The sequence below is a fragment of the Ictidomys tridecemlineatus genome, chromosome X (assembly GCF_052094955.1).
Source record: "Ictidomys tridecemlineatus isolate mIctTri1 chromosome X, mIctTri1.hap1, whole genome shotgun sequence".
Lineage (NCBI taxonomy): Eukaryota > Metazoa > Chordata > Mammalia > Rodentia > Sciuridae > Ictidomys > Ictidomys tridecemlineatus.
This window is the reverse complement of record NC_135493.1, coordinates 32,997,081-33,069,169: the sequence shown is the minus strand read 5'-3', so window position 1 is coordinate 33,069,169 and position 72,089 is coordinate 32,997,081. Positions and strand designations below refer to the sequence as shown.

The 72,089-nt window shown below is 33.4% G+C and overlaps 2 protein-coding genes across 2 annotated transcripts; one reads left to right on the top strand and one right to left on the bottom strand.

Moving 5' to 3' along the window:
* Window positions 1-33,275: 33,275 nt before the first annotated feature.
* Window positions 33,276-60,058, top strand: Slc6a14 (solute carrier family 6 member 14). The gene is made up of 14 exons (XM_078033982.1): window positions 33,276-33,323; window positions 34,271-34,436; window positions 37,267-37,398; window positions 39,196-39,357; window positions 40,282-40,417; window positions 44,490-44,622; window positions 46,176-46,316; window positions 50,904-51,132; window positions 52,404-52,529; window positions 53,893-54,011; window positions 54,670-54,769; window positions 55,035-55,144; window positions 58,097-58,264; window positions 59,703-60,058. Exons 1-14 carry the CDS (start codon window positions 33,276-33,278, stop codon window positions 59,847-59,849), a joined length of 1,917 nt encoding a protein of 638 aa, XP_077890108.1. The 3' UTR covers window positions 59,850-60,058.
* A 2,143-nt stretch (window positions 60,059-62,201) lies between these two features.
* Window positions 62,202-63,525, bottom strand: Ct83 (cancer/testis antigen 83). Its single transcript, XM_078033925.1, has 2 exons — window positions 63,463-63,525; window positions 62,202-62,504 (listed from the first exon to the last, which is right to left on the bottom strand). The coding sequence occupies exons 1-2, from the start codon at window positions 63,523-63,525 to the stop codon at window positions 62,202-62,204; spliced, it is 366 nt and encodes a 121-aa protein (XP_077890051.1).
* Between the last annotated feature and the right edge of the window lie 8,564 nt (window positions 63,526-72,089).

The window sequence follows — 72,089 nt, the reverse complement described above, 5'->3', positions numbered from 1 at the left end:
TTCCTGGTTTCTTTGTTTTTCAACTTTGTGACTCTATGAAGGGCACTTATTTCTTTCTAGGCTGAAAGTTTCTCATCTGTTACATGGGGTTGATCATAGAACCTATCTAGAGGTTTCTGAGAATGAAATAAAATAATCCACCCATACTTCATAGTATATAGTAAGTAGTATGTGTTGAATAATCATTAACTTCTATAACTACTAGTAGTAATAGTAGCTATAGATTTTGTGTAAATATAATTATGACAAGGATTATTCAATATGACAAATTTTGCAATTACTGATATTCTTTTGCAATGAATATTGTTAAATAAAAACTGAGTTAGAACAAGTGAAGGAGAGCTTAATGTATTTATATAAATGTATTTTCATTTGTTTTCTTGTCTCAGTTTTATCACTATTAATAATTTGGCCCCAAAGCTTGAAAGTACTTAGGTAGGGTGAACATATTATCATATTCATCCTTGAACTGATGTTTTATGTTTAAAGTATATATAATTCATTATACATGAATAATCAGAAGTCTTCCCTTCTCCTTCCACATGTTCTATTTCTAGATGTATAGTAGGAACATTTTCTTAAACCTGCATTGTGTTTTTTTTTTTCTTTCTGCGAATTTATGCACATCAACAGACCTTTTGGAAAGCACCCAGTAAGAGACTAATTTGAAAGAAACTCTGGGACAGAATACACTTAAACTGAAAAGAGGTGAGAGGTACATTTCCTTGGTTAAAGGAACAATGTGTTATGATGTGAGAAGAAAAAGTATTTTCTCAACAGTACATGTGTTGTAACTCAAGATGTCCTCTGGCCAGGTCCACCTGGGATCCTGACTGAGTTTTAGCCTGAGGGGATAATGACAGCTAAAAGAGTTGTTTCATTCCAATCTCTTAGGTAGATAAGAGTGCTCTGCATCAGCAGTGGTTGTTAATAGTGGCTCCTGCAAAGACAATAGCCTATACTAATGGTTTCAAAAGTGACAGGAGCCAGGGCTCTTGTGGATTTCAACTCCTTCAAAAATGAATGGTGGCTGACTTGAGGCAGATATGGTTAAACACTGGAAATGGAAGCAGTGCCTCTGTCAGGCATTAGCTTCATACTTTCCTTTGGTGAGCATTTGGAAGTGTAGCTGTGACTTCCTGGCATTTGTGGTAATATGATACTTAGTCAAGGAGAGCTGGAGTAGGAAGGATGTTTGTGGGTAGGAGAATGGTGAATGCCATAGGGTAGCTATAGAACTCATGGGAAACACTGTAGATTTCCAGAACTGTTTGGAAACTGTCTGAGGGAGTTGGAGTTGTTATGAGATGAAAAGAGGCAGAACCGTCCTTTGTGACTATTGTGCTATATGATCATACTTAGGATAGAGTAGTTTGAGAAATACAGGGTTCATGAATAATGATAATGGTGATGATAAAATAGGAGGGACTATGATTTTCCAATTATATCAACAAAATATAAAAAACTTCTGGCATGACAATGTTCATCATTAATTTATCTCCCAGGCTCCAAATGAAGCTGGTAAGTATACTAGATGTGACTATAAGAAATATGGCTTTTCATTTTCATTTCATACATAATAATATTTTAAAATAGACAAAATGTGTAATGATCAGATCAGGGTAATTGGCATATCTGTTACCATAGACGTTTATTAAGAAATGATTTTTTAAAAGACAAAGCATCAGGAACTAGACAGTCTCATGGGAATGTTTAATTATGTGTATAACATCTATGATAATTGTCCTTGGAAGCCGATTATAAGCTACAAAAGAATTTCAGTCTCATTTTAAGAACACGGCTCAGTTCAGGACTTACATGTTGTCAATGTTCCTTATTTACATACCTTTCTACACCTTGGGCTTCAGTAAGAAATAATAACAAGTGATAATTTTTGCTGTTGCTAAAACACAGTTTCACCCTTAAAAAGTAAATAAACTTTTAAAACCTATATCATTATAAAGAACTCAAAAAACTTAACACCAAAACCCCCAAATAACCCAATAAATAAGTTGGCTAAGGAACTGAACAGATACTTCACAGAAGAAGAAATAAAATAAATCAACAAGTATATGAAAAATTTTTAACATCTCTAGCAGTTAGAGAAATGCAAATAACACTATACTGAGATTTCATCTCACTCCAGTCAGAATGGCAATTATCAAGAATGTAAGCAACAATAAATGTTAGCGAGGATGTGGGGAAAAAAAGGTACACACTCATACATTGCTGGTGGGACTGCAAATTGGTGCAACAACTATGTAAAGCAGTATAGGGATTCCTCAGAAAACTTGAAATGGAACCACAATTTGACAATTGGCATATGTCCAAAGATCATATATATATAGTGACTCAGCCACATCAATGTTTTAAATGCCCCTAAATTCACAATAGCTAAGCTATGGAATCAACCTAGATACCCATCAACAGATGAATGGTTGAAGAAATTGTGGTGTATACATACAATGGAATATTACTTGGACATAAAGAAGAAAGACTTTATGAGATTTGTCAGTAAATGGAAGGATCTGGAGACTATCATGCTAAGTCAAAGAGCCAATGTTCAAAAATCCAAAGGTTGAATGTTCTCTCTGATATGTGGATGCTAACATACAATGGGGGGAGGGCATAAGGAAGAATAGAAGTACTTTGGATTAGACAAAGTACTCCTTTTCACTTGTCGAATCAATTCAATTTGCATGTTTCCTTGAATTCTCATCATGATCTATAATCTATTCAATCTTCCTATTTATCCAGTGCTTCATATTTATTGGTTTTATTTACCTCTCTCCTCCATAGACCCCCCCCCCATGGCAAATCATTTCAGCCACACTTTGCTAATTCCTATTAATTTTTTACATGCTTGAGCTATTCCACACTTCTTTGTTAAGTTCCTACCCTGGGTAGCCACCGCTGTACTCTGTTCTCATTTTAGAATTCCAAGACTGTCAAAGTCCGAGCTAATATGATTTAATGAAAATTTATACTATTCTTAATGGGGTCTTCAGTACCACTTGGCTATATTTTAACTAATATTTTATTGGTACCCTTAGAGTCAATTTCCAATTTTTCATTGAAAAAAATTTCCACATAAGCTCCAATAGGTTCTCTCAAATTAAATGATCATGATTTTATGATTTGAGTGAAGCAATGTGTTGTAAACTCCTTCATTATTTCTCCTCCCTATTTCATCTACTTATTTATATTTCTTCTATTCTGAGTGTTTGAGATCTTCAAATATTCTCTCTTCTTTCCCACCCAGCCAATAAAAGAAAACCCAATGAGTACCTTTCAAAGGTAGTACCACTTCCTTTACCTGCATTCACTCTTACTTCTTTTACTTCCTCTGGGATCTTGCTTCTCCCTCTCTTACATGTTTGATCTCTTCATCTCTATTGGTGCCTCCTTCTTCTATGCTAAAACAACAAGTGAAGTAGAATGAAATGTCTGATATGGCTTTACTAGTCCCTGAAGCTACCACCCATGTTCTTATTTTAAACACCTTACAACAGCAACCATAACAACAATAATTCCTGATAATGCTAAGCACATTATAAACATCCTTTCAGCCTCATACCCACCTCTTATTAAATGCAATATTATTGCCCAATTTTACAGATGAAGAAACTGAGATTTATTTTTAATGTTTTTCTTCTTCCTTTTAGTCCATTCACTCTTCAACTTCTTCTAATCTTAATTCTACCCCAAACATTCATATGAAGCAGATTTGTTAATAACTTAATAATTTCAAATTTAACAGTCTTTTCTTTGGTATTAGTGATTTTTGTTCTAATTAGCAGTCTTTGTTATTAATTGATTTCAATACTGTATTTTACTCTGTTAATAAACTCTCTTAGCTTTAACATCATTATACTTTACTGGTTCTTGTGCTTTATTTGATGTTACCTACTGAGACCTTTGAAGTGGGCATTCCTGTGGTTTTTGTCTTTGGTTATTTCTTCTTTTCTGTCACTGATCTGAATAATTCTAACATCTGTTTCTACCTCAGATCTCTCTCTTGTGCTTCTTGTGCTCTAGCTCAATATATTCCATTATCTAGTCAGCATTCCTACTCATAAATACCACAGACACCACAAACATAAGCAAGTAAGACAACAGAAACTCTCCTATTCAACTTTCTCTCCTTTATCTGAAAAAATCTTTCCTCTTTTGACCTCCATATTTTGATTCATAATCATTCTTAATTTTCCTCTCCTTATTTCTGTGTCTCCCTCATATAGCCAAAATACTTCTGGCACTTAAAATGTTAGTATCTTCCATTAGAATGTAAGTCTTAGGAGGGCAGGGGCATATTTTTTCACAACTTTATTTCCTAGAGCCTAACAGATTAATGCTTAATAAATGCATGTCAATTATCTGAATGAATGAGTTCATTCATCCATCGACTTGGATGAATAAATCACTGGCTGGAAAGTGCATCTGCACCTCTTCAATTTCTAAGCCTACCACATTAAATTTGGCTCATATTGTCTCTGGCTTGGATCATTGGGCCAATCTTCTAATTTGCTTTTCCACCTCTGGGTCTACTTGCCAGAGGACACAGGTGTGAGATGAGTCTTCCTGATGCACAGCTCTGCTTATTTTCACTCTCTTGTTTAAAAACCTCAGTGTATCTGCATCCTCATCCAAATAAACTAAAATGCCTTAGGAGGTGTTCCAGGACATTCACTTTGTCTATTTTTCTTTGTCTATTCTCTTAGCCTCTGGTTCCCAAATGTGAGTTCATATAAAAACCATCTGGAGACATACAAAGTACTGATGCTTGGGGTTCACCACAAACCAATTAAATTGGAATCTCTGGGTTGGCACCAGCATCTGTTTTTGTGAAAGCACCTCAGGTGATTGTAATATACAGTTAGGCTTGAGAACTCTAAACCAACTGCACCATTTTTTTTCCCTAAATTTGGCCTATACTTCTTTTATTCTTTGCCCTTGCTTATACTTTTTCTTTGACAGATACTCTCTGTGGTCATATGGAACATTTTTGAAGTTCTAAGTAACACAGTAAAATGAAGAAATTTGAAATGTTTGTTTTGACACATTTTGAAAATTATATGCATTCATGTAACCACTACTCAAATAAAAACATTCTTATCAATCCAGAAAGTTTATTACCTTTTCCAATTAGTTTTACTCCCTCCCATAAATCACTTTTAGGATCTAACAATATAGATAGATTTGACTGTTCTTGAATAACATAAAAATTGCAACCATAAAGTATATGTTATATTTTGTCTGATTTCTTTCTCTTAAAAAATGCCTATGAGATTTATCTGTTATTGTATGTATAGTAGTTGGTTATTTTATTACTGAGTATCCCTTTGAATGAACAAACTACAATTTTTATTTGTTCCTTGATTAATTGACATTGGGGTTTTGATACATTTACCATTTGAAGCTCTACAGATGCTTTAAGGCCAAAGTCAAACTTTGTTAAGTTTTTTCTCATTCCTCGATTATTAATATTCACTCCCTTTTCTGAACCCTATCACATTTTTCCCTGTCTAAAAAAGTGTAGAATATGAGTCAAATAAAACTGTACTAATATATATGTGATATATATATATATATGTATATATACTCACTATGTTTGTCTTCTATTGTTACAGTAACATACTGCCACTAATTTTGTAGCTTAACACATTACAAATTTATATGGAGTTCAGAAGTCTGACACGAACCTCACTGGGCTAAAATCAAGGTTTTCAGCAGAGATGCATTCCTTTTTATCAGCTGAAGGAACATTTTTTTCCCCCTTGCCTTTTCTACTTTATAGAGACTACTGTAATTTTTGGTTTGTGGTCCCTTTTCTCCATCTGCAAACTCAGCAATAGAAGGGTTAGTACTTTTCACATTATATCACTCTGACCTTTTTCTTATATCTCCATGCCTTACTTTTTATAAAATTAATTTTTCCATGTATGTATTTATGGAATACAATGTGATTTTTTGATATTTAATATATCCATTACTTCACATACCTCTTTCTGTGGTGAGAACAGTTAACATCTATTATCTTAACAATATTCAAGTATCTAATACTTGCAAAGCAGGGTAACCATAGATAATGATAATATACTATTGTATTTTTAAAAAGCCAGAAGAAAGAATTTTGAATGTTTTCACCATAAAGAAATGATAAATGTAGCTCAAGATAGATAGCTTTACCTTGATTTGATTTGAATATTACATAATGTATACATGTGCTGAAATGTCACATGGCACCTCATAAATATGTATAATTTTTATGTATCAGTAAAAACTTAAAAAATGGAAGCTTGTCACAATCAATGAACAGAACTGGTACTCTCACTTTTTAAATAGCTCTCTATTTATATAAAGCAAATATTTTATATTTATTTTTTTAACAACTGAATTATACTTGAGTTAAAGGTATGCAAACAGTGATAGCTAGTGAATTCCAAAGGAGTCTTAAGAGGCCAACTCTGTGGAACACAGTGTGCCTGCTTTTATCTCCTAAGGAATGCAACACAAATCTCAATAATTTAAGGTATTTTATGGGACAGATGTATAGTGGTTTGTGTAACCATGATTCTGGTAAGAAATGGGGGATATGATCAACTTGAATTTTGGATTAAATTTATTGAAGGAACTACGTACACAGGCATGGGCAGGGTTAAGAAAACCCAAAAGTGATGGTGATGGTGAGTGATGGCAATCCCTCACACTTAGTTCTGGGAGAACTGGATCTATGGAAAGTGATGAGAAGCACCAAATAGGAGCTGAGGTTACAGAGAAACCAGGCCACTGCTGGCACAACCCTATATATCAGAGAAAGGGGTTTATTAGACTTGGGAAGGTGATGCAGAAGGAGGAAAAGCAACATATTTTAAAACTGGTTCATTTTTGGAAAAGGATTTTTTTTATATATTTCATGCTTGTCACCAAGGGCCAGATCATCCAAGCCAAGTCAGATTATTATGTCCCACTACTGAAATACAAAGCTCTCATATTCTTATGGATGATTTTATTTCCCCTTCAGTAAAAAAAAAATAGTAAAGAATAGTGAAAACAGTACTAAATTGGGTCAGGGAAGTCAGTCATCTATGACTAGTTGAGTAGCCTTAAAACAAGTAATATTCTTTGGCTGTGGCTAGGTTTCTTCATGCTTAAAATAAAATGATTGAGCTTGTGTTTTTATTTTTACTCATTTTTTTGCATTTTATTGATTCTTTTTAGTTATACATAACAATAGGATTCATTTTGACATAATCATAAAATTATAGAATATAATTAGTTCAAATTCAGTCCCCAGTACTTCCCCATCCCTCCCCTGTTCCCTTCCCCTTCTCTCTTCCCTTTACCCATTTTTCTGTATTGTTTTTTTCCCTAAGAATTAGTGTATTGTGGATGTACATGATGGTGAGATTCACTGTGGTATTTGTATAGATAACATAAGAATATGAGGTCATATTTATTTCATTGTCTTTCCCTAACCCATACCTATGTCCTTCCCTTATTTCTCCTTTTTCTATTCCACTGATATTTCTTTTATTCTTTTTTTTAACCCCCTTATTTTGGATTATCTTCCACATATCAGAGAAAACATTCAATCTTTGAGTTTTTGGGACTGACTTATTTCACTTAACCTGATAGTCTCCAGTTCCATCCATTCACTGGGAAATGCTATAATTTCATTCTTCTTTAATGCAAAGTTATATTACATTGTGTATGTATACCATAATTTCTTCATTCATCTGTTGAAGGGCATTTAGGTTGGCTCCATAAATTGGCTATTATAAATTGAGCTGCTATAAACATTGAAGTGGCTGCATCACTGTAGCATACTGATTTTAACTCCTTTGGATATGTACTCAGGTGTGGGATAGCTGGATCATATGGTAGTTCCATTCCTAGTTTTTGAAGAATTGCCACACTACTTTCCAGGTAGTTGCACCAATTTGTAGTCCCACCAACAATGTATGAGTGTATTCTTTCCCCATGTCCATGCCAACATTTATTGTTACTTATATTTTTTTAAAAAACAATACCTTTATTGTATTTATTTTTATTTATTATATTTATTTTATTATATATATATAAATTTTATTTGTACTTGGACACAATATCTTTATTTATTTTTATGTGGTGCTGAGGATCAAACCCAGTGCCTCACATGTGTGAGGTGGGTGCTCTACCACTGAGCTACAGCCCCAGCCCATATTACTTATATTCTTGATAATTGCCATTCTGGTTGGAGTGAAGTGAATTCTCAGTGCAATTTTAATTTTCATTTTTCTAATTGCTAGAGATGTTGAACATTTTTTTTCCATATATTTGTTGGTTATTTGTATTTCTTCTTTTGAGAAATGTCTGTTTAATTTCTTTGCCGATTTATTGATTGGGTTGTGTGGATTTTTTTTGTTGTTGGTGGTGTTTTTTGAGGTCTCTGCATAGCCTGGATATTAATGCCCTATCTGAGGTGCAGGTGGCATAGATTTTTTTCCTTTCTGTTGGCTCTCTTTTCATGGTCTTGAGTATTTTCTTTGCTGTGAGGGAGCTTTTTAATTTAATGCCATTCCATTTATTGATTTTTGGTTTCCACTGCCCCAGGTTGTGAATGGTGGATGTTGATACCCTGTACTTAGCAAGTCTGATGCAAGGTCCTGCGAGTATCCAACAATGCTTTGTCACTTGCCAATGGTGATCACAGCTTAGTCTGTGCACCTTTTAAGGCTGGGTATCAGCCCCTTCCTGCTGTGTAGATTCTGGTAATTTCCTGATAGTTTTCAATAACACTGGATATTCAGGCAGCTTCCTTCTGGTATGCCCATGGTCTGAGGGCTATCCCTGAGCTTCCTATGGTGCTTCCCCCAGTGTCAGTGACAGGGGCCTGGTGAATCCACTTTCTTTTTTGGGACCAAAGCTGCTTTGTTGTTGTTTTGTCTGAATTCAGTCAGTAGCTGCTGTGCAGAGCTTAGCGGGGCTAGGGGCACTTCCTGGCACAGATTGCCACCAGCCTATTCCTTCTCCTTGTTAGAGGTGGAGGTGGGATGGAGAGAGTTTCAGCAATTTTCAGCTAGCTGTGGTCCTTCTAGAAATTCTTTCTGGCCAGATTCTTAAGAGGTCCCATTGCAGGGGACTTGCCTGTGGTTTAATTTGCATCTGTCTTGTTGTGGAAAGATGCCACACTGATTTAAGGGGGTGACTGGTAGGCTGAGGACTCCATAAGATGGCTGTAGGCCCCCCAGCTCAGTTTTCTTTTCACAATTTGGTTTTAAGTTATTGTGCTATTTTAAGAATATTTCTGTTACACTTTAAATTTTGTCTGCCATTCCAACAGTTTTTAAGTAGGTGGGCTTAAGAAATTGTCCATCCCCTACCTTTCTCTCTCTGTTGCCATTACATCCTTGTCATCCACAGGTTTGGGTTCAGGGTCAGGGCACTCTGCTTTTTGCTCTTGTAACCTATCTTCTAGTCTCTCCAGGTCTCAGATTATGTAATATTGAATAGAGTATTTATTTTGTCACCCACCTCGCAATTTTGCTTTCATTCACTGCCTTCTTTCTATGTTGTGAGGAGATCAGGACTCACTGCCTAGCTTGCTTCCACCATCTTCCTACTGCACTGAACTTGTGTTTTTAAAGATCTTTTGGAACTCTAATATTCTTGTAATCTAGAAGTGTACAGCTCTTCTTCAGTTTCTCTGGGAGATCAATTCCAAGGACCCCAATGGATACCAAAATCTGTAGGTATTCAAGTCCTTTATAAAAAGTGGCATAATATTGATATTGATATATAGCCTAGGCACATCCTTCTGGTATTCCTTAAAGATCATCTCTAGGTGACTTATAATACCTAACACAATTTAAATGCAATGAAAGTAGTTATTATGTGTTATTGATGGGAATATTAGAAGAAAAAAGTCTGTACAAATTTAATAAAAATGCATTTTTTCAAATATTTTTGATCCAAGGTTGGATAAATCCACAGATGTGGAATCTGAGGATACAAAGGGCTGGGCATAATTACTAATATCCATTATGTTTGAGCAGTTTTCCCATAATCCAAAGTTATTCTTTACTCTCTTGCAAAGGTTTGAATTTTTTTTTTTAAAAAAAGGAGGGCAGGGCTGGGGATGTGGCTCAAGCGGTTGCGCGCCATGCCTGGCGTGCGTGCGGCCCGGGTTCGATCCTCAGCACCACATACCAACAAAGATGTTGTGTCCGCCGAGAACTAAAAAATAAATATTAAAAAATTCTCTCTCTCTCTCTCTCTCTCTCTCTCTCTCTCTCTCTCTCTCTTTCTCTCCCCTCTCTCACTCTCTCTTTAAAAAAAAATAAAAAAAATAAAAAAGGAGGGCATTTATAACATCTCTTTTCCATCTCCAACATTACTCTAGCATTTTGATATGTGAGTATTTATTTATAAATTCTAAATTATACAAATATACAAATGTTGATGATATACAAAAAGTTATTATCAAATGATCAAATTCATCACTTTTTAAAACTGCTTGTTTCATATGATTATTGATATGGGTTGTTAAACCTGTGACTGACCCTTATTACAGTATCAAATATCATGAGATCTTTCTTGGAAACAGGTTCTACCTGAGCTTTTATAAACTTACTGTTCTTCTATAAACTGAATTTGTATAATAATCGTTATTACAAAGGGCACTGAGAAATAAGTACTGATTTTCAATACTTAAAAGGTTTTTAATAGTTAATAAGGTTTACACTAACACATGTAGCTGCAGACAATAGAGCTAGGACCAGGAGTAGAGGTGCCAATAGGTGGACACACTGGATGTTGCCCTAAAGATTTATGGTTTCCATTAAAGATAAGGTATCTCTGACAAAAGTGCCAGTAAGTTTAAATAATTAACCAACGTACTATATCCCAAGTGCTTTCTGCTAATTTCACTATCACCCTCAGATCAAAAGGCATAAACTGTGAGCATGACTCAATTATTTCATAACAAAATACCTAATCTGATTCTAGTTAGTCACCTCTAAACTAGGAAATCACCCTAACTTTTCAGCCTTGCATGACAAGTTAAAAAATCATACAAACAAATTTACATATGCACTTTGATGATCATGTAAAATAAATGATATCCATAATAATATTGATATGTCCTCCTACCCTGGCAGTTTTTAAGGATGGAAAGCATTGTATTTGTTTTCACATATTAGAGAAATACCTGTTATTAAGTAATCTTGATGTAGGAAAGGAGAATAATTCTGAGTCTCTTCAATAAAAAAACTAACATGTCTTTTATAGACAATATTTCCTTTTTTAAAAAAACGGACTGTATATGAAAAAGATATTAAAAGAATTGTCATTTATAAAATGTCCATTTGGTAAAGATGCAGTAGTAGGATCTGTTCATTCTATCCTCTTAGCAATCCTCTAATATTAATATATTTTTATTTTATTGGTGAAAAATCTCAATGTTACAACAAGAACTATTCTATTTAATATTACATGGCAATAGATTGGATAGTGAACTTAGTATTTATGAATTCATTTGCTTGTTCTTGTTATTATGATAGTTTTCCTAAGACCACGTTCAATTGTTTCACAAAGAATTTTCCCACATTATTTTCTATTTGAGCACTAAGGAGTTGATTTTTTTTTCTTCTCAGATACTATTGTTTTTCAAACAGTTATCAATCCACTATCAGATCCATAATAACAAGCTCTCAATTATACATTAGGGAATTTCTGCTACTGGGGAGATCTACCAAAAGCAACCAGGAAGTCTGGGTGTTTACTTCTTGACAATTGATAGTTCACTAAGCTACTGTGAGTTCAAGTGACATCAAGAAGATAGTGTTGTGGAAATAGGTAAATGTCAAATATATATACACAAAGATATTCAGCATAATGCTGTTTATGATGAAAAAATTTGAAAACAACTTAAATATTCAATGTGTTCAAAGCATGGTACAACATTAAGGGAAAGAATTCATTCATTAAACTTGATAATGTAGATCCATTATTGTTGATAGGGTTAGAACTCTCACATGTTATATTTTAGAAGTTTTCAAAAGAATCTACAATGGAAAATCATAACATATTATCAAATAAAATATAATGCTATATTACAAAGGATATTATATTTTTAAAATGTAGATTTCTTTCAGAAAGGAAAGGGTGGTTTAATTTTTGTAAATCAGTGAATATAATTCACATTGACAGAATCAAGGCCATATTTGTATTTTACCTCACTAGATGAAGAAAAAAAATTGATAAAATCCAATATCCATTCAAAATTAAAATGTTAAAACTTTGAGCAAACTAAGAAGAGAGGAGAAATTGCTTAATCTGGTAAACTCATTGTTTAATCAAAAAGTGTACTAGAAGAGTAGATGAAGAGGATTGAGGAGGAGGAAGGAGAAATGGGAAAAAAGAACAGTGGAATGAATCTGACAAAAATTTTGTATGTACACACATGAATTAGCACAGTGAATCCCAACAACACGTATATTCACAAGACACTATTTAAATAAAAAACTATAAATAAATTGAAGAAAGATCAGTAGAGTATAGTAGAGGGAGGGGAGAAGAAAGAGAGAGGGGAAGGAGGAAGTTCTAGGGACTGAATTAGAGCAAAATATATTCCACACTTTTGTGATTATGTCAAATGTATCCTAATGTTATATATTACTAAAAAGAATAAAAAACAATAACAAAGCTTACTGGAAACAGTAGAATGTTGAGAGACCCCCTCCATACGCATCCACAATTGGATGCCCAATGTTAATTCTTCCCTTGATTGTTGTACTAGAAGTCCTAGCCAGTGCAATAAGGCAGGGGAAAAATGGTGTAAAGATCGGAAAGAAAGAATTCAAACTGTCTTTATTCACAGGTGAGACTCTGTATTTAGAAAATCCAAAATTATTTATAAATAAGCTATTGAAATTAAAACATGAATTTTCAGTGTTGTAGAATACAAAATCAAATCTAAAATTTTATGTATGCTAGAAAAATCACAAAAATGAAAATTTTAAAGAAAACATTTACAATACCAGAAAAATGTCAAATACCTAGGAAAAATGAAATTATATAATGGATCAATACACATAATTAGATAAATAGAGCAATGGGAAAGAATAGAGACTTCAGAAACTGATGGATATATGTTTACTTAATTTATGATAAAAACTGGCACTGAAGTATATCAGGAAAAGATGACCTTTTCAATAATTATGCTGGATTTGTTACTGAATTGGAACAAATTATGTTCCATGTTTGTATAAATTATATTAAAATTAACCTCAATATTATGTATATCTATGATGAACTACTAAAAATAAATTTTAAAAAATATAAAAATAAAAGGAAATCACATTCCTATATTATAGCACATACAAATTAATTCCAGACAGACTGCAGATCTAAATGTAAAAGATAAAACAAACATTTAGAAAAGAATATAGAACATGTTACAGACTTTAGAAAAATAAATTAATTTATTAAAAAATAAATTCTTAAATTCTTAAATGATTAATAAAATGATGCGATAAGACTGAACATTAAGAATTTCTGTTAATCAAAAACATTAAAAGAATGAAAAAAATTATATATCAAAAGGTGTTTATAAAAATACGAACTGGAGTGACCAAAATATCTAAAGAACTCCTATAAATCAACAAAGACAGACATTGTAGTAGACAAATGAATAATATATCTGACCAGATACTTTAAAAGAAAGAATATCCAAATAGCCAATGAACATATGAAAAGTGCCTCAGCATCATCAATCATCAGGAAATTGCCAATTAAAAACACACAGAAATGAATACACACCCATTCAAAAGGCCAAAATGAAAAAGGCAGATAACTACAAGTATTGGTAAGGGTGTAAAACATCTAGGACGCCCATGAACTGCTGGTGGGAGAGTGAATTTATATAACACTGTGGAAAACTGACATGCTATACTGAAGCCAATAGTTTGCAATCCAGCATTTGTAAGACAAATATGAACATAAATGCACCAAAGATACATACAAGAATGCATTTAATAGCATTATTCATAATAGTCAAGAACTAGAAACAGACCAAATACTCATCAAGTTTAGAATGAATAAATATCTTGTTGTATATTCATACAATGGACTTCTGTGCAACTGCTTGGATGAATCCTATAAATATAATGAGACATGAAAGAAGCTAGATATAAAAACAAGTGCATACCCTATAATTCCATTTATACAAAGTTCAGAAAATAAAAGTAGTGGACAATGAAAGAAGTCAGGGTAGTGCTTTACCTTATGTTTGGATAGTTGCTGGGAGGATGTACAGAGCACTCGAGTGCCAGTTGTATTTTATTTCTTGACCTGAGTGAGGAATACATGGAACATTTTTACTTTGTGAAAATTCATTGAGCTATATACTTACAATCTATGTTGTCCCCTGTATGTTGAAAACACACACATACACACACACACACACACACAAACACACACAAACACACACGATAAAGAAAAACACTTGTTAAAAGAATATGTCAAATGTTCCTCTTTGTTTAAAATGCACACCTTCATATAGAAAATTCTTAAATTACTTTTATACCAAAGTCTTATGTTCTGTTGGGTGGGATTATTAATGATTCTGATTTTCTGCTTTATGGTTTTCATTTCTTGAGAGTGGGAGTAATGTGGAAAGAAACATAGTAACATCATGAAGTTTTAATTCAATCTTGGGTAAATAGTTACAGACCTATACTAAACCTAAAACTTGGACAAATTTGATGCAGGCTGGCAAGAAAGCAAATGCCAGAGAACTATCTCAGGTTCTTAGTTGCAATTGTTATATTAGTCAGTAGAAGTTTTTGGGTTTCATGGTCTGTGCAAGAGTCTATTGTCAAAGGTTCAGTATAGGTCTCCTCCTGTTTTCCAGTACAACACGTCTCTTTCTTATAGCACTGAAGTACTTGGTTGCCTTAATACAGATACTGCAAAGAGAAGGTGACTTATGGAAGGTGAGACAGGAACACAATGTTCTCATATTATTTTCAAAGTCTTCATGGGAGCTTAGATGTAGTGCCTTTATAAAAGAGAATTAAAGGGAGGAGCTGAATATAAAGGAGATATTTGAAACCAAACTTTTGACTGCCAAATCTCTATGTACATTGAAACAAATTTCCTTATTTTCCCTTCAGATGCATAACTGCCCACTTTGTGGTTGGATCTTAGATATTTAATTTGTTGTGATTCAATGGGGAAATACCTGAGTTTGGACTTTGATATTTTAATTCAATTGTATTTTTCTCGGTGGTCCTGAAAATGTCAACATTTGGTTTCATAATTGTATGTTTTGTCATAAGTCAGTTCAATCACACATGAACCAAACAGGTCTAACATGATTTTACTGGCAAAAGGCCAGTCAGCTTCTGCTGCACTGTCTCTTACCTTACAAGCTTTGAATAATCCTTGTAGTGGTTCCAGAGTGGCTGGGGCTCTCTAGTTCCGGGAGCATGAGTGCATATGAAGTACAGGTTCTTTGGGCAGCTTCAGTCAGTTCCAACATTGTCTTAGCCTACCTGATAAACATGCATAGATTAAAAATTCAGGAAATTATTTCTCTGGTACAAATAAGAAAGCTGAATTTTAGTTAGGAAGATCATGAGAAAGTTGTTCAGGAAAGTTATTTCTATGGTTGAACTCATAAAATAGACTTAGTAACACCTTTTTTTTTTTTGTATTTCTCAAATCAAAACAGCAAGGTGAAAAAAAAAAAACTAGTCAAACAGCTTTCCAAAGGTTTTTCTTTGTTGTTTACATGATGGGAGGCACCATTTGGGTGTGCTTTTCCTTTTGTCCTAATGGGCACTTTATTTACATTCTTTCTTTGAATCCTCACAACAGTCTGGTAAAACAAGTACTAAGTTTTTGTTCCCATTTTACAGATGAGGAAACACAGACAGAGTGCTTAAGGAACTTGTCCAAAGTCACTCACCTATTAAGTGGCAGAACTGAGATTCACATGAAAACACGTAGTATTGTGAAATATAAATTCTTAACTGTTCCAATATATTTCAGATATGTATGCTATCTCATTGTTCAAACATACCTTTTCTGATTGTTTGAAAAACATTCTGTTAGAGAGATTAATTTTGATTACAATGGCTTACTAACTTGCTTAATCTCATACAAAAGAATGTTGGTTAAAAAAACAGTTAATTATGACATAGAATGGAAACTGGAAGCACACCTCACTCATTAAAAAATGTTGGGGACCCTTTATTTATATTGTTCTCAGGGGAGATTTTGTCCATCACCTCCTACTTTCAGGCAGATTTACGAATGTCTGAAGACATTTTTGATGGTCAAAACTTGATGGTCATGGTGCTACCGGTGTCTTCTGGCAGAAACTAGAGATACTGCTGAACATCCTACAGTGCACAGGAATTCCCTCCACAAAATGGTGTTTGCCAGGAGGTGAAGGTTTTCAGAAAATGAGAAAATATTGGTCAAGAGCACAAACTTTCAGTTTATAAAATGAATAGTATTATAAATAAATAGTATATATAATAATGTAATATAAAATACATTATAATATAATGTAATAATATAATAATAGTATATAATTTAAAATGTACTATAAAATGAGTAGTGCTGAGGATCTAATGTACAACATTATTGACTATAGTCAACAATACTATATTATATATTTTAAATTTGCTGTTCTTGTCAAAAAAGTTAACTAGATGCATGTCTTTTGTGTCACTATGGCAAAATATCATAAACTGAGTAATTTATAATGAATAAAAAAATTATTATCTTGTAGATTTGGGGATTGGGAAATCCAAAATTGAGGGCCAACATCTGGTAAGGGCTTTGTTACCCTATACATGACAGAAGTCATCACATGGACAAGACAGGGCAAGGGGCCAAACTCATCCTTTAATAGACTAATTTTCATAATAGGGACATTAATCCATTCACGATGTAATCACCTTTGAAGGTCCCACCTCTCAGCACTGTTGTACTGGAGATTAAGTTTTCAACATATCAACTTTGGAAGCCACATTCAAACCACAGCATTCTACTTCTGGTCCCCCATATTTCTGTCCTTCTCACATGAAAAATATATTTATTCAATCCCATTAGCCCTCAAAAGCTTAACATGTTCCAGCATCAAGTCCAAAGTCTAAATTTCAGAATCTCATCTGAATCACATATGGGTAACACTCAAGGCACAATGTATCCTGAGGCAAATTCCCCACCAACTGTGAGCCTGAAAATCAAAAGTTATCTGCTCCCAAAATACATGCATAGGATAAATATTCCCATTCCAAAAGGATGAAGTAGGTAAGAAGAAAGGAGTAACAGGCCCCAAGTTAATTCTGAAATCCAACAACAACAACAACGACAAAAACATCTAACCTTCAAGCTGCAGAATAATTTCTCACTTCATGTGGTACCTCCAGGACATGCTGGGGTAGAGGTTGAGTCCCCCAAAGTCTCAGGCACACCCATCCCTGTTGTTTTGCTGGGCTTCGTTCATGCAGTAACTCTCACAGTGTGGAGTTTTGTGCCTGCAGTTCTCTGAGACTAGAGTTGTACACAGGTAGTTCTAAAGATCTGGGGTTTCAGGGGTGGCCCCAATTCCATGGCTCTGTTAAGCAGTGTCCTAATGGGTGGGGACGGAAGCCCTGGAGCAGGCTTCTGCTATATCCTATGAAATTTAAGTGGAGGCAGCCATGGGGTGTCCATATAGTACTAATAGCACAGCTTAGGTAATTAGTACTACATGGACACTGCCAAGGCTTATTGCCTGAATCCTCCAGAATGGTGTGTTCAAGCCATAACTGGGCCTGCTTGAGCCAAGGTTGGGGTGGTAAAGGAGCACTGTGCTGGGATGCCTATAGCAGAGACCTGACTTGGCTCTGGGCACTAAATGCCAGGGTCCCATGGGTGCCTCTCTGGAGTCCTTATCCTCAAAGTCCTAGTTTGCCTTAAAGATCTCTGAAATGTCTTTGGGGTCATTCTCCCATTTTCTTGGTGATTAGCACCTGGCTCCTTTCTAGCCATGCTAATCCCTTCATCACAGAGCTGCTTGGCTGTACCCTCTTGCATGTTTACATCTAGCTGTGAATTTTCCAAATATTTCCATTATGCTTCCCTTAATTATAAATTTTATGTTTTAAATCATTTCTCTCCTCCTGGATATTACTGTAAGTGATTAAAGGTAGCCACACAGCTCCAGTGTTTTGCTCAGAAATTTCTTCTGCTAGATATCCCAGTTCATCATTCTTAACTTTCACCTTCCATAAAGCCCCAGGGCATGGACATAGTTCAAATTCTTTGCCAAATTATAACAAGGATGGCCTTTACTACAGTTTCCAATGAGGTATTCCTTATTTTCATCTGAGACCTTATCAGAATGGCCTTTACTATCCATATTTCTACCAACATTCTAATCATGATGACTTAAGTAATCTCAGAAACTTCAGAATTTCTCTTGAGCTCTTTTCTTCTGAGCCTTTCCCAGAATCACCTTTAACATTCTGTTCACAGAAATATAAAACTTTCTGAAGACTGCTCCTCCTAACTATTCATGCTTTTACCCAGTACAAGATCTAAAGCTTTTTCTACCTCTGTAGCTTTTTATAAAAACAGGTCTACTTCTTGGTTTTTCTTAGTATGTCTTGTGATAATATAACAAAATATCATAGACTGGGCAGTTTACAACAGGAAGAAATTTTTTGGATCATAGATCCAGAGACTGGAAAATTCAAGATTGAGGGACTGGTATTTGGTAAGGACCTTTCTGTGTCATATCATGGTAGAAGGCATCCTGCAGGCAAGAGAGATGGCAGGGGATTTGAACCCATCCTTTTATAAAGAGCCAACTCCTACAATAATGATATTTAGTTCATTCATGAGGGCAGAGCCCTTATGACTGTTTCTTTAAGGTTCCACCTCTCAATACTGTTACATTGGGGATTATATTTCCAACACATGAACTTAGGGGGGAAACATTCAAACCATAACATTATGTAAGGTGATGGATGTGTTAATTAACTTGATTGTAGTGACCATTTCACAACATATATGAGTATCAGATCATCTCGTTGTACACTTAAATATATACATTTTTGTCAATTACACCTCAATAAAGCAAAAAAAAAAAAAAACCCTCAAGTCATCTGGCCCAAATTGTCAATAACACCAAGGTTGAGAAACTTTGACTTGGAGGGATAATTATAAATTGCCTTACAGGTGTGTTGCATGAGCTTATCTAGGACAATACCAGTTTTGTAACTAGGCTGCTATCTTGTAAATTCCAACAGGTTTAGTGCCGTCAAGATGGCTCCTGTGAACAAAAAGAATTGTCTCCAAGATTGTTTCCCAAATGTTTACAGGATTCTTATGCAAATAGTTAATAATTTATCAAAGAAATAAAAACCAAACAATTGAAAAGGGGCTGTAGCTCAGTGGCAGAGTGCTTGCCCAGTAGGCATGAGACACTGGGTTCGAACGTCAGCACCACATAGAAATAAACAAATAAAATAAAGGCATGCTGTCCATCTACAACTTAAAAAAAAAATTAAAAGTAGAAAGAAAAGCAAACCGCTCCTTATAGGAGGATAGAGATGCTCTGAGTGAAACAAGGTAATTCATATATTAGATTAGTTCTGATCTCATATATGAAATCTTGTGCCATGACTTAGAGATAGTCTAATTCTCCTCTCAGATATTTATGTGGAATTCTTAGAAATTGACAAGAGTTACAACAAATATTTTCTAAATGTTGTAAAATAAGCACATGTATTTCTAAAAATAGATGAATAGAAAACATGGAAATTTGAATCACTGGGTGTAAGTCATTCTGCCTTATAAAAGCAGCTTTAATATATTTTGGATAGGTGTTTTGTGTTATTACCCAGCTATATTTAGGCTTCTAATGTACTTGGCAGTCTCTTATGGGTTCATCTTCAGAATATTCCTAGGTTATTAATGGTATGTGGCAGATGCTTTTTGCCTGAATACAGACCCAAACAATATGTTAGGAAGGAAAATGTAAATTATTGATCCTAAGAAATACCACTATTTTCACTTAGCCATTCTGAATTTCATGTAGTGAAATGGAAGGAGCTCTAGCTATGGCATCAGACAGACCTACTGTTCTGCAATTTTTATGACTGAAGTAGAATTACTTAGCCTCTCTAAGCCTGTTTCCTCATCAGGAAAATAGAATACTAAAAATTTCCACCTCAAAACCTTATGAGGATTAAATGGGATTATGCATGTAATTGAGGAGCACACATTTTTCTTACTAATGTTACCACTTAAAAAATATTAGTCTTCTCCTATATAGCATTCACAGCAATAGACTGAAGTTATGAAACCTAATACATCGGACATTAGGGGATTATACTTTACATTTATTTAGTGGTCTGTCTGGGCATCTGAAATCACAGAAGCCATTAGTAAAGGTTTTCACATGGTCATTTACTCTAATTTTTATTAAATTCTGGTGAGACTTAGGATGTAAATGGCATTACAAAGTAATGTTACTAAGACATAACTGGATAACAAAACCACTAATTTTACTTCATGGCCATATCAAAAAGTCATTTTCCATAGAGATCTATAGAAAATCTTTGTGATTGTGGATAGTATATTGCAGTAAATGTGGGATGTAAATAGTAAGATTCTTACACATTTGTTTCAAGGTCAGAATTCCCAAACCTTATGGAAAATATTGTGCCAGATCTGTCACATATCAAGAGTTGTCAAGGTACTCTGATCTGATATGTGTCTGTGGATAGTGTGAAATGACATAATTTTGGATAATTTAGCAATATATCTTAAACCTCAAAATAATAATCACTTTGGTTTCTAATCATACTTTTAGGAATGTATTCTGAGGAAATAAACCAAATCAATTTATAGAACAAATGCTCATCCAAGCATTATTTATTCATAACAAAAATTTGAAAGAATCACCAAGAGTTAGTCAAATCATTATGTTATACCCATGTGATACCATGCCATTTTGAAAGACATTGGCATAGGAAAATGCTCAAAATATATTACCAGGTGCAAAAAAATCATACCTAAAACTTTTTTACAACATAAATCCAATTTGGGTTTTTAAAATACATACATATAAAGTACATGTCTAAACCAAAGTGATTGGATATGGATGGAAGGATCATGGGGGATTTTGTTTTTAACTCAATTTTTTTTTAAAGAGAGAGTGAGAGAGAGGAGAGAGAGAGAGAATTTTTAATATTGATTTTTTAGTTTTCGGCGGACACAACATCTTTGTTGGAATGTGGTTCTGAGGATCGAACCCGGGTCGCACGCATGCCAGGCGAGCGAGCTACCGCTTGAGCCACATCCCCAGCCCCTCAAATTTTTATATTATGAAAATTTTAAACAAAACATCACTTTTATTGATAGTTGGAAAATAAATACTATATGCTTCATAGTTCTGAAGTACTTAAAGAAGGTGAAGTATTTCCTTAGCCCTAAGGGGTGACCTGCTGGTCAGTCAGGAAAAAGGAAGGCCAAATATGTGAGCTGTCTAGGCTTGGAGAAAAATATAGAGCAACAGCCTCTTTAAAGACCTAATTTAAAAGTAAGCTGTGTCTAGCTAATTTAAATAATAAGCCTGTGTACCTGCAATTTAAGTAATCTGTGTATAGTTTATGCCCTGAAATTGCTATGCTCTTTAGCAGTTTTACGCTCCAACTGGCTGACAGCATACGTGAGCAATTGACATAGGGCAGAGGAAGGAAGCAAGGAAGAAATAAAGGGGAAAGGCTATGAGCCATAGGGCACAGAGTTCATAAAAGAACCACCCTCCCCTCTGTTATCCAGACATTACTTTGGATGACATCAACAGAAAGTTAGCCAGCAAAGAAGTGCTCTTGAGGTTAGTAGCCCTATTTCCTAATACTCTCCATCATCATAAGTTGAGAGTAAATACAGTAAATACACAAACTTTCTAAATTCCACTTCCTTCATTTGTGGTCTCAAATTTTGGAACAATTTTACATGCAGGAAATGGAATAATCGACATTCAGACTAGGATTATAGGAGATTCACAGGTTTAGAGCTGTATACACTGTTCTCATTCCTCCTTGGGACATTGGAAAACAGTCACATGATTTGAACATTTTTTTTTGCCTTTTCCTTTTGTTTTCTCTTGCTATTTGCATGTATAACCTTACTAGGGCAAGAACGTCAAATAAGGGAAGAATTTACAGGACTATTCCAGGAATGGGTTTAAGGTATCTAGGCATAGTTCATAAATACCTGCTGGTATGTTCCTCCCTTGCATTGACTTTATTCTCACCTCTATTTCTCTTTCCCCTCCTGCTTTTTTCCTTTTCCTCTGCATAAAGGATGAAAAGGTAAGATCAAATGTAGATAAAAAAGTAAACTCATGAAATATAGTTTGTCCTCTGATTCAAAAATACATATAAATTATTAATAATTATACCACTTGGAGAAAACTCCCTTTTACTATTTTGGCATAATTTCTTCCAGCCTTTCTCCAATATAGTTGGGTATGTGTTTGCATTTTTTCATGTCATTAAATATTTTGCAACAGATATTTTCTCAGTTGAACAATATAAAGTTTACTTAAACATTCACAAAATGTTCAGACATTCAATGCATTACTAGTTTGTTTTAAAAATTCTGAATACCACTGCAATGAATAGCCTTCTAGTTAAATTTTTGCCCACATTTTTATTTACTTAGGGTAGGTTCTTGGAATTAAGAAGTACCAGGTCAAAGGGAATGAACACTCTTCAGATTTTTGATGTATGTTGCCAAATTGCCTTCCAGAAATGTATATCAATTTATAGTCTCATGAACTATGCAATGAATGTAAATATGGATTTTCAAACCACAAGAATTAAAATAAATAAGATGGTAAAGTTTAATTCTGATGACAGCCAAAGAAACAAAAATGAGTGCTGCTTTCATTATTTTTCATCCTTATTTCATGTTCTGGAACTGCAGTTTGCCCTACTTATTTTGAGATATCCTCAGAAAGAATAAGGGTGTAGAATTAAGACTGGATACAGAATAAAATTAGAAAAAAATGCTAAATGTACTGCTATGATTTGAATGCCACCTCCCAAACTCATGTCAAAATTTGCCACTATAATAGTATTGAGAGTTGGGACCTTTAAGAGGTAATTATGTCATAAGGGTTCTGCCCTCATGAATAAATTAATGACATTATCATTGGGAGTGGATTCCTGATTAAAAGGATTAGTTCTGCCTGATTTCCTGCGTGTCCTGTGGGTGCTTGTTTACCCTTCCACCATATTATTATGCAGCTGAAATGAGGGCCAGATGCCAATGCCATGCTCTTGGACTGCCCAGCCTTTAGAACTATGAGATAAATAAACTTCTGTTGTTTCTAATTACTCATTCTGTGATATCTCATTTCAGTGTCAGAAAATGAACCAAGAAAGGCACCTTAGAAAATTCTCAAGTGATTGTGTTCTTGCTAGAATCTGTGAAGGTTTCCTGTTAGCTCTAGGGCAAATATTCAGATTCAATTGTCTGTATTGTAAGTCTCAACAAACAAAAAATATTTATTGAGCTGCTTTGCTCTTGGCTCCTTCAAGGAAATGCCGATGCAGCAGTGAACAGAAAAGTCCCTCCTTGAAGCTTTTAGCCTAGTAATCCCACCACAATGAGCCAACAGTGTCTTCTACTCTTACCCTCACCAGAAAAGTCTTTGGCTATAATCCACTTGAATTCTTCTATTATATACTTATTTTTTCCTGATTATAGTTAACTTGTCTTTCAGCCCTAATATTCAATCAAGGCTTATCATAAGGCTCCTATGAAGCTCTCCCCATCTATTCCAATCATATGAATACTTAAATCTGTACCTACAATTTAATCTACCTACAATTTATCTGTTGATTATGTATTTTCTTGTTTAACACTCTAATACCCTTCTAAGGAAGACTGTGAGCTCCTTATGGACACCTTCACTGTATATTGGAGAGTATCTGGAGAGTAGAGTCTCTTTCTGCACTTAGTGGAGTGTATATACCAAGGAGCCCTTTCTTTACCAGAACCTTGCTTTAATACAATAGGATGAAATTCTGAACAAGGTTTCTCTCTCTTGAACCTCCTCTGCCTAAGAAGATTTTCTTACAGAGGTCCCAAAGATCTTATGCTAGTCTAGTTGCAAGTAGTAAGCAGAATGCATGAATGCAGTGTTATATGGAGACCCCATGAAAGAGTATGGGTCTAGAATCGGGGAACTAGAGTTTATTCCTGGTTCTGCCACTCACATATGGAACCTTTGAAAACACAATACCTTGGACAGTCTTATACTCCTTATGGTTTAAGTTCTTCTTTTGTAAAATGGGGACAGTGACACCATTGCTACCTATTCCATAATATTATTAGGAAGATCATATGAGACATCATTTGGGAAGAGTTATATGTGTGAAGTGTTAGAGTTTTCTCCTTGTTATGGTTTGGATGTGAGGTGTCCCCCAAGAGCTCACATGTAACATAATGCAGGAGGGTTCAGAGGGGAAATGATTAGGTTGTAAGAGTCTTAACCCAATCAGTGAATTAATCCATGATGGGATTAATTGAAGTGGTAGGGTGTGGCTGGAGGAGGTGGGAACTGGGGCATGGCTGTAGGATATATATTTTGTATCTGGAAAGTGGAGTCTCTTTCTGATTTCTGATCACTGTGATGTAAGCTGCTTCCTTCTGCCACACTGGCCTGCCATGATGCTCAGTCTCATCTCAAGCCCTGAGGAATGGAGCTGTTCTTCTATGGACTAAGACCTCTGAGACCATGAGTCCTCGAATAAACTTTTCCTCCGTACAGTTGTCTGGTCAGATCCTTTTAGTCACAGCAGCTAAAAAAGCTGACTTAAACGCCCCTTTCTTCTTAAATGCAAAGATGGGGAACTGCTCCAAAACTAATAAAAGTGAAGTGAACTATAACTCTTTGCCTGAAAATGCAGGCCTCGAAAACAGGAGATATTGGCATGTTGTTTTTACTTTTTGAGAAAGATTGGAAGAAGTTGCAACTTGATGTCAGAGAACAATACAAAGGAAGCCCACCTATTCACACAGTTCCAAAAGACTTCCCATGCACCAATGTTGTGGATAGCTATCATGCAGAGGGCATTGATGGCCAGCCATTCACAGCCAGCAAATCAGGAACAGCTGAGTGGAGATGATGTCCAAACTCTTTCCAACTCCAATCCTGCAGAGAATAAAGGTGAAGAGAGGAATGAAGGGGCAAATTTTATTCCTTCACCACTCCAGATTCCTTAAGGTGAAGTCTGACAGTACTGGGGGTGAGGGAGAGAATTTTCATAGTCAATTGGCACTGAAGTTTTAAAATGTGTTATACTAGGCTGGACTTTTTGTCTTGGATTTGGGTTATACTTTTTATTGATGCATATTTATATATATTTATGGGTGTTTTATGATAAATCAATATATGTATACAATGTAAAGATCAAATCAGGCTAATTAATGTCCAATTATTCTAACATTAATAGTTTCTATGTATTGGGAACTTTCATACTCTTCTAATTATTTTGAAATATACCATACATTGTTGTAGATAACAGTTACTGTACTGTAATATAAAAAGTTGTCAATATCAGAGAACAGAGTGGAATAGTGGTTACTAGAAATTGGGAAGGGCAAGAGGGAGAGGAGGGACAAAAAAAGGTTAGGTTGGACTTTTTAATAACTAAAAGTAACAAGAAAACTAGGGGATATGCCTGAGATGCTTTTAGGGGTTAAGAAATTGAGATTAAATGCACTGTGGTTAAGGCAGTAATCAGAAAATAAAAGTTATATGTTTGTACTTATCACTGTTCAATAAACTGGATATCAATATAAGTGTTTTTCTATTCCCTAAAGGGTATCCTAGTCAGAATTGGTAATAGGATTCATTTATTACCTCTACCAGGACAAATTGCTATTTTCTGCTAGCTTTCTTTCCATCAAGAAGTTATATAACAGCAATGTATTTTTTCTTAACTATTTAGAATAATAGGATTAATACACACTGTGCCTACTTCATTCAGCATATGTCATTGGAATGACCAACTCAAGTTGGTAAAAGGATTTAATGGAAAGGTGTTATGTAAGAAGCTGTGTTTTAATTTTTCTGCATTTTAAAATAATATTTCCCAGTTAGTCTTAATCACATAGCTTTCTTCATTTCTAGACATATAAGATCTAAACAAATGAGTCAAGCTGTAACCCACACTGGGGTATTAGCTGCTGTTGTGTAATTACAGGACAGGTGTATTACCACTCCTAAACCTGAAAACAACCGTATCTGAATAACACAGGGTGATGGGCAGCCTGAAATTCTGTTCACCATAACTGATTGCTGCACCCTGATGATGTTAATAACTTTAAAAATATTGATTGAAGAGCTGGACTTCCCTTTATTGGTAAGTTTATCCTCTCATGGATATTGGCAGACATTTGGGTGCTGGTTTAAGAAACTAAGTTTTGATTATAGGGAGGACAGTCTATGAAACAGATTGAATTGGTTTATATGAAGAATTACCCCTCCTCCTGAGAGGGGTCCTGATATTGCAGCAGTGAATTATCTGGCAGGTGATAAGGTATTTAGTATCTGTTCAGGCCAGTGATGAATAGTAATTACCCTTTGTGTGTTTTTATCTTTATTTAATTTTTTTAATGTGGTGCTGAGGATTGAACCCAGAGCCTCACGTGTGCTAGGTAAGCACTCTACCACTGAGCCACAACCCCAGACCCCTTTGGTTTGTGATTTAAGGAGATACTGAGAGAGAGGGGAGGGGAAGAATAAGAGGAGCCTGCCAAAAAGGGAAAACAGTTTGGAAGAGGGACTGGGTGAGGCAAGAACTGGGGAAAAGAAAAGAGAAATAAAAAATAGAAGTAAACAAGAAGACAGAGGAATGCCCAGTGAAAGGAAAGAAGTAATAGAATAATCAAGAAACACTGAGGTGGGAAGGGGACACCTCATAGTATGATTTCTGGGCAAAGCCCTCTAGTTGTGCTAATAAAATTGGTTCAAATAGCAGCCCTTACATTTTCTAGCCCTATGACTTTAGACAAATTATTTCACTTCTCTGTGCCTGTTTGTTGATCTGTAAAAATGGAGGTAATAGTAGTACTTGTTTGGTAGAGTTGTTATGAAAAATGAAATCACATATAAAGTGCATAGCATATGATAGCTACTCAAAAAAGGATACTTTGTTATTATTGTTACAGTCATTATTATCGTTAGTGACAATATTGTTTGACGTAATAAAGCACAAACAAATCAGCTATAACATTCAGCAATAAAAGAAAGTTCACCAATGAAGCATGCCTCAGATACTCCTCCAAATGTTAATTTTAGCAAAAGAAGCTTGAATATCATTCTGCGTTGGCAAAGGAGAAAATAATTGCATTATATTATTCACATATTAGGCATTCAACTTCACATCACTTTCACATTAAAGGACTTCAGTGAAGCAAAATAAATAAATAAAACTATATTGTATACAGATAATTGTTTTTTTGGTAACACTTCTTTAAACTATGAAGTGATAGAAAAATATATAGCACAGTATTAATATAAGTATTCTTTGATTGATTTTATCTCCTTGTAGGACTCTAGTTAGGTTCCATAATCAAATTATTTTTTTTACATTTTTTTTAATTTAAGAAGTTAACAAGGGCAATTATTTTGTGGATCACACAAAGTAAATGATTTCCTTAGATGGGGAAGCAAAAGATTAGGCACAGGCTCTCTAAAGGGCCTGATATTGAAAAACTATGGTGCAGAGTTCTGGTAAAGTTTATTATGTGTTTGCAAACCAGCAACAAGCATACCTTAGAGCAATACATTTAAAAGGAGATATACCTGTGTATCAAGGTGAATACTAAGTGTTTACCTCCTTTAATGCATCATTACAATAGTAGCAGGTAACTAGGTCAGGTTAGAATGTTTATTCATCATTACTAACAACTTACAGAATACCTCTAATGGTTATTCAGTTTCAGTGTGACAGAAAGAGCTTTACTGAAGAAAGATTCTCCCTCTCTGGGCAGAGAAAATTTTCAATTTATTTACTTCAAAAGAGCAAAAAATCCACATTAGTTCCATTGCCCAGTTGACTCAGGTATATCATATTAAGGATTAATTTGGTTAAAGAGATTTAGTAAAAAAAGATACTTTATAGTGAAGCATCTAAGTTTTCCTGGGGCTGCAAACCCTACATGTTTATTACCATCTTAGAGAATAATGTTTCTATCTTTGCATCTAGGCCACAGTACTAAAATCTAGCCTCACCTTAAGCACCCAGCACTGATTGTCTTCATAAGGGTCAGCTGAATCTATAGTAGGACTATGAAAATATCCCCAAGCTGGAAACATCTCAAATATCCATCAGTAAATGAATATGTAAATAGTATTAATGTATATTGATACATTGTAATACTATATGAAATGATAACAGGTATGTATAAAATATGGTAGAATCTCCAAAACAGAAAATTGAGTCAGATGCAGTCAGATACAACATTTCATTCATTGAAAGTTCAAAAATTGGCAAAAAAATAATTTATGGTCTGAAGATTCAAGATAGTGGTTAATGTTGGGGAGGTAATGAGGGTTGTGATAATGTTGTTTCTTAAACTTACTGCTAGTTGTACAGGAATGTTAAGTTTGTGAAAACTCATCAAACTTAACACCTACATGATTTGTGCACTTTTGGTATGCGTATCACTTTCTTTTCTTTTCTTGGTATCAGGGATTAAACCCAGGGGCACTTAACCACTGAGTCACATTTCCAGCCTCCACCCCCCTTTTTTTGAGACAAGGTCTTGCTAAGTTGTGGAGGCTGGCTTTGAACTTGTGATTTTCCTGCCTCAGCCTTCTAAGCTGCTGGGATTACAGATGTGTACCACTATGCCTGGCACGTTGCACTTTCATATAAAATTTACACTTAAAAAAAACTCTATAGTATTCTATAGCCAGTGTAAAAAAATCACAAAATTTAACAGATTCACTTTCTCAGCTTGCAAAGCACCAATATGAAATTATGTATCAGGAACAACCGTTTTCTTCAAGGTTCTCTTGCACACTGTACTTTGTATTCTATAAGAAAGTATCATATGAGTTCTCTGTTAATTCACTAATTAATATAAAGACTCATTTCCAACTTGGCTGATAGCAAAAATATCTATGTGATTATGTGTGTGTGTGTGTGTGTGTGTGTGTGTGTGTGTGTGTGTGGTGCTTGGGATTGAACCCAGGACCTTGCACATGTTAGGCAAGTGCTCTACTACTGAGTTACACACCCTGTTCTGTGTTTGCCTTTCTTAAATAAATCTTGCTTCCTAGAAATAAAGTAAACCTTTCTAGAAATAATTAACTAATGTTTGGACTGAGTAGAATACAATAGTTTAAAAAAATAGTTAATGTCTGATACTAAACCCTTAAAGCATAACTCATGTATACACACTTACTATGATAGGAATTTTATAAATATATTATTTATTTTTACTGTTGACTAGTGTATTCATTCAAATTTTCAGCTGGTGAGATTTTAAAAGAGTTCTTCTAGAATTAAAAGCATCTTACTACAGTGCATACCCCATGTTTATAGCAGCACAATTCACAATTGCCAAACTATGGAACCAGCCTATATGTCCATCAATGGATGATTGGATAAAGAAAATATGGTATTTTTACAAAATGGAGTTTTATACAGCCATAAGGAAAAATGAAACAATGTCATTTGCAGAGAAATGGGTAGAACTAGAGACCATTGTGTTAAGGGAAATAAACACAGAAGGTTAAGGGTCATATGTTTTCTCTCATATGTGGAAACTGGAGAGAAAAAAGAAAATGAAAAGTGAGGGTGGATCTCCTAAAAATCAAAGTGAGATCAGTAGAGAAAGAGATCAAGGAGTGGGAGGCAGTGAGGGAGGAGTGAAATGCTGGTGAGTGATATTGGCCAAATTATACTGCTATATTGTGTGCATGTATGAATATGTAAGAAATCCTATGAATATGTAAAACTATAATGCACCAATAAAAATGAGGAAATAAAAACTAAAAAATACTAAAAAATTAGAAAAGAGTTCTTCTGGGATGAGGCTAGAAAACCATGTAGTTGCTAAATAAATCACTGGGTTTCACAAGAGTGCTCAAATGCCTTTTCATTTGCACAAATTGTCCATATCCAAATAAACTAGAAGAAAGCTTTAGGTAATGAATCTTCTTTAATTTTGGTCATTAAAAATAAGATTGAAAGGACTTCCTTGGGTTTCTCAAGAAAATTAAAAATGGGCCAGGCATGATGGTGCATGCCTGTAGTCCCAGTGACCCAGAAGGCTGAGGCAGGAGAATTGCAGTTCAAGGCCAACCTGGGAAATTTAGCAAGACCCTGCCTCAAAAAATAAATAAGTAAAAAGGACTGGGGATATAGCTCAGTAGTAAAATGTCTGTGGGTTCAATCCCCAGTACTGCAAAAAAAAAAAAATAATTAAAAATAAAACTACCATATCATACAGCAATCCAACAACTACTGGGTATATACCCCAAAGAAATGGAATCAGTATGTTGAAGACACATCTATCTCCCATGCTTATAGCAGCATTATTCACAATAGCCAAGAAATGGAAACAATCTAAGTGTATATCCATCAGCAGATGAATGGTTAACAAAGATGTGGTACATATACACAATGGAATACTATTCAGCCATACAAAGAACGAAATCTTTTCATGTGCAACAATATGGATAACTTGAGAACATTATGTTAAATGAAATAAACCAGTCACAGAAAGACAAGTGTCACATGATATAACTCTTATGTGAAATCAAAATTTGATCTCATATAAGTTGAGAGTAAAATGGTGGTTCCTAGAGAGGATGGAGACAGTGGGAGCTGGATGGTGAAAAGTTGGTCAGTGGATATTAATTTACACTTAGGAGCAAGAAGCTCTGGGTGCACTGTTGAGTAGTATGATAACTGTAAATAATAATTCCATATTTTATGTATAAAAATCTAGAAAAAATAATTTGAAAGTTTTCACCATAAAGAAATGATTAACGTTTGAGGAGATAAAAAAATGTTTATACTGTCCTAAACACTACATAATGTACATAAATGAATGAAAACATTATGTTACTCATTAACCTATACATTTTATGTTTTAGTATGTTTTAAAATCTATTTCTAAAACTTTAAAAATGTCTCCCTGTCCTCAAAGAACTCACAGCTTAGAGGACTATAAGCAAATGACCTTACACAATGGAAAAAGATCAAAGGGTAGCATAGGAATAGAGAACGGAGGCATTCAAACCTAGTCTTTGGTAATACAGGAAGAACTGTTGTGGAATAACCTGGAAAAGGAGACACCTAAGCAGAGTCTTAAAGGATGAGTAGTAGTTACCCAAATAAAGAAGAGGTGGGAATTTCCAGAAGAAGCAATCGCATGAGCAAAGGCACAGAGGTGAGAAACAAAACAGTATGTACGGGATAGGACATACAAACTTAAGAGTATGAGATAAAGAATGACAAGAGATGATAGTAAAAAGGCAGAAGTCAAGTTATTGAAAGGCCATGCCTGGCAATGGGAATACCACCCCCTACACAAACAAACAAAATACATTCTTTAAAACATCTTTTATTTTAGTTTTTGCTTCAAGTGCTCTAATCTCAAAGGTGATTGAAACTTCTGTACTGTGTAACATACAGGCAAAATTGCTTTTTGTTCTCTCTAAATATAACTTACCTCTGAATTTTGATCCCCATAATCTTTCTATCCTTAGGGTTTCTAGTGTCTTTCTACTCTCTCAGTTACCAACAGTTGGTGGTGGCCCATGATGGGTCTCTTTCATTTCTTCAGGACTTTGATAGTTTGGTAAATGCTGTTAGATTTACTTTTCAGCTCATCCTTTTATGAAGAGTTCTGTGGGCCCTTCACTTTACCCTCTCTACCATAATAATTTCATTTTAACATTTAGGCACATGTCAGTACTAGGTAGTACTAAAAGGCACATGCTCATACTCTTTCTTTTTCTCATGCTCGTGTGCGTACACTCACACACACCCCAGTCTGTTAAATTCAAGATCAAGCTACCTGAAACGTATTGATACTTTTTCTTTCAAACTTCCCTCATGGACTTTCCTTTACTTCACTGGACTCCTGAAGGCATATTTCTATTGCAAATGGAACTTTCTTGTCAGCCAGTAGGAACAAAGGACCTTAACATAGGATATAGAATCTGGCTGTTTGCTGGTTCCTTTGTGTGCAGGAGTTTGTGCTATGTTTCACAGAACTACTCATTGGATGAATTATGTTTAAATTATTTGAGTTTTTGATGAAAACAGTATTTTAATAATAATTATTTCCTCCCCACTCAAACTGGGATGTTTCCTTACAGTTTACCTTTCTAGGCCTCACCCTTCTTGCAGAGTCTAGTTCTTTTGTTAGGTTAGAATTTCCCATAAACCTGCTCAATAATTTGTTTGTGTTTGGCTTCATTGAAATACTACACAAAGCAATCCTTGTAAAAGGCAAAACTGTCCTGAAGGTGGAGAAAGAAGCTTGAGACATAGACTCAAAGTCACTCTTTTCAGGCAGAGCCAGCTGGGTAATCTTATCTTAGCTGGCTGTGATTCAAGGTGCCCAATTCAGGGGCTTTCCCTCTGGGAGCACTGTCTGCCCCAGGGGATGAAAAGCTTTCTAATGAGGGGCAAATATTTGGGAAATCTGAGGGCCCAGGGCGGTATGGTCTGTTTAGGGGAATCTTGAGGAACAGAATTGGCCCCACAGACTGTGTCTCTCCCACCTTCCAGAATCAGGGTAGATCAGCACTTGGCCCCAGGACAGAGACCAGACTGAGAGGCGAGGTTAGGAGGAAGCAAGGAATCCAGGAAAGGAGGCAAGATTGCTAAGGCACCTGCACAGCTCTGAGTCAAAGGCTGTCAGTCATCCTAGCTCAGGCAGCTCTGCTTGCTAGCTCACAGCCCAGCCCTTTCCTGGGGCCGGGGCAGGGAATTGCTACATGCAGGATTACCTGGGGAAAAACCTGAGCCTCACTTAGGTCCCTTCCGGTAATTGACACGACTGGAAGCCTGGGAGGGGGGAAGGGAGAGCTTCCCTCCATAAATGGTCCCACCCCTGGGCAAGGTGGCTCACTCTGGCAGGTAAGAACGGGGGAGTGTGCACCTGCTACCAGTCAAGCTCAGCCCGACTGTGAGAAGAGGCAAGGCGGAGCAAGCCGAGGGACTGAATGAACCATGGACAAATTGAAGTTCCCCAGCTTCTTCAAGTGCAGGGTGAAGGAGGTAGGGGTCTGAGAGCTGCTGGAGGTGTGGAGGGCCTGGGAAGGGAAAACTTAAGAGGGAGGGTTAGTTAGGCTTAGGTTTTGCCTTCTGTGGCTGCTCCTTGTGTTCTTCATTTCTGTTCAATTATCTTCAGGTGTGCCTGAGATAGCCCCGTAGAGTAGAGGAACAAGAGAATAGTTCTTATTTAGGCAGCTAGGAGACTTAGAACTACCTCAGCCTGGGAAGTGTCTATGAAATCCTGTTCTCTGTCCGTCTCTAAACTGTGGCCATATGCTGGAGGGTAATGTGAAAGTGCACTGTCCTTATCTGAAACCTTGATACCCCAGAGCACTTAATAGGTTGAGAGAGAACCCCTCTCCTCCTACTTACAAGTGCAGAGAGAGTTGCTCCACCTGGTGGGACAGGAAAATTGTCTCTGCATATTATTCTGTGGCTTTTTGATTTTATGCTCCAAGACAGGGAAGAGAGGTTAAACTGCCCTCAACTCCAAATTTCCAAAATGGTCAGCACATAAGAAAGGGAGTATGTGATTTTTTTTTTCCTGTAGAAACTACATTTGATCCTCCTTCTCAAAGATCTGCTACAATCTGAAGAACATTAACTTTTCCTAATTCATTCTTAAGACTTTTGTACTTGAAACCTGTTTTTTCCTCTTCTGTTTGCCTTTTATGCTGGCATGACATTTAACCTTTTCACTAAACTTTGGATGATTTAAGCTGAAGGAGTAGTAGAAATATCTACCTACAGACTTTTTTCTCGAGGGAGAAAATGTTGAGTAAATGCAGCTACCAGCAGAAATCTCTCCTATTTTGGAAAGATTTTCCCTTGGATAGGATGTACACAGGGTTTGTTCTTTCTTTTCCTCCATTTCTGTAACTCTATAGATTTTTGAAATTTTGCTTCTGTGGAATTTGTAATGGTAGAAAGATATTTTTTTCCTTCCTCAGAAGGTGACGGCTTCATCTGAGAATTTCCATGTTGGTGAAAATGATGAGAATCAGGACCGTGGGAACTGGTCCAAAAAATCGGATTATCTTCTATCTATGGTTGGATATGCAGTGGGACTGGGAAATGTGTGGAGATTCCCATACCTAACCTACAACAATGGTGGAGGTATTTTTTCTTCTCTTTTTCCTCCAGTTACAATTGGGGTGCCTCTGAGGACACTTTAAGAGCTAATAAAGGTATACAATAGTTTCAGTTAGTGGAAGGATGAAAAACAAACATACTACCTATATTATTAGACTGTGAGTTTACTGGCTCAAATTAGGAATCTTGTTTCAAAATATTCTCAAATATAAACTTGATAAGTTTTCTCTCATTTCTGAACTTCTGATTTAAGTTCCCATATAATCTTCAACTAGGACTTTAAAAAATGTGTACATCTTCCTGTGAAAAATCTGTTCAAATTCAAGTTGTTAATTTATTTATAGCTAAATCAAAGAAAAAAAGGGACATATAGTTCTATTATGAGACTCAAATGAATTGTTTGCCTAACTAAAACAAGGCATTACATTTTGTTATTTTAACTGTGGAGAGAGATGATAAATGTAATTAAAGGTTTAGTATTTTTAAATTGCAATCTTTGGTTATACATATTCCAAATTGGATTGACTATGTAGGAGATCCTTCTAAGATGCAACAGAGTTTAGTTCAAGGCTATATGTTTTATTCTTGCAACATCATTAAAGTAGGATCAATTAGAAGAAAAAATAACTGAGGTGACATGCAAAGGGAAATAAAATGAATTGCACAATTCTTTAGTAATGTTGAAATATCTTTTCACTTACACCATATTTATTTACTTATAATTGCAGGTTCTATTAGAAGTGTAAAGAGGACATGCCATCACATTTCATAACTGGGTACCAGTGAATGTGTGCCACTATAATTATTTTTCCTTTGTACAATAAGATTTTTTGTAATATTTCAATGTTCCGTTTCTTGCCAATTTGATGAATTAAAATGTTCACATTCTCCTTCAGATACTTAAGAAAGCAGATCTTTACTAAACACTTTAAGTGTAGGTAGCATAAAATCCTCTATGTAGGACTTAGGTCATTCAGTAGTGGGTTTGATGTAAGAGTTGGCAAATGAGTCAGAAATCCCAGTCCTTTTGGTGTCTTATGTCCTAACATCCAGTGTGGTGAAGAGAAGCATTAGGCTTCTTTTGAGCTTCTTGACCTCACCGATTTGAATAAGAACTTCCCTTTGATTTGACAGCACACATACACTGAACAATTGCCATTAATTTCTAGGAATTGCATAAACTAGTTGTAATTGAGAATTTTAAAATATTGCCAAAACAAAATAGTATTATTTAGCATATGCGTTTATCTTTTTTTTTTTTTTACCATTTCCTTTAAAAGTTGATATGCCCTATTGACTCTCAGTTTTTAAGATATCATTTGGGTCATCAATGATCTAGACTCTCTCAATTCCTTCTTTTTTTTCACTCAAGGGTGGAAATGTAACACGAAATTCGAATTTGTTAAATGTTAATTGATCAGGTTTAAGAAATATGGTCAGGTTTGGAAAACTATTGTAAATCTGGAATGTTTTAATCTGCAGATTCTTTTTAACAGTTTATGAAAGAGAAAGTGTCATGTTATCTTAAGATCTAGACCAGCAGTATTAATAGTATGTGGCTACTATGTTAACAACTTATCAATCATAGTCATCATTGGTCATGAAATACAATAATAGGTGAAAAGTCATATATAAAACTAAGGAAAATAATCACTTTTTAAAAATATCTGTCCACACAAGGCTAGTAAAACTTTATTATTGTAGGTAATATGTAATATTTTCTTCATATTTATCTTTGGTAGGACTTAAAATTCTGTTAGTCATATTAGTGATGGTATACCCATTGCAACATCTATTCAGACATTCTTCCCTATGTCTTCCAGGGTTAGCATTAAAGTAAAGCCACTTAAATATGAGTCTGTACTTGATTGTCTCATTTTACATAGACTCCATTTTAAGGGCTGAAAAACATATAATTCACAGTTATGATGTTACAGTATCATAATATGAAAAATACTTGAGGAAAAACTATAGACATGAGTAAATGAAATGTATCTAATCCTATTTTTATTCACATTGCTTTTATTAAACTTTGCCAAGACATTCAGAATATTTGACTAATAGGTTTAATATTCTGTTTCTGCTTCAATTTAAAATCTGGTAAAGGTTTTAGTGAACAATATTATGCCCCAAAGCAGACAGAACGAAAACAAACTATTAAAAAGTTTTAAAAGGGGTTGGGGTGGGGGAGAAGGGCTGGATAATTTAATATGGAAGAATTAATTTCTCTGAAATTGAAAGTTAACTATTCAGTTTAGATTATTCTCTCGAAACCAATAAATTTCTTATTGAGTAAAGAGCCTCATGGCTATTTTGAGAATAATGAACTTAATCATAATAACTTCCACTCTGAACCACACTTAGCATTTGTACCCTGTATTAAAAATTGGCGATTTATATGCCTGACATGTTGTCAACTGTTTTTATATAGGCCCAGTATTTGAACCCTTACCCAAAATTGTTGAGTTGGTATTGCTCTCCACTTTTATGAGGTGCACAGGTTTCGTAGGTTAGATAAACTGCCCCAGGTCACATAACTAAGAAGTGATAGAGGCAGCATTTTAACCTAAGTCCCTCTGGCTCCATACCTGTGTTCATTCAACTCCTCTAGTTTACATTTATAGACTATTATTTTTAATAATTGTAACCACTTCATTAGGTAATACTAGCATGACCATTTCATAGATGAGAAATCCAAGGTTTAGAGAATCATAGAAAGTAGTAAATTTGAGACCCACACCTGGAACACATTGATTCTACTGTACCAGGACACTTAAAATGTTATGCTGGTTGTCAAAGTGCCATGAAGATTTTGAAATGTAATAGCATTTTTGTTCTTTTTTGCCTTTTCTAGGTGCCTTCTTGATACCTTATGCAATTATGCTGGCATTGGCTGGTTTACCTTTGTTCTTCCTAGAGTGTTCATTGGGACAATTTGCTAGTTTAGGTCCAGTTTCAGTTTGGAGGATTTTGCCATTGTTTCAAGGTAGGTTTGAAAACATTTTCAGCATCATGCTTATTAGTCAATGTGTATATATAGCCTCATTCACTATGTGGGAGAAAAAGTGTTAAAATTTGGACATGTTTGATCTCAGAAGAATGTGAGAACAGAATGGTGGTTACTAGAGGTTGGGAAATAGATGAAAAAATGTATGGGTAGAGTTAGGAGAAATAAGTTCAAGACATCTATAATCTACAACTCTGTAATTTTAGAAGTCATAGTATGGTGACTATAATTGATGCCAATAGTATACTCTCAAAGATAGACTAGAGATTAAGTGTTCTCACCAATTAAATGGCAACTATGTATGTAATGTATTTGTTAATTAGCTAGATTTGATCATTCCACATTGTACATATACTTCAAACATCATGAAAAGTACATACAATTTTATCTGTCAATTGAAAAAATAAAAAGTACAAAAAATAAAATCCGGCCAAAGGAGCTCAAGAAGCACACATTGCTATTTTTCTGTATAGTGTGCAACAGTGGAATTTAAGAATAAAATGAATGAAATGTTTTTTTGTTTGTGTTTAGTGTGGCTGCAGATATGGGGAGGGTTATAAGGGACAGTAGAGATGGTTGTAAAGATGCCACTATTTTCTATTTTCACCTTTTGAATTCTTTTGGCACATCTTGTTGTACACTTACTTAACAGCTCTGGCTTTTAAAATACTTCATTTGCAGTCTTTGTCTCACTGTCTTTGCACATCTTTTACAAAGCCTCTTTCAGAAAACTTGTAGGGCAGGTCACTATTTTTTTCTTGGATGCTCCTAATAGAATAGGATACTAGTAAAGCTGAAAATGCCTTTATTGTTATTAAATATCAAACTGCCTTTCTCTCTGAAGATTAAATATCATCTTAGTATTTGCTAGCTGCTGAAACATATTTGCAAAAAGCTCAAAGGGACATAAAAAATAAATTCATGGTTAGGTGAATAGAATATTGTGCTGGAAGACTAGAAAAGCTACTTCAAACGCTAGTCTTAAGCATTGGAGTTACATTCAGTATGCTAAACTGCATTTAGAAACTACTGAGTTAAAGAAATTTTGCAGGTTTAAGTTCAAATTTCACTGAATTATACAATTTATTTTACATGTACTTGTAGAAATACTGTACTATGTCCCTTCAGAACATTAATTCAAAGGCTTCATTTTCTGCCTGTCAAAATGTTGGTTTATAGATGAAGATGTAAATATTGGTCAATGTGTCAATAGAATATGGGCTTTGAATGTTTTTTAAGGTTTTAAGCCAGGATTTTTTTTAAAATAGTTTTTTTGGTTGTTGATAGAACTTTATTTTATTTATTTATATGTGCTACTGAGAATCGAACCCAGTGCCTCACACATGCCAGGCAAGTGTGCTAGCGCTAAGCCACAGCCCCAGCTCATGGACTTTGAATGTTTTTAATGCCCACACTGTCCACTCTGATAAGAATTCATAGACTTAATGAGGAAGAGTAATAGACATAGGCTTTATGTAAATTTGAAGGCTTAATACAGGTCTTCTTCCCTTGACCTTAATGCCTTTTCTAATCAACTGAAAAACTGTCTCATAAAACCAATCATTGAAATAGCTTTAAATTTTGGAATAAAACTACTCAGTATTACATTCTCCATCCCTGACCTCTTCTAACCCACCCCCTGCAAAAGAAGAAAAAGAGTTATTTGAAAAAGTTTTTTAATTTAAAATAGATTTTGTGGAAATTAAGATGCAGCTTCTTTTTATGAGTTAGTACAATAAATTTCACTTAAGTTTGTTTAATTTTTATCTTTTCCAGGTGTGGGAATTACAATGGTCCTGATATCTATTTTTGTGACGATCTATTACAATGTCATAATTGGTTATAGTCTTTACTACATGTTTGCTTCTTTTCAAAGTGAACTACCATGGAAAAATTGTTCTTCTTGGTCAGACAGTAACTGTAGCAGAACACCTATAGGTAAATTTCACTGATTTAATTTTTAAAATATTATCATGTCCACATCATTCTTTTATATCTTCTAAATAAGCTTGAAGGATTAAATCCTTCTGGGTAGGAGAGAAGTAAGAAATCTAGAAATTAATGAAGAGAAAAAAATGCTATCCATAATAGTAGGAGTATGTTTTTCAGGGAATAATAGGTGTGATTAATAGTTGGGATAAGTAGCATCAATTTAGGTCCAATTTTAAGTAGGCTATAAGTCATTGGTTAAAACAGAATATAGCATGTATGATCTGAAAACTAGTTAACATGTTAATATTTGAGGGCAGGAAGGAAGGCTAAACCAGGCCTCTGAGTACTTCTTGCAGGCTTAAGTCCTGGGCAGAAGAGAAGCAAGGAAATGGAAAACTGATAGAGAAAGTGCTATCCATAATGTGTGTTTCAGGAAACAGTGGGTTTTGTCCATGTGGATATGATGGTAATCTTTGGGATAAGTAGCATCAATGTTGTAGGCTATTACCATTGTGATTATCTATATACACCAGAGCTTAAAGTTATAAAGATTTGTTGCTTTTGAGAAATTTGAATGCATCAATTTATCTACATAGTTTAGATAGATAAGTCCACCTATTAAAAGTTTTTAGAGCACTAAATCTCAATGAAAACAATTATAGCTACTCTATAACTGTTAATTGTACAAATACTATCATGGTTTAAAGAGGCAAATAGTACTATATTCACTCTAAGCTTACGAATAGAGAAGATTTAAGATGCTGCATGTATATGATTCCTTCTACTTGTAGAATGTTTTAGTCTGCCTTCACCAAGTTAACAATTTAGTCAGTAACTTAAATATTTATCAGTAACTTTTTTTCCAGGAAAGTACTCTTCAAAAGCTCAATTCACATCTGTGTCTATATTTCTTTTTTTAATAATTTTTAGTAACTCACTGTAATGTGAGTATACATGGTACAGAGATGCAAGTGAATATGAGCTGGGTACACGCCAACAATTTTACCTGCATCAATGGCAGTGAAGTTTATCAGCCAGGGCAGCTTCCCAGTGAACAATACTGGAAGTAAGTATATTAGAGGATTTACTTCTTAAACAGATGTTATTAAAATGTTTATAAACAAAAATGGACTGTTGATCAGTCCCTTCTTTACCTCATATAAATATACAAAAGGGGAACCAGCATATTTCATTTGATTCAAATGTTTACATGTTTACCTATCCTAGGTGAATAGTAGTTATTTGCAAAATTAGCTCAGAGTTAACCATGTTTCTCATATAAATGAGTTATTCAGTGGGCATGACACTAATGATCTATTTTTTATTTACTAGAAAAAATAGTAGATTTTTTAATTATAAGTTTGCAAGTTCTAATAATGTACATTTGAATGATAGGTAATATTGGGAGCAAAATTGCTTTTTTAAAGCTGCAATTCCTAATTATTTGGCTTTTACAGTTGCAACTGTATTGTAAAATTAGATATTTGGAGTTATATTTAATTTATTAACTTTAAATCAATTCTCCTTATACTGATCCATTACCCTTACCTTACATCCTTGACTACTGTTGAATGAGTTCTTCCTCATCTACATGAAAATGCCCTATATGATTTTTTGTATTTTAATTTTTTAAACTGATTCAGAAAAAACATAAATTGTGCCTGTTAATGAGCTACCATGTGATATTTCAATACATTTATACACTGTATAATGTTTAAATCAAGTAAAACACAACTAACTCTTCAGTTATCATTTTTTTATTAGAGCATTATAGTTATACATAGTAGTTGGGTTTATCCTGAAAAATATTATATATGCACTGAATTCTATTTCAGGTCAGGATCCTCCCCTTTTCTCTTCCAACCCTCCCCCCCCCCATCCCACTCCATTCTCCTTCCTCTACTGGTCTTCCTTTCACTCATCTTTTTTTAAAATTTTTGATTGCTTGTTTATACTTATACATAAAGAGAAATTACCTGTGGTATATTTATATATGCACATGACATGATATTTTAAGAATTCATTACACATTTCTTCCCCTTTCCCATCCCTCCTCTGTCCCTCTACATCTCCTTCTTGAATTACTGACCTTCCTTATATCTTTGTAATATCCAATCTTCTCATACTTCTCTCCTTTATTTTACTCTGGCTTGCACATGTGAGAAAACATTTGACTTTTGATTTTCTATGTTGGCTTATTTTATTTAGCATGATGTTCTCCATTTCCATCCATTTATAAGCAAATGCCTTAATTTCATTCTTCTTTATGGCTGAGTAAAACTCCATTGTGCATGTATACACCAAAATTTCTTAATCCATTCATCTATTGATGGATACCTGAGTTGTTTCTATAATTTAGCTATTGTGAGCAATGTTGTTATAAACACTGATATGGCTGTATTGAGACAATATACTGATTTTAGATCTTTTGGGAAAATACCAAAGAGTACTACACCTGGGTCACATGGTAATTGCATTCTTAGTGTTTTAAAAAATCTCCATACTGCTTTTCTGAGTGGTTATACTAGTTTGCAGTCCCACCAACAATGTATCACTATACCTTCCCCCCATAAGCATTTATTATTATTTGTGTACTTATTATTTTTTAAAATTTAAAATTTTAATTTGTTAATTATGACAACAGAATGCATTACAATTCATATTACATATATAGAGCACAATTTTTCATATCTTTGGTTGTACACAAAGTAGAGTCACATCCTTCATGTCTTCATACATGTACTTAGGGTATTGATGACCATCGCATTCCATCTATCTTTCCTACTCCTATGCCCCCTCCCTTCCCTTTTCCCCTTTGCCCTATTTGATGTTCATTTAATCCTCCTCTTCTCCTCCCCGCCACCCCCTGCAGCATATTATGAATCAGCATCCTTAAATCAGAGAAATCATTCAGCATTTGTTTTTTGGGGAATTGGCTAATTTCACTTAGCATTATATTCTCCAGCTCCCTCCATTTACTTGGAAATACCATGATTTTATTATCTTTTAATGTTGAGTAATATTTTTTATCCATTCATCTACTGAAGGGCATCAAGACTGGTTCTACAGTTTAGCTACTGTGGATTGTGCTGTTATTTGTGTTCTTAATTGCCATTCTGACGAGAATATGGTGAAGTCTTAGTGTTGTTTTGATTTGCATTTCCCTGATTGCTAGAGATGTTGAACATTGTTTCATTTATTTGTTGGTCATCTGTGTTTCTTCTTTTTAGAATTTTTTTAGTTCATTTGCCAATTTATTGATTTTTTCCGTGTTAAAATTGTTGAATTCTTTATATATTCTCAATATTAATCCTCAGAGAAGCAGCTGGCAAAGATTTTATCCCATTCTGTAGTCTTCTATTCATATTCTTGTTTCCTTTGCTGTGCAAAAGCTTTTAATTTGATGGCATGTCACTTACTGATTCTTGATTTTATTTCTTGGATTGTAGTGTTGGCCCTATGTTTTCTTCTAGAAGTTGCAATGTTTCTGGTCTAATTCCAAAGTACTTGGTCTATTTTGATTTGACTTTTGTGCAGGATGAGAGAAGTTTAGTTTCATTTTTCTTCCTATAGCTATCCAGTTTGTCCTTTCTCCAAAATTTATTCATGGCACCTTTGTCAAGTATCAGATGAATGTTAAGTATGTGGGTTTGCTATGTGCCTTCTATTCTGTTCCATTGGTCTTTACATCTATTTTGATGCCAATACCATGTTGGGTTTTTTTTTTTATTACTATAGCTCTATTGTATAATTTGAGATCAGGTATTATGATGCCTACTGCATCACTTTTCTTGGTCACTATTGCTTTAGCTGTTCTGGGTTTCCTATTCTTCCAAATAAATTTTAGAACTTTTCTTTTCTAGTTTGTGAAGAATGTCATTGGGACTTTAATAGGAGTTGCATTAAATTTATGTAGCACTTTGGGTAGTATGGACATTTTGACAATATTAATTCTGCCAATTTAAGAGCATGGGAGATCTTTCCATCTTCTAATGCCTTATTCAGTTTCTTCCTTCAGAATTCCATAATTTTCATCATACACTTTTACCTCCTTGGTTAGATGAACTCTCAAGTGTTTTATCAGTTTTCATTTCTTTATGATAATGATAAAAACATTCAAAGTCTTTCCTTCTAGCTTTTTGATATATAATACATTATTGTTAGCTATAGTTATTTTACTCTGCTATAACACACCAGAACTTCTTTCTCCTAACTATAACTTAGTAACCATTGATCATTTTAGTAACCATTGATCATCTCCTAACTATAACTTAGTAACCAGTGATCATCTTCCCCTACCCTACTCCCCCCAGTCTCTGGTAGCTCTATGAGATAAACTTTTTTAGATACCATATATGAGTAAAATCATGCAATACCTGTCTTTCTGTGCCTGATTCATTTCACTTAACATAATGACCTCCAATTCTTCCATGTTGTTATGACAGAATTTCATCCTTTTTAATGGTATAATACTATTCCATTATGTATATATACCACATTTTCTTTATCTATTCATCAGTTCATGGACATTTAGGTTATTTCTATTTCTTGACTATTGTGAATAATACTTTAATAAATATAATAGTGCAGGTTTATGCTGATTCAATGTCCTTTGCATATATATACACTAGCAGGATTTCCAAACTAGATGATATTTTTATTGTTTATTTTATTTTTTGAGGAACTATAGACTGTTTTTTAAAATATGAATTTCTAAAATTTTGATGTTGAATGCTCTCAATCAGCCAGCTAAGAATTAAAATTCTAGATCCATACATGTTGCTGTGGAAAATCATAGAATTTTGCCAAATGTTTTTGAAAAACATGAATAAAGCAGCCATTTGAGTTTAATAATATCTACAAGTATGGAATAAGGAAATATTTGATACAATTTTAGCTATTTTCTTCATCATTTTAATTTGAAAAATATTGAGTCAAATGAAGGCATATAAGGTTAATTTCTTTACATAAAGAAATTTGAATTATACAATAGAATCTGTCAATGAAAGGCTCACAGGACATGTATGTATTAATAAACTACAATACACATGAAGCTTCCTTTAGATGAACTATTTTAAAAATTCAATATTTTAAAAGACAAATGATTCTGTGTTCATAAAAGGGCTTATGTGTTTCAGTAAAGTGGCACTTCAACGGTCCAGTGGAATGGATGAAACTGGAGAAATTGTGTGGTATTTAGCACTTTGCCTTCTTCTGGCTTGGATCATAGTTGGAGCAGCATTATTTAAAGGAATCAAGTCTTCTGGCAAGGTAATTTGGGAAACACATTAATTAGTGATGGTAGCTGCTTTCCAATTTCATTGAAGTTCAAACTCAAGCAATTATCAGATGCATATTTTCTACAATGGAGACATATGAGCATGTAAAAGTTTTCTAAGTAGGGATTTTAGTTTTAAATAAATACATAGGATCATTGCTATTGTTAAAATGAACAAAAAGTAATACTAAAATTGTGCTGCTACAGAATTGTGAAGCTTGAGAGTATTTTTTTCTGTTTTCTGACCTACCATATAAATAAGCATCTTGAGTGGAATTATATAGTGTCGTAATTTTTGGTTTGACAAGTCTAGATCCATGTGGAGTAATAGTACCAAGACGTCCTTGTTGGAAAGAAATAGAAAAAATACCATGAAATTATTCTTCTAAATGAAAGTTTTCCAATATTGACTCAGAATCTTCTCTCTCAGTGAAAGGCCTCTTCTGAAAAACATTGTTACATTTTCCCTCTTAATTGTTTTATTTTTTAAAAGACTTTCGGAGAGCACAATGGCAATTTAAAAGAACACTGTGAAATTTTCTCTGTGAACAAGTTACATGGTACCCAGAAAAGGGAATGTTTCTTTAATTATTAGATTGAAATTTTCTTAAAGGTAGAGGACAGGATAACTGTGGACACTATCTTTGTATTCCTAGTACATTATCCAGCAAATTCAACTAATGTTAAGTCATAATGAGACATGCAATTACATCACAAAAAATACTGTGAACATCACAAAAACAGTGGAAACTTTCTGACATGTTCTAATTGCACATTTTTTAAGCCCTTGCTTCCTTTTTGATGTTAATATTGGAAGAGTCCATTACAGGCCATTTATCCTGGCAATTAATTTTTATTGGTCTCTGGATGACTTATTTAAATAATCTCTTTGGGCATATTATCAAACATGGGACAACTATGGATCAAAGAAATCATCCACATTAATGAAAAGCCAGCCTTAAAGGCAAAATCTGTTCATCTGGAACCATATGTTATTTAGGACAGAAGCAGTGTATTTGTATGCTATCAAACTCTCTGAATGGTAGCTTTAAGTAACAAGTGTTCACTATTCACTTTAATAAATTATTTAAGAGATTTGGATATCTATAAGATATTGTCCTTCTTATTAGGAGCTGAATATGTACTAATTATTGTAGATTTTTTAAAATCATTTCCCTTCTCACCTCAATAATTTTCTTGAAAGGAAACATTCAGTCCTCTTAGACATTTATAAATATATATTTAGGAAAACATCCCAAATAGATCACAAGTTATCACTGCTAATGTACTGTTAATTTACAACAATGAGCCTAGGAAATACTGCTTCAACATCAAAGTGTTTTTTTGAAATGGATGATTTGAAAGTGAGAATAGAAATAGGAAATTATGCCAACTTTGGTACTGGTATTATCAGTACCTTTATTAATAACTTTATAAAATCTCCAGTACTTTATTTTACTAATCTCATCCATCTAATAATTTTACCTATATACAGTTAAATACTGTGCTTTAAAAATAACATTGGCTTTTGTTATCTTTTTGGTAGGTGGTATATTTTACAGCTCTTTTTCCCTATGTGGTCTTACTCATTCTGTTAATACGAGGTGCAACTCTAGAGGGTGCATCAAAAGGAATTTCATACTATATTGGAGCACAATCAAATTTTACAAAACTCAGTGAAGCAGAGGTAAGACTTAATTTGAATTTAATGTTATCTGAGGAGGTAAATCTTAAAATCATATACCAAAACTCTTTGGTTGCACGAGTGTCATTGTGCTTTGTGAAAGAATATTCAGTTAAATATATTTGAGTTTCTGTCCACTAGAGTTTCTGATTAACTTATGTAACATGATCTTAATTATCTTATTGAATTTAAGAACATAATTTTTAACAATAAAATTTAAACAATTGTTTTATTCATGTTAATGATTTTGCTTGACCAACAGGGTTTGGTGTTTATTAATGTGAAAATATTTTATGCATAAATACCTGCAAATGATGATTAGTACTATGTGATTTATTGGATAAATTCATAGTAGCTTTAAAGATCACTGTTGAAAGTTTAATGGTCTAGTATGCATTTTTAATTTTTCTTTTTAGTTGTATTCATAAGTTAATATTCCAAAAGCAAGATCAAATTTTGCCTAATGGATTAAAAATTAAAACATATGGATTAATGTGTTTCAATTTGACATGGATTAAGCATTCTCTAAAATTTATTCCAAAAATGTAAACATGTGCCAAGAATATGAACTAGGTAATACCCTTTAAACTTAGTCTATCTCCAGATAATGGCTGTGTGTCGTGGGTACATAAAAATCTTTCACAATTTTAACTACAGAGAATGTTGACAATAATACATCTATTCAGTTGATACAGCCTAAGAAGGCTTTCACTCTTTTAGTAGTTGCATCACATACTTGTCACATATTAAGCTTCTGGTCAGCTAAAAATTCACAATCTTATGTTAAAGTCAAGAAACAATATATTAATATCTGCCACATGAGTACTGACCAAAATGGATATTACTTTTAGATTACTATGGTATTCTTTGTGGAAATCATGCTAATTTCCAGCCATTTTAAAAATGGAATCAGATTATATTTAATTAATTGTTGTAGGATATTTCTGGTAAGTAATGTCAAGTCATTAGATTTTAGTCATTGAAACCTATCATTTACCTTTTTGAAATATGAAATGCCAATCTCTGGTCTTTGGTTCTTTTATTGTGCCCAATAATTTTCACTCAATGATGAACCACAATAGCTCTAAATTATGTTGGAATTATGACATTTTATTATTTTTAGTCTTGGAGGTTAATGTATTCTGATGTGTCCACAGGCCATCTTAATGCATTTCTTCATTTATCTTGGGCCTCACTCTTTTTAACCTTGTTTGTTAATCTCTTCCCAACTCAAAGACCATTTTCGGCGGTGAATAAGAAACAAATAAAACGGTAGTTGGGATTCATCACCTTCTCTCTGTTAGGTTATTAAACAAGATAAAACAAGTTAATGCATTTTAGAAATGGTAAACTCATATAACTAAGAAATAATATCCAATTATTTCAACTATTGATGTTATGTTATTATAGCTGCAATATTTTCCCTAAGAAATAGACCCCCCATTTTCTTAAACTTCATTACTTTGAGCAAAGCCTCTTTGATATTCTTTAAGTGGCTTTAAAAAGCTTCAGACATCTTGTCTTTGTACTTCCTTGAAACTTTCCTGAAAAACATACATGACTATTTTATATTGTTCTGTGCTTCAATGTCTTTATTTAAAAAATAAGACCTCTACATAAAGCTCCTTGTGAAAGATAAAATTTATTTCTCTACTCCATCTACTCCCCAATACAACACAACCCCACTCTTCTTTTGGGTTTCCTCACAATGAGAATTGTTTTTCTTAGATATTTTTTTATTCCTCACAATTCATATTCTAAACATGAGATAATAAGTATATACTTTAAACTTTTCTTGGGATATATGAATTCTACTGAAATTTTCAGGAAAATAGAGAACTTTACAAATTAATAATTAGAAGGGTCTTTAGAGAATATTTTACTAACTCCCTCATTTTATGGTGATGAATTTAAGACCCAGAAAGATTCAAATTGAGTCAAGTGTACACAGTTAGAGAAAATTGAATTAAGATTTCATAATCCCTAATAATCTTGTGTATGTGTATGATATTGATTGATAAGGGGGTCATAACTATGTTTGGAATTTCTGTCCATATTTGTTTGTAATTGAAGAAAACATGATGGTATAGAGTAGCATTCTTACATACCCTAGAACTGCTATAGCCACCTCCAGCTCCCATATGCATACATAATATATCAAGTGAAAGAGGCTCAGAGACATGCTATTTATCTCTTAAGATGGAAAACAGCCTAATAAATAAAAGGATATTTTACTTCTAACAGGATTTTGTTATATGTAAGTCAAATAACCTTGATCTATGCATGTACTTCTAGCTATTTTTCTATGTCTTATTATATATCTATCCATCCATCTTGCTTCATGCTGACTTCCTACAATCGAACATCAAACTGTATTCTGAAGGCCTAGTAATGTTTCACTCCCTAACAACTTTCCTTCTGTTGAAATAATATTGAAGGGGAAAATTATTACTTTTAATTTCTAAATAAGAAACTGCACATCAACTTATTTTATTTCTCACAATAACAATAGCAGCTATCATTGAGCATCTTATTAGTTGCTTTGCATGTGTTATCTCATTTCTTTCTCATGTCATTCCTTGGATGATATTATTGTTACTATTATTATCGTTATTATTAAAATCTATCTTACAGATGAAGAAACATACTTAAAGAGGTTAAATAAAGTGAGGTCAAAGGGAGTGAGAAGTATTAGATGTAAACATTTTTCTGACTCCAGAGACAGAACACTTAGTCACCATGTTATACTGATCAATCTGATTTTTAAGGAATGAAAAAGACATTTTTGCCTCAATATATACCAGCTCTATTTTTTGAAATCAGCACAACTATTTTTTTCCTTTTGGGGTAATGCTATATCAAAGCATTTCAATCTTAAAATGGATTAACCTAAATCATTTTCTAAAATTAATTAATGACCTTTAACAAAAACATAGAAAGGGTAAATTGTGAAAAGAGGAATGAAAACGAGGTAGGATTAATGAAGTATGAGGGGTCAGCAAGTACTAGCCATGCTAAGAATGTGTTTTTATTATTACTCTATATGTAGAGTCAATAGAATGTGACTGTAATTGATATGTAGTGTTGATAGAATTCCAATCAAATTCTCAACACAGAAAAAGTGAAGAGGAGTTGACCTATTGGATGTGAAACAATATTATAACATTGTATTTATTAAAATAGAGTGGTACATAGGTATTGACATACACCACTGGAATAGAATATTAATTTCAGAATTAGATTCATAATTAAATGGAACTTGATATATGGCAGAGGTGGCAATGCAGATCAATGGGGAAAGAATGATTATCCAATTGATAACACCGATACACAATTCATATTGAATATATATGATTGATAATATCTATTATACTTGTACTGTTGATATCCCACTTAGGATTACTAGGAATTCCATGTGTTAATATGCACAATAAAAATTAGGGTGAATTGAAATTTTAATAGATAAGCAAATTTTTTTCTTTCAGAATGAGATATAAATAGTATCTTTATAACCTTGGGCAGTATTTTGTTAAATAATAGGCATCATGGCCCACACATACAAGCAAAGATGGATACCTTCAGCTATGTTAAATCAACAACAAAGACTCTGGTTTATCAAAAAACACAATGAGGTGAAAAAAAGCCACAAGTTGAGAGAAAAATTCAATATATATGATAGACAAAGGATTAGAATCAAATTACATAAAGAATTCCTAGAAATCAAATAAGGCATATAACCCAATCAAAAAATAAAGACTGAACAGAAGTTTTATAGGAAAAAAATTCATATGGAAAATAAATAATTAAAACCACACTAGCCCTTGTATGTAACAAGAATAATCAGAATTCTTATTTCACAGCCACTAGATTGGATCAAATTAAAAATTCTGACCAAATGCTGGCAAGGATGTAGAGGAATGTGAACTCTCAAATGAGCTGTGGAAGTACAAAGTGATTCGGTCATTCTGGAAAGCAATTTGCAGAGTTAGTAAAAGAAAGAATACATGTAATTTTTGACATCACACTTCCCAACCTAGATTATAAGGATGCAGGTACAAGAATGTTCATAGCTATATAATAACAAAATATTGAGCAACCTAATGTCCACCAACAGAAAAAAGGATAAATTGTGATATATACACTGGGGCAGTAGAGAAGTGAAAAAATGATTAAAGCCACATGTATTTAATTGAGCCACATGGATTTGCCTATGTTCTTTCATTATTGAATTACAAAATTTTGAAATTTTATATGCCTCAACTTGATATTGGAAAAAGTTAATATTACTGAATGAAAAAGTAAATTGTAAAGTTTACATCCATTAATATGATTTTTTATGAATTTAAAACCAAGAAAAGTTAAACACAAAGAACAGGAAATGATAAACTCCAGTCAGCACTGCAGGAAGGGTGATACAGTTAGGGAGAGACACAAGAAGGCTTTAAGAGACTAGTAACATTTTATTAAGCTAGGTAGTGGGTACTTGATATTCATTTCATTGTTTTATAATATGTATTTATATATATAAAATATTTTATACAAATGAAAAATTAAGAGCACATGTTTAAAAAAATTAATTTTCTCTTGCAGGTTTGGAAAGATGCTGCCACCCAGATATTTTACTCCCTTTCAGTGGCTTGGGGTGGCTTAGTTGCTCTGTCATCTTACAATAAGTTCAATAACAACTGCTTTTCTGATGCCATTGTAGTTTGTTTGACAAACTGCCTCACTAGTGTGTTTGCTGGATTTGCTATTTTTTCTATATTGGGACACATGGCTCATATATCTGGACAGGAAGTCTCTCAAGTTGTAAAATCAGGTATGTAATGCTATGTGTTATAAAATTTGACTAATGTAGCTCACTTACAGTCTAATATGGTTGATAGCAATTTACATTAATGATTTAGGATCTTGTATTTTCTTTATCATTTCATATAATGCAATTTGTTTAAATGATATGATAATTCTTAGATGATTTATGTAAACGAGAAACATTGTTTAAGAAGACACAATCCTTTTCTGGATTTTGTTTAGTATGAACCACTTCCTGCAAAATTATAAGTTTCAGGAATTATAGTAAGCACATTCCATGTATTGTGAGAGAGAAAACATTTCAAATTCCCCTATGCAAACTACACATCAGATCTGAATTTCTAAACACATCAATATCATATAGAAATTCCAGTTATTCTGAATATACAGCTGTGTGAGCTTTAAAGGAATCTGCCTAATGAACTTCTTAACTTTAAAATGTTTAATTATTTGGCTAGAGATTCTTAGAATAATTTTAAGACCACCTTATTAAAATGTTATTATAGTTAGTATAATTTGATGGAAATACTGATAAATTATAACAAAATTTCAGGACTAGAGAAAGCCCCTGGAGATCTTCTTGTATCTAGCTCCTCATAAGGGACTAATACACAGGAATCTACATCTTGAAGATGGTCAAATATTTGGAACATGATAGATCCTAGACTAGAAGCTAATTTTTTAAATTCTAAGTCAGTCCTCTGGAAAGTGAGAGAAACTTAAAATAGTTAAAACTGACAATCACATAATAAAAATGGAACAAAATGAATAGCATCTTTAAATGTAGCAGCAAATAGAAAACAAGATTCAATCTATAGTTTCACATACAGTTTTGCAGGTGTCCATAAACTGATTAAAAAGGCATTGCTCATAATGATTCTGGGTAAACATTTGGAAAAACACTAAAAAGTTCCATTTGTGTATCTTTCTAGATAGTGTAATTCGTTTAGAATTTTAAGCTAAGGTGACATAATCTATGTTTGTACAATACAGACAATTGTTACTCTTCATCAATCTTAAAAGGAAATCAGTTGAACAAAACCATTAAAATAGTTGAATTTCTTATGGGAGAAATAGGCACTAGCTTAATTCATGTCCCATGTTCACAATGTAATGTTGCACAACAACCAAGTTAAACACTTTAAAAAGTGAATGTGAGATAGTCGGTAAAGAACTTTTGTCAAGGATTGCATTGTCAAATCAAGATGAGAATTTTGTAGTGTCCAAATATGTGAATTTTCTTGACAACTAATTTAAAACACTATACATTTTTCATAGGTTTTGATCTAGCATTCATTGCCTATCCAGAAGCTCTAGCCCAACTCCCAGGTGGTCCATTTTGGTCCATATTATTTTTCTTCATGCTTTTAACTTTGGGTCTCGATTCTCAGTTTGCTTCCATTGGTAAGTAATAGTACCTCCAGTGTTAACATTACCCTCATATTTTATTCATCTTTCCTCTACTTGAAAACATCCTTTTCTTATCCTATTCCTCCTTTTAGCTGTTAATTCTTCTAACGGCCACTCTGAATCATTTTTTAACTTAAAATTTAAGTATGGAAAATATAAACTACACATCTATTTGACACTCAAAAGGAACAAACAATATTATGTCATATTTTCTTCAGATAATTTTTAGAAGACAAATGATTACAGGTGAATTTTATGTCCCTTATGTTTTTTTAATATTTATTTTTTAGTTGTAGTTGGACACAATACCTTTATTTTATTTATTTTTATGTGGTGCTGAGGATTGAACCCAGGGCCTTGCATGTGCTAGGCAAGTGCTCTACCACTGAGCCACAACCCCAGCCCCTCCCCTATGTTTCTTACTAATTTACATGTTTTTTCCTAGAGGCAACCATCACCATGGATTGTGTGTTATTTAGTCTATGTTTGCATAAATTGTACATATATCCATAAATAATATACATTTAAATATTTCACATAAATGTCAAGTTAATGTGTATATGTGTGTATGTAATATATATATTACTCTGACAGGTTTTTACATCTATTTGAATCCATGTTGCTACATAGACATATAGATCTATTTAATCAACAATCTGTTGCCATTTTGTTAGGCATTTGAATTCCTTTTTTTCCCCCCTGACACACACTGCTGCAATGACTATCCTTATTCATGTTACACAAAGGAATTTTCACTAAGGTATACAACCAATTATTATGAAATAGTTTTCATCATATCATTTTCTTACATAAAAATTTTCATAGTTTACTCTTTATAGGACAAAATCCAGGTTCCTTTAGTTGACTTTTAAAGTCCTTATAAATTTCAAATACATTTCCTAATACTTTTACTCATCCTTCTCCTCTTAGCCAATTCCCTATTTAATGGATACATTTATTTCTTAAATCTAAGATCTTTTTTATCTCCAATGCCAACTAATTCTAATATGCACCTGATTAAATTCTCATTAGAATTTTCCTTCCCTATAACTCTTTTTCAAACTACTTTAGCCCCCCAATGACTTTACAGTTGTCACCAATAAAAAATCCTTATAAAACAAATAACAAATAGTGATGCTTTTTATTTTCATCAGAATCAACAAGTGGTGAGTTGTAAGATAAAGGACTCTAAGATTAAAAACAAAAACAAACCAACAAAACAAAACAAAAAATCAAAACAAAAAAATAAGTAGAGCTCAAAGTATATTCTCCACAAATATTTGTAAATGTGATTAATAAAAGTTAAATTCTGTGATTAACCTTACTGAGTTGACATATGTCATTTTTCCCACCAAAGAAACAATTACAACAACAATTCAAGATTTATTTCCCAAAGTAATGAAGAAAATGAGGATTCCTATAACTTTGGGTTGCTGCTTGGTTTTGTTTCTCCTTGGTCTCGTCTGTGTGACTCAGGTATACTACAGCTTTTTCTTTTCATAGACAAAGTATTAATTGGGACATATGTCAGAATCTAAATGAAAAAAAAAGATTTAAGATGGTGTTTAGTGAAAAGTCTAAGTTCTACTTGGATTAAGGTTTTTCAAGTTTTAGACCATTTCTTCCCACTGTAACTTTGTTAATATTTTACAGAGGAAGAGGCCCAGTAATGACAGTTTCATACAGATTATAACAAGATTATAGACTTTAAACATACACTGTAAGTTTCTTGGTAGCTACTATAGAGCCTATAGATATTACATACCATCTTGACAATCAGCTCTTTTAAATGCTTATTTTTTCCCAATAACTCCGTATAGAAAAAAATGTTTTTGAGATAGTTAAAACCATATTTTTGTTTGTATTTGAAACATTCTTTTCCATATTTTAGCAGAAGTGAAGCTAAGGAGCATATGTTAAAGTCAAATTTTCCTATGAACACATATGAAAACAACACAGTGAATCCCACCATCATGTACATCCACAAGAATGGGGTCCTAACTAGAAATATATATATATTATAACTAAAAAGAGACAATAAATAAATAAGAAAAAATTAATAGATTCAATTTGAACACTTCATCAAACACAAAATAATTAGATAATTAGAAGTAACTGGCTTTTTTTTTGGTAGGCTGGAATTTATTGGGTTAATCTGATTGATCACTTCTGTGCCGGATGGGGCATTTTGATTGCAGCTATATTGGAAATAATAGGAATCATCTGGATTTATGGTAAATAATGACTTTAAAATTATTTAAAAGTTTTATTAAAATAGTTTAAATGATTATTTTCATTATGTATATATAATCACACTATTAATAACTTCACTATTGTAATAGTAAAGTATAATATATTATAAATAAAATTATTTACAGGCATATACTTCATTGTTGTGGTTAGGGAAATGTTTAGATGTAGAAAAATATGTTGGACAAAAATGATTGAGGAACCACTGAGTAAGGGCTCAATGTACTCTTTGACATTTTTTTTTTGTAGGAGGAAACAGATTCATTGAAGATATAGAAATGATGATTGGAGCTAAGAGGTGGATATTCTGGCTATGGTGGAAAGCTTGCTGGTTTGTAATTACACCTGTCTTGTTGATTGTAAGTAATATTATACCATGAATTTATATAATATATACATTTTATATAATATATATAATATATGCAATTCACATAATATATACAATAATATATACATTTAAATATTTCTAGGATAAACTTAGACTGATTTTCACATTTTGTAGTATTTGTGAGTGGTGCCTCAAAGCTGCCTAAATTTCCTTTGCATTATTATTTTTGAGGCCATGGGTTGAAACATTTACCATTTAAGAAAATAAAGAAATTCCTATAGACTTAAAAGTTATTAATAACCTAAAATTATCAATAGGATAAAAACTATCAATAAGATAAATAAAAACAAATTAATTTCTCATTCCCTAACAGATACACTGAGCCATCAATAATTTTCTCAAGCTCTCTGCAAGTACAGAAAAGAGTAAGATGGAAAAGGCCAGATAATGTCTTCAAGAAATTCAGTTTAAATATACTGATTTCTAAGACAGCACTTGGATTACAGTGTGCATTTTTTTTTTAATTTATGGGGGGAAGTATTTTACATCTGAAATTACTAAAATAAATTCACCTATTTCAAGAGACAATCGTTAATAAATTCAACAATCGGTGCTATTTAAAATCTGAGGGAAAGCAAATGGTGTCTAATTAATTTTATGATAGACATGAAATCTTCAAATAATAGTGTAGGAAAGTAAATGGATAGTAGGAAACACTTCATGAGATGGAGAAATGCCATGCACTAGAGGTAATGGTGAGATTCGGGTTGATGGCAAAGCTTCACAGATGTGTTTTAGTTTTCATTGCCTTTATCCTTCCAAGGTTTCCCTAGAAAAGACCATTAAATAATTTGATAGATATTTGCTTAATATCTGAAATATCATATTTGATTGTTTTAGTGGGTGTTTTTATGTTTTAAACATGAATTGATTAGTTTACATAGTAAATAGTTTGGGACTGAATGTGATAAAATATTTATATGCTTCATATTCTTGCTGAATGACTGAAAGAGCCACTAAATATCATTCCCATTATTTAAAAATCTCTATAACAAAATAAGCCCCCTATCAACTTATGATATCCAACTAGACTACTAACCAGCTAATTTTCATTGATTACACAGGTCAAACTTTTGAGTTTACTTTAAAATGCTAAAATATTAAATATCAAATGATACACATTGACACCTATTTTATATAGAGTCTTGTGTATTAGACTCCAATGTCTTTCATTCATATTCTTGTAATTATATACAATCATGGTAACTGTGAAATACATTGAAGTACTGTAATTAAATTAATAGAATATACCCACACAATTCTATAATTATACTTGCATATCTATTTATAAAGATTTCTATAATCTATTGCTTTCTTATTGTTTCTAGTAAAACAAAGTCAGCTAAATTTAGGAAAATTAGTAGGCAATTTTTGGGTTTCATTTTGATTTACAGATTTCTATAAATAATTTTGATACCTCAACATTTCTATTAGGTTTTTTAAAAAAACATTCCAAAACTGGGCCTTAAAGTGATGGAATCTTTATGATTCAGATTTTTGCCATATTAACTAAACTTGATTTTTTTCCCAGAAAGAGGCTAGAAGTAAAGTGTGCTTTTATAAGTATGCACCCATAGTGTATGTGCAAATCCATGTTTTGAGGTGAAGGGGTGCTTTCTGCAGTTAAAAATAACAGAAGCAATTGCTAAGCAAGAAGAGAAGCATGTCCACTAATGTCTACTTTTACATTCTCATTGAATTAAAATATATGCTGGCAAGCTATAGCATAGAATAAAACCATATTATTATAAATAAATTATAATTTCATTTTGGATATATACCCAGTAGTGAGATTGCTGCATCAAATGGTGGTTCTAGTTTTGATTTTATGAGGAACCACTATAGTCTTTTCCATAATGACTGTACTAATTTACATTTCTATCAATGGGGCTCATGGGTTTCCTTTTCTCTACATCCTTGCCAATAGTTCTGCTCCTGGGTGTATATATCTAATGGAAATGAAATCAGTAGGTCAAAGAGACATCTGCACTCTTATATTCATTGCAGAACTATTCACAATACCCAAGAAATGGAAACAGTTTAAGTATACATTAACTGATTAATGGATAAAGAAAATGTGGTGCATATATGCAATGGAATACTATTTAGCCATAAAAAGAATGAAATCTTATCATTTGCAACAATGTGAATAGAACTGAAGATTATGTTAAGTGAAATAAGCTGGGAACAAAAAGTCAAGTATCACATGATGTTACTCACACATGGAATCTAAAAAAAATTGATCTCATGGAAATTGAAAACTAGAACAGTGAGACCAGGAAAAGTGTGTGTAGGGGAGCAGTATTATGAAATATTGATCAGTGGTACTGAGTTATGGTCAGATAGAAACAAGAAGTTCTGGTATGCCATTGCACGGTAGAGTGAATTTAGATAATAGTAGTATACTTTATGTTTCAAAGGGCTAGAAGAAAGGATTTTCAAAGTTTTAACAATAAAGAAATAATGTCTGAAGAGATAAATAAGTTTAACCTGATTTAAACATTATGCAATATATGCACGTATCAAAACGTAACTCAATTAATATGTATATTTAAATGTTTTATGAATCAATTAAAAATAAAAATATAAAAATATTTAAATTAGTAGAGTTAAAAGCTCAATAAAAAATTTCAAATTTATTTTACTCTCAGTCCTAGTCAAGTATTTTACCAGAGTATATGTGGAACAAATATTTATATCTTTTGTATTAAATTTTGGAAGAATTTATTCAAAGTAAAAATAGAAATTTTATTCATTTCATATTATTACCTTCTGGCTTGTTACCTGATTATCTTAGTTCTTAATTGTATTTTAATTTTAGTTTATTTGATAAATTACTTCTTTGGAAGGGGATCAAATGGTTAATCATATATACAATAAAGTTTAATCTATAGCATTATCTTTTCATTTTTTGTTTTTGCAGGCAATTTTAATATGGTCACTGGTGAAATTTCAGAGACCCACGTATGGTGAAATTTCATACCCTGACTGGGGAGTTGCTCTGGGCTGGTGTATGATTATTTTCTGCATTATTTGGATTCCAATTGTTGCTATCATAAAAATAGTTCAGGCTGAAGGAAACATCTTTCAAGTAAGCATATTAAATTGTAAAATACTTTATATAAATTATTTGTCAGAAAAATGAACATTAATTTACTTTATATGGCAGTAATATGAGATTATATGCAATTAAGCAATAACTCTTTTTTCTTACTACTTCTATACTTGATATAATCATCTGTTACTAGTACATTACATTGTCTCCCTATATTAGACTAAAAGCGCCTTGTGAGAAGTCTTGTCTGCTTGTTAGTGGATCATCAAGACCTATTACAATACTTAACATATATCAGTTAAGATAAATATAAAAAGCAAATGACTTGTGATATCTTTGGGATAACTCAGTACATTGTAGAAAGTCATTTGCTTTTTATATACATAATCTTTACTTTTTTCCCTTTATTTTATTTTTATGTGTTGCTGAGGATTGAACCCAGGGCCTCCCACATGCTAGGTGAGCTCTACCACTGAGCCACAACCCAGCCCCATAATCTTTACTTTTAAAGCCTCATCTGGTTATAACACAAATCCTAGTAGTGTGTTTAGACTGCAATAGGCCTGGTAAATTATCTCAAGCCCTATGTAGACCTTGAATCATCCTTTCTCCATGCAGGCTTAGCAGGTAGATTTGATTATGAATTTTTACTAGAACAATGACAAGGAGCCTTAAATTAAGTAAATCCTCTTACTAGAAGGATCAAAATTAATATTTAGACATTGGAACTTCCTTTCCTTTGTTCTTAAACCACATGCAACTATACACGAGTTTAGATAATCATTTCACCCTCACCTCAAAGCCAGATGGAAATCATGCAAATTCAGTGAAGGTAACTGTAAGTGAACCTGTTACTCTAATGAGCTCACATGCCTTCTGAAGTCATTTATATATTTGATTAGTTTGATTGTTAGTATGATTCTATTAACACTTAGGTAATGATTTATTTGATTGTAATTTCTTCTTAGACGGCATTATTGAGTATCTAACTTTTTAACTTGCTACTTAATTATTGTTAGCATAGAAACTTAAAAATTATAAATGAAAATATAGTTTAATATTCAGTACAATTAAGTAATAACAATTTATTTAATTTCTTCTTAGTAGACTGCATTATTAAGAATTTAGATTCACTTTTCAACTTTTCTATGACTCTTATTTCATTTTTTATCTTCTGGCTTGTTACCTGATTATCTTAGTTCTTAATTGTATTTTAATTTTAGTTTATTTGATAAATTACTTCTTTGGAATGGGATCAAATAGTTAATCATACATGCAATAAAGTCTAATCTGTAGTATTGTCTTTTCATTTTTTAATTTTTGCAAGCAACTTTAATATCGTCAAAATTAAAGTATAGTAAAATATTTGCTTGTTAGCAAGGAAACAAAATGTTAGAATTAAGTTATAGTTTAATATTTGTTTGCAGATTATAACACTTATATTCTAAGACAGGATTTTTTTTTCTCATTTCAGCGCATTGTAAGCTGCTGCAAACCAGCTCCTAACTGGGGTCCATACCTGGAACAACATCGTGGGGAGAGATATAAAAACATGGTAGAGCCTAAGAAAGAGATTGACCATGAAATACCTACTATTAGTGGCAGCAGAAAACCAGAATGAGACCTCATTTTAAAAAATGGTTGTTGTATAATGTGATTTTAGAGTAGGGGCAATTTTTATTTATTTGTATGTTACCTGAGTAGAAAAATATAAATGCTATGTTCACAATAGGGTAATAAGTATTTTTCCCCCTTAAGCAGGAATGTAATATAAAATGTGAATCTATTAATGTTTAACAATGTGCTTATATTTCTTTTAAGATTAGCTATCTGTATAATATGCACACAATTATTTCACAGTGAAATTTTAAAATATTACCATAATGTTTTTCTAATACATTTAATGCTTTATTTTGAGCTGTTTCTGTTATGTAACTTTAAAATTATTATTTCTTCTATTTTCTTAACATACAACCTTTCTTTTTCACAAGTTGGGGGAATATCAGTGTATTTAAAAGGAAGTCTTACAAACTACTGGCCTCACTTAGAAACATCATAAATATGTGGAAAAATAACTATTCATATTATATAAAGATTATAGTTTAATGCTTTTGATCCAAATATGTCTAAAATCTTCATGCATTTATGGCTCATGTTTTCTATGTGAACTTATTGACAGGACAGGAGAAATAAGAATTCTTTGACCAGTAAGGGATAAATATAGAAAGTGGAATACAGGTTTCCTTATATTCTATCTTCCTTCTTTAGGTTGTATATGGAAGAAAACTATGACACATCTAATTTCTATTGTCTAGCAACATTAAGAGTTCATTATATTCTCTGAATATTGGTTTAATTTCACATAAAATATGGATCAAAATATTAATGAGAAAATGGTTTTACTCAAAATTTGCATTTAATAATCATGATATATGGCTAGTCTTATGTGAGTAAGTTAGTGATTATGGGTGATAATTACATATTTACATATTAATAAGAGATAAACTTGTCCAAAAGGAAGATTCTATATCCTGGTTTCCTTACTATTGTTAATGAAATAGATAACTAACAGCTTTATATTTTGATTATATTTCATTGAGAATTGGTTTAAACATCATAGACTAGGAAAATCAACAATGCCTAACGATACAAGGAATTTCTCAGCAATTTTTAAGATTTTTTTAACAGGCTTGAGGGAATTATGGCACTGAAATTATATGTAACATCATCTGTGTGATGTAGACATGCATTTTTTTTTCCGTAAGGAGAGTCTGTAGTTTTCATCAGAGTACCAAAATGACTTAGAAATCAAAAAATTTTAAGAATCACAAATGCTGCTGCTGGTTTTTATGCTTGGCAAGTGACTAACACTAGAAGGAATTTTTTCCTTTTCTTTTTTTAGGAGTAGTTTTTCTTATACATTTTAAATCCCTTTTCCTTTCAATTTAAGATAAAGGAATAAGGTATTAAGGCATTTCTTTAATTTATACTGGTAATTTATTTTGAGGGAAGGGGGCATCAAGGTAAACAGGCCTGCAATTAAACCATATAAATGAATTATGTATAAATAATATCAGTGAATTATGTACATATGGATAATGAACTCACATTTGATATCTTGAGTGTTTTCTTTGAGGTAGGTCAGATGATGTTAGAAAACTTCAAGAGATAAATTCCTTAGCTAGACCAGATTTTGTAAAATATTATTTGAAAGAGATAACTGAGTAGTACTTAGAAATACTTTTTCATATTTTTAATCCACATTACATTACTTGCATGCTACCACTATAATTTGGTGCTATTTGAGGTGCAGATTTTTCACCAAAGAGAAAAATGCATGGCATTTTCTATAGGTGACTTGCAATTCAGGGAAGATTTTGGCACATTTTAAATAAAAGAATATCTAATTGGGAGAGAGGATATATGAAGTGGAAGCAATCCTTTTCAAAAGTTGACCACAAAGACTAGTTAAATGTTTGTCACTATCTTCACAAGATCTTAATGAAGTTCTTGGCATATTGTAGGGTGCCCAATGATAGCTCTTATTATTATTACACAGATTCAACAGTGGCAAGAAACAGTATTCTGAATAATAGAAACTAGTTCCATCGAATTCTACTTACTTTAATTCCAGCATGGAGATAATTGCAGTATTATGCTGTAAACCACTAGAGAAAACTGTTTTTCACTCTTGAATGAAATTATAATCACTATATCTCAACTATTTTTTGAATGTAGCTTATTGTAAAAAAAAAAAAAACTTTTGGACTGATTTTCTTACTGTATTGTTCTTCCATTCCTTCCCCAGTAAAATATATTTTATCAAGTACATGTAATCAATTCTTTAAATAAAATATGAGTAAGAAAATCAATAAATGTTTGGATTTTGTATCTGACTTGATATCCCCTTCCCTTTTAAATAATAATTCATTTGGTATAAACACATAATCAAATGAATTCACTCAAAGTGTCTTTAATGATTTCTTCCACTGTCATTACATCTTGTAACCTTTTCAGTGGATTCCTGCTTAAGTAATGCACCAGTTATGCCCTTGATAATTAGGAAATGTTCCAATTCAGCCAGCTTGTATTCCACGATCCTGAGGTTTACCAATATTCGCTTCTGTATTGCTATTGAGTGTGGGAAATTATTTAAGATATCCAGAGAGAGGTTGTTGACTGAAAGACTATCAGTATTGCTCCTAGGTGACCAAGAAGGAGAAGTTCTTACTAGTGCAAGAGAAGTCGAATTTGATGATGTTTCACCAGTGTTTCTCTGTAAAGGAAATTATACATATGTAGTTTATTGATTGTAGTAATTTCCAAATACTACCAAATAACAAGTTAGTTACAAAAATGAACTGACCTCCCCTAAGAGAGATTAAAAATGTGTTGAATGACCACATTGATTCAAAATATGTTCTGCCCAGATAGACTGAGAAAAAAAAAATCAAAGTAGCCTTGTTGCTCCAAAGTGCTATATGCTTTTGCTTACACTTCTTGGGCAGTCCAGTGGGTCTACATGTAGATGCTGTCTTTGACCCTTATCTAAAAGTACTTCATTTGCAACTTGAAACCAGGAAGTCCATATTTAAACATGAAACACTGGTAAATGTCCAGAAAGCTCCCACAACGATGGCAGGAGAAGCAAACAGGAACACGGGGGTTGTAGAAATAAGAGAAGAAAAAGAAGTAGTTACAGATTCTTAAAATGGGTCATGGTGGTGGGGAATGGGAACTTTTAACTACACATTTCTTTCCAAGTGGGTAGAAAGGTAACTATATCACTTAATGATTTGGAGCTATTTTATATCAGTCCACGAGGCGAATCACTGACCAAAATGCGGGAATTGCGGAGGATGAGGATCAGGAAGAAATAAAAGTCTGGAGCTTTGTGGAGAGAAAAGAGGAATGATGACATCTCCCCTTAATTCTTATGTTATTATCTTTCTAGAGTTTTGCAAACATACTCCCTGATCCACGTATTCACCTAGCTTCATCTAGGTCCAATCTCTTACATACATACACCTTTACCTGATGTCGTTTTTTCCATAAGACAATCAAAAAGGCGAAAGTAACGCAGCTCAGTAGAAGGAAAAACGTGCTCATGGTTCTTCCTTGTCCACTTCTCTTTTCTCAGGACAGATGCACTCAGCTGGCAGTTGGGAATCGGGGGCCGGTAGCCACCCGGCCGGTGGAAACCACGGGCCAGAATGGTAGGTGCCTCTCACTACCTGGTGCGACTGGGATACGCAATTCCATCGAGCTTTATGTACTGGGATGGTGTGAGACCTCATAATCGGTACGCATGCACGTGGGAGTAATACACCACAATCTGATGACGTAAAAACTAGCCGTCGGGAAGCCAGGAGGCACCTAGCAACCACTCACCTTGTTACTGTCTCAGGTCATTAGGAGAGTGAGAAATAATGAGGGAAATTGTGATTTCCAAGAATTTGAACCATTATAGATGTACAGACTCTAAATAGACTGGTTAAATATATGATATAAACAATGCTCTTCCCTCCTTTTTTCTTCAAAGTATGTCTTTCCTGCAGCCACTCCAAGTTTCATTTCAAAAAGTTCAGGTCTAGTGTGGTGGTGCATGCCTATAATCCCTGTGACTTGGGAGGCTGAGGCAGAAGGATCATAAATTTGAAGCCAGCCTTAGCCACTTAATAAGTACCTAAGCAACTTAGCAAAACCATTTCTCAAAAATAAATAAATAAATAAATAAATAATAAACAAACAAATAAATAAAAGGGCTGGGGATGTGGCTCAGTGGTTAAGCACCCCTGTGTTAAATCTCTGGTACAAAAAAGTTGAAGAATAAGTTAGAAATGCACGGTAAAACATAGTTACCCACAAATTGTAAGTCACTGACATAAAAAGTACTCCTCCACACTTCCTTTGCTATTTTAGGACTCATTCAAACCCCAGTCATATTGCAATAGTTAAATACATGGTTTTTAAAATGTTATGGTTTAAACAGTGATTTTAGGCACATTTCTGTATATAAAACCTCATTGTAAGTTTGTATTAAAGGTATTTTTAATACCAGGCCTTTTTATTTGTAAATGAGGGAAAGATTCAGGTTTAAACTCATTCATAGCTAGTAGAAAAACAGGAATGCTTGGAGTTTTGAGTTCTGAGATAAACTCTTCCATTCCTTCACTCTCATTCACATCCCCCAAACCTCCATCTCCACTCTGAGTTGAGTTGTGTACATCAAATATTTAATATTTTCCAACAAAGAATTGAAGTGTATTTTGATTAGCATTAATGAGAGGCAACAGACACAGGAGTCATTGCACTAGAAATGTTAGATGTGTTCAAGAAATTTATTTAAATGTGGAAGAAAACACTAAAGAACGAGAAATAAAGACAATAACCAGGCAATCTCAGGGTGAATGTTAAACTTTAAACACTAACTCTGCTTGAGGAACAATTCTCACCTTCATATTGGTAGGAAGGAAAGGAATTGCATTTCATAAAATACTATTTTCTAATGATTGGTTCAAAGTTTAAAGTTTTATTAAATCAACAAATATCTACCTAATACCTATGTACTGGGCACTGTGTTATATTCTGGGAATAGGATCGTGTACAAAAATAAAGTCCACCTGGAATGTATGCTCTAGTATGGGAGACAGATATTAACCAAATACAGAAATTAATGTAAAACTGCTGGAGTATGAATGATAGCAAGAAGTACATGGTGGCATGGGAACTTATAAGATATGGAATGTAAATAAGAGTAAGATCCTGGCTTTATGGTTTAATCAATTGGGTGAAGTAACCAAGTATGAAGTTGCTGATCATGAATTTGGTTTGGGACATGTCAAGTACGAGCAATTCAAGTCATGAAACATTTGATCTCAGAGAAATAATTGAAGACATGAATTTGTTAGTCATCTGCATGTTCATGACAACTAAAACTCTAGATATGGAAGAGATTCCCTAATGTTACTGTAGGATGTGCAAATAGAAGTCAAATTAGAATAGAGCCTCAAAGGATTTCAATATTTAATAACTTGGTAATAACACTTCTATTGGTGTGCTATTATGATTGTCTTGAATCTAAATTTCTTGTTTCACTGAATAAAATTGAATGAAGCCCACTAATCTTAATCAACAGAATTTTTAATTTTGATTGTACCAATATCCAAAGGAAAACTTCAGATTTCTTGGAAAGTGATTGTGTTTGTATGTGTGTGTGTGTGTGTGTGTGTGTGTAGTGTAATGTTTGGTTAAAAGACTAAAACTTTTAACCAATTAAAGTGTAATGTTCTGTGGCAATACTTACATTTGTATCATTGTGTAAACATCACCACTAACCATCTTTAAAACTTTTCATCTTCCCCAACTGAAACTCAGTATTCATTAATCCATTTTTTTTCTCATTTTCCCAGACATGGAACAAGTATCAAAATTTAAATTGAGCAACAAATATAACATTGATGTTAACTTTGAATAAATAATGGGTTTAGAGGTCTATTCTTTTGAGAAAAGTAATTAGTGAAGTGTTAGAGTGTTTGAACACACACACAAATGTAGTGAATGTATCTGAATCTTTTTCCTCATTTGTAGAAAAAAGGCTTGGTATTAAAAACACCTTTAGTACAAACTTGTAATGTACACACACACAAATATGTGTGTGTATGTGTGTGTGTGTGTGTGTGTGTGTGTGTGTGATTCACAGCCTATTTTAAGCCACCCATGTCAATTTCATTGACTTATTCATAGAATTGAAACCTTAGGACTTACAAGTTGAACACTAACTTCCTGTTCTACTCTCCCACAAGTCCCTAACAACTAGCCTTCTGCTTTCTGTATTTTGCTTTCTGTATCTATTAATTGGACTACAATAACTACTTCATATAAGTGAAATTGCATAATATTCATATATCTCTGAATGGCTTATTTCATTTAGCATGATATATTCAAGGTCCACCATGTGGCACATGTCAGAGTTTCTTTTTAAGACTGAATAATATTCCATTATATGTATATGCTATGCTTTGCCTTATCCATTCATCCATCTATGGACACTTGGGTTATTTACATGTTTTAACTATTGTGAATAATTCTCCTTTGAACATGGACATAAAAATGTCAACCATGTTAGTAGGTTTTGTGTTGAGTTGTAGGAGTTTTTATATGGTCTAGATATTAATTTGACATCAGATATATGATTTGCAAAGTAACCTTATTGTAGGTTACTTTCTCATTCTATTGATCATGCCCTTTAATATACAAAAATTTATCTTTTTTTGATAAAGTCCAACTCCTTTTTTTTCTTTTTTATTGGTTCTTTTTATTTTTACATAATAGTAGAGTCTATTTTGATAAATTATACACATATGGAATATAACTTATTCTAATTAGGGGCCCAGGCTTGTGAATGTACAGGATGTTGGGATTCACTGTGGTGTATTCATATATGAACATAGGAAAGTCATGTCAGATTCTTTCCACTGTCCTTCCTATTCTTATTTTTTTAACCTTCATTTTATTTATTTATATGTGGTGCTAAGGATTGAACCCAGTGCCTCACACATGCCAGGCAAATGCGCTACCACTGAGCCACAACCCTAGCCCCTGTCCTTCCTGTTCTTTTCCTTCCTTCCTTCCCTAAATTGCCCTTTGTCTAATCCTCTGAACTTCTATTCTTCCCCTTCCCCATTATTGTGGGTTAGCTTCTACATGTCAAAGAACACATTCTCCCTTTGGTTTTGGGGATTGGCTTATTTCACTTAGCATGATAGTCTCTAGATCCATTTACTGGCAAATGTCATAAAGTCACTTTTCTTTGTGGCCGAGTAATATTCCATTATGTATTTATACCACAGTTTATTTATCTCTTCATCTGTTGATAGGCATCTAGGTTGGCTCCATAAGTTAGCTATTGTAAAGTATGTAGATATAAATATTGATGTGGCTGCATTACTGTAGTTGCTGATTTTAAATCCTTTGAATATATACTGAGGAGTGGGATAATTGGGTCACATGATGGTTCCATTCCAAGTTTTTTGAGGAATTTCCATACTACTTTCGGGAATGGTTGCACCAATTTGCAGTCCCATCAACAATGTATAAGTGTACCCTTTTCTTCACATCCTAGCCAATATTTATTGTTATTTATATTCTTAATAATTGTCATTCTGATTGGAGTGAAATAAAATCTCAGTGTAGTTTTAATCTGCATTACTCTAATTGCTAGAAATTATGAACAGTTTTTTTCATATATTTGTTGACAATTCATAGTTCTTCTATGAAGTGCCTGTTCAGTTCCTTTGCCCATTTATTGATTGGGTTATTATTTTTTTGGTGTTAAAGTTTTTCAATTATTTATATATACTGGAAATTAACACCTTATCTGAGGTGTGGTTGGCAAAGATTTTCTTCCATTCTGTAGACTCTCTCTTCATGTTCTTGATGGTTTCCTTTGCTATAAAAAAGCTTTTAAATTTGATACCATCCTGTTTATTGATTCCTTTTTTGGTACTGGGGAGCAAATCCAGTAGATTTAACAATAGAGCCATATCCCCAGCCTTTTTTTGTAATTTATTTTGAGACAGGTTCTCACTGAGTTACTCAGGGCCTTGCTAAGTTGCTGAGGCTGGCTTTGAACTCATGATTCTTCTAATTCAGTCTCCTGAGCTTCTAGGATTACAGGTGTGTGCCACCATGCCTGGCCCATTTATTGATTATTGATTTTACTTCTTTCAATTTAGGAGTCTTGTTGAGGAAGTCAGTTCCCAAGCCAACATTATGGAGTTGGGTCTACATTTTCTTCTAATAGGTGCAGGGTCTCTGGTTTAATTCCTAGGTCCTTGATCCACTTTGAGTTGAGTTTTGTGCAGGGTGAGAAATAGGGGTTACGTTTCATTCTGCTACATATGGATTTCCAGTTTAGCCAGCACCATTTGTTGAAGAAACTATCTTTTCTCCCATGTATGCTTATGGTGCTTTTATCTTATATGAGATGGCTGTATTCATGTGGGCTTTTCTGTGTGTCTTATTTTCTCTTCCATTAGTCTTCGTGACTGTTTTGATGCCAATACTATGCTATTTTTGTTACTATAGCTCTGTAGTATAATTGAGGGTCTGGGATTGCAATGCCTCCTGCTTCACTTTTCTCACTAAGGATTGCTTTGGCTATTCCGGGTGTCCTATTTTTCCAGATGAATTTGATGATTGCCTTTTTTGTTTCTATGAAGAATGTAATTGGAATTTTAATAGGAATTGCATTAAATCTGTATAGCACTTTTGGTAGTATGGCCATTTTGACTATATTAATTATTTCTATCCAAGAATATGGGAGACCTTCCCATCTTCTAAGGTGTTGTCAAGTTCTTTCTTTAGTATTCTGTAGTTTTGTAGTTTTCAGGGGAGAACTTTCATCTCTTTTGTTAGATGTATATGTATATATATATATATTCTCTTGTGAATGGGATAGTTTTCCTAAATTCTCTTTCATCTGATTAATCATTGGTATATAATAATGGAATTGATTTTATTTTTTTTCTTGCCCATACTTTGGTGTCATACCAAAGAAGTCATTACCATATCTAAGGTATGAAGTTTCTGTGGTTTAAAAGTTTTTATAATTTTAGCCCTAACTTATGTCTTTGATCCATTTTTAGGTAGGTTTTGAAGATCATATCAGGTAAAGGTCTAGCTTCATTCTTTTGCATATTAATATCCAGTTTTCCTGTCACCATACCTTGAAAAGTCTGTCCTTTACTTTTTTGAATGATTTTGACATCTTTATTAAAAATTGTCTCTGTATGTAAGGGTTTATTTCTGAGCACTTTGATCCATTCTCTTGGCCCATTTGTTTGGATTTATGTTAGTATCACATTGTTTCAATTACTATGGGTTTGCAGTACATTTTCAAATTAGGAAGTATGAATCCTCTTATTTTGTTCATGTTCTCTAGAGTTTGGGTTATTTGGTCTCTTGAAATTCCAAATGATTAGTGCTCTATCTGATGTGTTTGTGGTAAAGATTTGTTCCCATTCTGTAGGCTCTCTATTCACCTCACTAATTGTTTCTTTTGCTGAGAAGAAGCTTTTTAGTTTGAATCCATCTCATTTACTGATTCTTGGTTTTAATTCTTATGGTATACAAGTCTTATTTAAGGAAGTTGGGGCCTAATATGACATGATGGAGATTTGAGCCTATTTTTTCTTCCATTAGGTGCAATTTCTAGGTTCTTAATATACTTTGAGTAGAGCTTTGTGCATGGTGAGAGATAGAGGTTTAATTTCATTTTTTATATGTGGATTTCCAGTTTTCCTAGCACCATTAGTTGAAGAGACTATCTTTTCTCCAATATACTTTTTTGGTGCCTTTGTCTAATTTAAGATAACTGTAATTATGTGGGTTAGTCTCTGTGTCCTCTATTCTGTACCATTGGTCTTTCAGTCTGTTTTGGTGTCAATACCATGCTGTTTTTGTTACTATTGCTCTGTAGTATAGTTTAAGGTCTGGTATAGTGATGCCACCTGCTTCACTCTTCTTGATAAGGATTGTTTTAGCTATTCTGGGTCTATTATTTTTCCAGATGAATTTCATGATTACTTTTTCTATTTCTATGAGGAATGTCATTGGGATTTTCATTGGGATGGCATTGAATCTGTATAGTGCTTTTAGTAGTATGGTCATTTTGACAATTAATTCTGCCTATCCAAAAACAAGGAAGATCTTTCCATCTTTTAAGTTCTTCCTTAATTTCTTTCTTTAGCATTCTTTAGTTTTCATTGTAGAGGTCTTTTACCTCTTTTGTTGATTCCCAAGTATTTTTTTGAGGCTATTATAAATGGGGTGTTTTTCCTAGTTTCTCTTTGAGGATTTGTCACTGATGTACAGACATGCCTTTGATTTATGAGTGTTGATTTTATATCCAGCTACATTGCTGAATTCATATATTTGTTCTAAGAGATTTCTGGTGGAACATCAGATAGAGCACTAATCTCTAGGATATATAAAGCACTCAAAAACCATAACATCAAAAAATAAATAATCCAATCAATAAATGGGCCAAGGAACTCAACAGACACTTCTCAGAAGAGAGTATGCAATTAATCAACAAATGTAAAAAAAGGCTCAACATCTCTAGCAATTAGAGAAATGCAAATCAAAACTACTCTAAAATTTCATCTCACTCCAGTCAGAATGGCAGTTATCAAGAATACAAACAACAATAAGTATTGGTGAGGATGTGGGTTAAAAGGAACACTCATACATTGCTGGTGGGACTATAAACTGGTACAACAATCTGGAAAGCAGTATGGAAATTCCTTGGAAAATTTGGAATAGAACCACCATTTGACCCAGTTATCCCATTCCTCGACTTATACCCAAAGGGCCTAAAAATATCATATTACAAAGACACAGCCATATCAATGTTTATAGCATAACAATTCACAATAGCTAAATTGTGGGACCAACCCAGATGCCCTTCAGTAGATGAATAATATGGAAACTTTGGTATATATACACAATAGAACATTACTCAGCATTAAAAGAGAATAAAATCATTGGATTTTCAGGTAAATGGATAGAGTTGGAGAATATAATGCTAAGTGAAGTTAGCCAATCCCAAAAAAACAAGGCTGAATGTTTTATTTGATGTGAGGATGCTGAGTCATAATGGTGATGGAAGGGGAGCATGGGAGGAATGGAGGAACTTTAGATAGGGTAAAGGAGAGGGAGGGGAAGGGAGGGGGCAAGGGGGTAGAAATGATGATGTAGTGAGTTAGACAACATTACTGTAAGTACATGTATGAAGACTCAAATGATGTGAAAATACTTTGAAAAATAGTGCTCTATATGTGTAATATGAAATGAATTGCATTCTGCCATTGTATATAACAAATTTCAATTTATTAGAGATATAATCATATGCTTTTCTTACATGATCACAAGATTATTATTAACATGTTTCCTAATACTAGCATATACTTTCATCCTGACAAAAATCCATGAGGTTATAGTTTCTTCTTTTTGATGTCAAATTCAGTTTGGTGGAATTTCAGAATTTCTGCATCTATATTCATGACTAAGATTGCATTTTAGGGTTCATTTTGTATTATCAATGTGAAATTTTTTAATATCAAGATATTCTGGTTTCACAATAGCTTTCCACGTTGTTTATCCTTCAAAATAGTTAAGAAAATAATAATTATCTAAGAAGGTTGAAAAACTCTTTTATAATATCTTCATTCATTGTATACTAAAATACTCCAGGAAGAACTGGAGATGTTTTGCCAAAACTTCTATCAGAGGATAAAGTATTACTAAAACAAAATAAATGATTTGCATAAAAAAGAAATTCCAAATGAATTTTAGAAATAAATTTTGCAATGGAGTTTTCAATTTTTGAAAGAAAAAACTCCATTAGTGTTTTTATAGGGATTTCATTAACTTTGTAGATTACTTTAGGTAGTATTTAAACTATCTTAATCATTAGAAGTTTTCCAAACCAATAATATGTCTTCATAATTATTTGCACTATCTTTTAAGTTTTAGCAATAGTTTGTAGTTTTCAGTATACAAGCTGTTTACCTTTTTCATTAAGTTTATTTCTAAGTGTTTTATTCTTTTTGAGACAATTTAAATGCACTTGATTTCCAAATTTTGTTTGGCAGATTTCACAAGAATATAGAAATGACAGGTTTTTTTTTTTAGTTGTAGATGGACACAATACTTTTATTTTATTTATTTATCTTTATGTGGTGCTGAGAATCAATCCCAGGGCCTCACACATGCTAGGCAAATACTCTACCACCGAGCCACAACCCCAGTCCAATGCCAGTGACTTTTGAGTGTGTGTTTTACATTTTGAAACCTT

Bases quoted from the DNA above. Each gene is read 5' to 3' on its own strand.
- Slc6a14 (XM_078033982.1), top strand. From the start codon at position 33,276: ATGGACAAATTGAAGTTCCCCAGCTTCTTCAAGTGCAGGGTGAAGGAG. The intron at 33,324-34,270 runs GTAGGGGTCTGA...TTCCTTCCTCAG, and splicing joins TCAAGTGCAGGGTGAAGGAG to AAGGTGACGGCTTCATCTGA. The intron at 34,437-37,266 runs GTATTTTTTCTT...TGCCTTTTCTAG, and splicing joins AACCTACAACAATGGTGGAG to GTGCCTTCTTGATACCTTAT.
- Ct83 (XM_078033925.1), bottom strand. From the start codon at position 63,525: ATGAGGTCTCACACCATCCCAGTACATAAAGCTCGATGGAATTGCGTA. The intron at 62,505-63,462 runs GTAGTGAGAGGC...TTTCCTTTACAG, and splicing joins GCGTATCCCAGTCGCACCAG to AGAAACACTGGTGAAACATC.